The sequence below is a fragment of the Zootoca vivipara genome, chromosome 11, assembly GCF_963506605.1.
Source record: "Zootoca vivipara chromosome 11, rZooViv1.1, whole genome shotgun sequence".
NCBI classification, from domain to species: Eukaryota; Metazoa; Chordata; class Lepidosauria; order Squamata; family Lacertidae; genus Zootoca; species Zootoca vivipara.
Window position 1 is genome coordinate 48138997 of NC_083286.1, and position 72089 is coordinate 48211085.

Sequence of the window (72089 nt, forward strand, 5' to 3'; positions counted from 1 at the left end):
GCTTGACTCCTTGGTCTTTGTTGCAGGTGGCAAATCAGCACTGCCAGCAAAAAGTCAGGATAGTGACACCTCATTGCATGTGAGCAGGCGGAGGAAACCCCATATATCGCAAGACATGATAAATCTACAAAGTGATAGCACGGGGTTATAAATGTTTTAAATACATATTGATCTTTATTTTTGTGTTGCACTGTATATGATTTCATGTACACTTCCCTGAAATCTAATAGGATGAAGGGGCATTTGAACTTCTAATAGGAAGTATAAATATTCTAACGAAATAAAATTAATTATTATCATGTGCGGAAATGTTTCCAAAGCATACCTTACTTACATGTCCATCTCTAAACGGCCTCGGTCCGGTATACCTGAAGGAGCATCTCCACCCCCATCGTTCTGCCCGGACACTGAGGTCCAGCTCCGAGGGCCTTCTGGCGGTTCCCTCATTACGAGAAGCCAAGTTACAGGGAACCAGGCAGAGGGCCTTCTCGGTAGTGGCACCCACCCTGTGGAACGCCCTCCCACCAGAGGTCAAAGAGAACAACAACTACCAGACCTTTAGAAGGCATCTCAAGGCAGCCCTGTTTAGGGAAGCTTTTAATGTCTGATGGATTTCTGTATTTTAGAATTTCTGTTTTTTTGGAAGCCGCCCAGAGTGGCTGGGGGAACCCGGCCAGATGGGCGGGGTATAAATAATAAATTATTATTATTATTATTATCTCACTGAAATGAAGAACATACGAGCCCTGCTGGATCAGGCCGAAGTCCCATGTACTGTAGTCCGGAATCCTCTAGCCACTGGGGTGGGGTGGGGGTGGGAAGTGTAATGCTCCATGCTCCTGGTCAACAAAAGAGGTTTAAAGACTCTCTCAAGGCAATTTTTTTTTAAAAAAAATGTAGCATAAACACCGACAATTGGGAAACACTGGCCTGCAAGTGCTCCAATTTGAGAACAGCCTGTACCAAGTGTCATGGACTTTGAAGATGCTGGAACTCAGGATGAAAGTGAGAAATGTGCTAAGAGGAAGGCACCATTTGGCAAACCCTCACCGTGATCAACTCCTGCCCAGAAACCTATGTCCCCACTGTGGAAGGATGTGTGGATTCAGAATTGGCATCCACGGTCACTTGCCGTTAAAACAGTGTTCATGGAAGGCAATCTTACTCGGCTACGAGTGATCACCAAAGAAAGAAACAGGTGACAAACACAGGACTTCCTTGGATGCAAAGAACAGAAATGTGGAAGTCTTTACATCCAAAAACATTCATGCAAATATTAAAGAAGAGTAAGTTTCTAGTCCTCATGGGGGAGCTGGAGGGTGGCGGGAAGCAGAGACTCTCTTTAAATGTGTACAGCTACAAACTCCTTCCCAGGATGAGATACCGGTACTCTACCTACTCCTTGGGGACACCCTAGCCAGCATTGTGTGCTGGCCATTTGTTCCCCTGAAGACGCACAAGCATCCCCTTGACTGCACGCCTACTGTTTTTGCTCGGCTCGTAAACAAGCTAGCAACCAGTCCCGCTGATCCGCGAAGCAGGCGATAGTTCAAAGTGGGAGGACCGATGAGAGAGAGCGACTGACTTCATTGCAATCCGAACATCTGCATACAATGCAGTGTTTAAGCCCAGGGAAGTCTGTCCCTCTTTGCTGCCCTGCACCTAATTGCATCCATGCCGCTGTGCAAAGCAGCACCCCTTGAAACTTTGCAACGGACCTTTCCGATTTCATGCATTTCAAGTGAAGTCGTACTGAGTTCGGGGCAGCCTCTTGGACTTCCATGCACAGGTTTGCAGCACCCTCGATCTGCGAACCCTCGGGACACGCAGGCATGCAGCATCCCAACCACCCACCCACCCCTGGAAAAAGGAGGTGAAATTGCGGCTCACTTTCCTCGCCGTTTGCCCACTGGGTCGTCCTCGTTTCAGCAGCCCAGAACAAAGTGGCGGAAGCCCGAGAAGGCGTCCGGGGGCGCGCGTTGCGGCCAAGGGGCGGGGCGGTGCAGAGCAGGGGAGGGGCCACCGGCAGGCAAGGGGCGTTAATGGCGCTCTCCTCCCACGCACCCCCCACCTCCAGCTCAAACCCGGCCTCGCCGCGCCATGTGTGTGGCGACCAGGCGCGCGGGCTGCTGCCACCCTATTTAAACAGAGGCTATGAGACCAGGAGGAGCAACGGAGGTCCACCGAGATCACTCAGGAGGCAGAGAGACGGGGGACGGGGGAGGAGGAGGGGGAGGAGGAGGAAGAAGAAAGGGGAGAAGGAGAAGAAGATGCTCTTGGCGCCCCCGCCACCATCGCAGCATCAGGGATAAGTCGCGGGAGAGTTGTAGTTGAGTTGCAAAACATCCCCCCCCCCTTTTTAAAAAAGAAAAAGCAACACATTCCCTACTAGGCATCAAGACGAGAGGGGGAGAGAGAGAGAAAAGACGAGGCGCTCCTTGTTGTTGGATCCATACAAACTTTGCAGGGCTTGCTTGGTTTTTTTTTCCCCTGGCGCGTGCTCTTCTTGCATCTTTGGGTACGTAGTTCCCGTGCAGAAGGCATTCAGGAGTGCTTTCCCACCCCTCTCCGAGTTCTTTTTTTTATTTTGCATCGCAACCATGCCGTCCTTTTTCTTCCTCGGCTGCTTTTCTTGCAGTCTGATGGCTTGGCTGCTCCTCGCCGGCGGCAGCAGCAGCCTCCCTGGCGTGGAGGAGGAGGAGGAGAAAGCGCTGCGGGTGCTGGTGCTTCTCCCCAAGGACAACGCGTACCTGTTTTCTCTGGCGCGGGTCAAACCGGCTGTCGAGTACGCTGTGCGGCGCCTGGAGGCGAACGGGACGCTCCTGCCGGCGGGCTACAAGTTCCGGCTCTTCTACAACGACTCGGATTGCGGCAACGGGGCGTTGTTCAGCCTGGTGGATATGGTCGCCTTGAGCGGCCAGTGGCCGGACCTGCTGCTGGGCCCCGTGTGCGAGTACGCGGCCGCGCCCGTGGCGCGCCTGGCCTCGCACTGGAACCTGCCCATGATCTCGGCCGGCGCCTTGGCCGCGGGCTTCGGCACCAAGACGGGCGAGTACTCGCACCTGACCCGGGTGTCGCCGGGCTACGCCAAGATGGGCGAGATGTTCCTGGCGCTCTTCCGCCACCACAACTGGAACCGGGTGCTGCTGGTCTACCACGAAGACAAGGAGCAGCGCAGCTGCTTCTTCGCCGCCGAGGGCGTCCATGTGGTCTTCCGCGACGCGGGCTTCCACATGGACGACTTCGCCTTCGACGAGAGCGGCAAGTACGCCGAGGACGTGGTGCGCGCCATCCAGGGCGGCGAGAAAGGTGAGGCGGCGCGCGGGCCGAGGCGGGGACCGACCTCCGGGAGAGCTGCCGTTACCCAGAGCCAAACGAGGCTCCTCCGGCTGGGGGTGGGCGAGCGCAACGCCTGGACGAGAGTGCGGAAGGAGCAGCGCGCAACTCCGGAGGGGCGTCCTAGGGCCCTCGGGAAGGATCCTGAGACGCTCCTCTTTCCGCACTGCTTGGTGCAGACACCTAGGGGAAAGCGGAGAATTGGCCCAAGGCAGCCGCTCTTCCGGAGAATCTGCGCCCCGCGATCCGCGCGAGGTTGTTCCCGAATGCGCTAGCATGTTGGGATCCATTAAAATAACGCCTTTGCGTTATTCGGCATCTCTGTCTGGCAGCACCTCTTCACTATTTCCAGCTTAGAGCTATATTCGCTTTTTCAAAAAATGGGGAAGGGGAGCACATCCAGACTATCGCCAGAGTGGGATTCAGTCACAGACACATTCAGGTTGCCCGATTATTGTTGCTTGGGAGGGCTGCGGAACAAACCCACATTTCCCAGAGAGCAGGCTTTTTGCGATATGGAAAGTGAAGGGGGAAGGCACTGGAAACTGGCTAGCGCTTGTTTTGAGACAGTTATCGCACCTCTCTGCAAACAAAATCGGAATGAATGTTCAGTAAAGAGGTTACCATCTTATTGGCAGGGTGCTTTGTCCCAGGTTCAGTTTGACCTATCCTCACAGTGGCCCTCTGATGTAGGCTACTATTATTCCCATTTCACAGAAGGGATAAGAGGCCAAGGGGGAGCAACCTGCCTTAGACCAGGGATGTAACTTGAATTGAGGTCTACCACATCCCAGTCAAATACACCCAGTTCCTGGGAGAATTCAGCTACACTCTTCATTACACTCCCTGCGACAGCTTTATTGTTCCTTTTCCCAGGGTTGCCACCTTTATCAATGGTGAACCTCTCCTTTGCATATATTAAAGTTAACAAGAGCATTCAAATCCATTAAAATGTGTCAATTGACTTGTATGTAGCTTGGGAGCACACAAAAATATACATTTGGGGCCTGTGTGCTCAACAGCTGCAGAACAACATGGAAATTATGGCGGAGGTGATAACTATGCAGTTGTTCACCAGCTTTTTCCATATTGAAGGGCAGCATGATTGCTAGCACAGCATTGGTACACGTGAAAACATAGACAGTATATGTTTCTTCGCCGCCAAAGACCTCTGAAAACATATACAGTATAAAACAACCTCTGAAAACATATACAGTATAAAACAACTAAAGGCTAGTTTTAAATAACCGTTTTAAAAACATACAGTATTCAAAAATGATGAAGACACAAAAAGAATGTATTATCAATGATGCCACAAGCACTATCCAGTAGGTGTTCATAACATTCTGGAAAGCACAGTATCCCTAGCGCCTCTTATTGCAATTAGATGCACTGGGAAAATGGGATTTCCTAAGCAGGCACATTGGCAGATGGTCAATAGGGGATATTGCAGGCTGCTATTGGTGGATCAGGAATGGATAGGAATAAACAATGGACATCAAGGATTTGTTTAAACAAGGCATCTTCTGAATGGCACATAACCCAACTCCTCACTCTTTCCTCCACACAAGTATTCTTAGATCTGGTCTTATTTATGTAATAAATGTATACCCCCTCCTTTCAGGGCAAAAGCCAACAACAACAACAAACCCTTACAACAAGTTACAAACAAAAGGGTTGTACCCAACTAGGTCAGATTAGACCTATTGAAATCAATAGACTAAAATTAGTCTAGTGGACCCACTCTTCAGTTTGCCGTAGTTGGCTAAAACTCATATATTTTGCTGCTTTTTCATATGCTGTTAGGGGATTTGCTACACACTTTCTCTTGTGTCTATACATAATGGAAAGTGGTATGAAATAAGAATGCCTTTCCACCCACTCTGTGAATGATTGAGTCAGATATGAACAGTGGAAATCAAGGGTGCAGCTGGATTGCAGAGTCTGAATGTGCTGCAGACTTTCCTGGATTATTTTGTACAGATATATGCATGCATACTGTACATAGATCTGGTACAGTGCCTTAGCTTTTGAGTTTGAGGTAATGAGGACGTTCAGTTCTCACCTCTGCCCAGTTAATGTAGGTATATAAGGCTCTTGAAAGATTGGGTCTCCTTCAGAGTTTGGTTTTCTACTAGGTCATTTTCTTCTGTCCTGTTTGTAATTGAGCAGGAATTGCTTGGAACGGATTCTTTAGAAAGGATTGCATTTTTGTTGATGTGGAGCACTTCCTATGATCCTAGCACAGAAAGTATGATTGAGTGTGGGCTGTATTCAAACAGAGAGAACAGGAACCCCCTGGATGCAGCATGACCCAATGTTCATTTGACTAGCCTTATTGTCATTTGCATTAGCAAAGCTTATTAAGGCTTTCTAAAACATGTACTGTACGTATGCACGTGTGCTTGTAGCTCCAGCTAATAGCACCTGGACTGTGTGTGACAGGCTAGCATGCATGATGTGATTGCTAAGAATTGTGACCCAAGCAGTTGCTGTGAGATGCACATGACTGTAGGAGCAGCAGATGACCGTAGAAGCAGTCATTGTCTTGGGAATGTAAGATCAGGGGAGAAGGGAAATGAACTTGAGGATATGCTTTTCGGCATGCCTTTTATGAAAAAAATAAAATAGGAAAGCGAATCCTGTCAGAAGAAATGCCCCAGATAATATAGCAAGAATGAGTTAACACCAGAGTTCTGTTTCCTGACTTCCTGTGCAACTTTCTCAAAAGTAATGTTCCTGTCTATGCCAGCCTTTCTCATTTCCATTTTCTGTTTCTTTGTTTAGATTTGCCAGTGAAGGAACTGGGCCAGGATTTCCCCTTGCATTTCCTTCAAAAGCTGACTTATCCAACGTTTCATTACCTGCCTATGTAGAATCTATATGGGCAGGTTATACAATTTTGGAGAATACATTGTCTTAAAGATATAACATTTTCCGTGCTTCTCTGGATTGTTTTTCTGTCAGTTACAAATAGTTCTTGTTTGGAGCTTTCGGGCCAACTACTCTCAATAGCAGCAGAGTCTAATCTTCTGTGGTGTTTCCTGTTTTTATTCAGAGTAGGAAGTTGTTCTCTGGTAGGTCATACCCTGTTGGCTTTTGGACTTCTAGAGTTCAGCAGGGGTAGCAGGAAGCACAGGAGCCAGATTTACAATGAATGGGGATTGAGATATACTCCATTGAAACTTCAGATTGATACCTCTGGGCTGTTCATTGCATTTGCTTGTCACCTGTTACACAAGAGACACCACAAAGCCTGACTTCCGAACTGCCTTGGGATATGTATTTAAAATGCCCTGGCTCATAGTTATTCCTGATCATGTACACATCTCTCTTCTCATTTATATATGTGTGTTTCTTCTGAAGCAACAGTTGAACATTTACATATTGTAACTTTACGCTCTTGTACAGCAGAAAGAAGTCTGCTGCACTGTCACTCTAGAAAAATCCGCTTGCAGGTGCAGGATGCAGATAAACTGAGATAAAACACCCTCTTGTAACATTTGGGGAGTGGAGTAGGCTATGGAATAGAGATGTCACGAGCTGTTGAAATGTTTCTCTGCATCACCAGCACACCTCAAAAAATCCCGAGTGTCTGAATGAAAGCTTTCCACTTGTGCGGATAGACTAAGCAGGAGCTATGTCTGCATTAGAATCTTGTTCAAATGGCTTCTTGATTAATTATAAACCTTGACCCATAATTTAATGTGGCAGACAGACATTTGCATTGAATTATAAAGCTGGTATTGGCTTGCTTCATATGACAGTGACTAGGGTTACTTCTTTCAAAGTCTACTTATATTAGACAAACTGTCTTCTTTCTTTTGGTAGTTTAAAAGTGCACTGTGTACTGTAAGTTGCTAGCTCAAGGTGGAACTAAACATTTGAGAGTAAGCATGGGATTTTCAGCTGTGTGTTTGATGTCCATACATGAGAGAGGGGCATATACAGTAGAGAAGTGGGAGATGTGGAGCAGTGGGGGTGTTTAACTTTTCCCTGCTCCTTCCAGCTTTATTCTTATCATCTCTACGCCAAGCAGGACATCCAAGACATGCTTTCCTAGGAAGTGGGGGAAAGCAGACACAACAAGAAGTTGCAGAGTGAGGTCAGGGCAGGGTTAAGCACCTCTTCCAATTCCCTCTCGTAGCTCCTGCAAATGTCAGCCCACCTCTGCCTTGTATATCAAGAGAAAAAAGGAATTCCTAGCACATTTATAGTTTCACCATCAGACAAGTGCCATGTTTGCACATTGTAGTACAATCCCTGGATCAGACATAACTCTCAGCTAGGGATTATGGTTTGTTTCCTGCATGTGTGAGCAGAGATTAGTCTTAACAGCCCAGAAAGGAATATTTACAGCAAACCATTAACCATAGCTTACCGTTATATTGAAACTGAGCCATCGTATTTTGTGGAAAGTGAATAAATTCAATTTTTTATTCAAGCCAAGGACCCCTCCTGTTTGATTGTTGTTGTTGTTGTTGTTGTACTATATAATAATAGTTCGTTAGCAATCAGCCTCTTTTTCAAGGTCTTTCATTTTAAGAATGCAAAAACCCCATGAGCGTACCCAAAAGGAAATGGATGGACAGCAACAAATCTGATGCTTAACCTTTCATTCTTTTATAGTGACTCTGCCTATGTTAGGAGTGTGGGAGATGTTTTCTTTTGGCCATGCTGAATATAGAGTCTCTTCCCCCTCAACCTTGGAGAGATCCCGTTGAGTATTGCATAAATAACAAAGGCATTTTTTGGAAGGAACCATCAGGGGAGCACATGGATTCCTGACTCTCGCATTTGTTCAGCAATACGCTCATCAATTTAGAAAATCAAGCAACTGGGAGACAAGCAGCTTGGAAAACAGTTTGCTGTTGTGCTTGCTGTTGAAAACTTACAATACAATAAATGGATTTAATAATCATTTCTTAGTGTGATCTTTAGTGATACACATTTTGGGTGGGAAATGGTGGATACAATTAGTTACGAAATCCAGGGCTTGAGCTGTAAGTATTGGGAGATACATTGTGGGTCTTCCCCAGTCTCTTACAAGGACTGAAATGGGGGTTGGTTTTTAGACTGAACAAATGAAGTGAACAAAACCTTCCATGTGACTGCTGCTTACTTCCCCATCCTCCAGGGTGGGGGAACCTTTTTCACCCTGATGGCATTACATGGCCTCTTGGGCAGCCTTCCAGGGGCCATATGTTAATGGTGGGTAAATATGTCTCTTTTCTTAGTACAGTAGGCTGACCTGCACCCCTATCATGGCATCTCCTGGCCCCAAGTGCTCACCCCTCCCTCAGTTGGAGAAAAGCCAGAGAGACCGACTGAAGGAAGATTAACCACATATGGGGAAAATATTAGTGCCCCACCAGGACCACCACCTGCCCCTTTGCTTTAAAAATAGGACCTTTACTCCCACTATGCACTGTATATATGTTTTGGGGCAGACACTGCAGTTTACAGAAATAATCTGCTGTCATGTGCAGACTGAACCTCATTTAACTACACATTAACTATCTCATTTATATGTCAGTAAGAAATAGATAAGCGCTATCTCTTACTATACAACGTTGTCTTGAATATAGGACTAAGTAAGCTTTGCAAGTCATATTTATACATTATTAGCTGTACTTTTATTTTGCCTGTCCAGCTGTTTTCTGCAGACTACTCACAGCATGTTAAAACCAACAAACAACCACAATTAAAACTCTCAACGAGGTGAAGCAGCAGGTAAATCCCATGTTAAGGATCAGCAACTGGCAGATATTGGGCCAGTGCTGCTCCCCGAAAAGGCCCCTAGTTACCAACCCAAAGGCAAAATAGGGGCATGAGTCTGGGCCTGTGACTGTGGTAACAGGACATGCCAGTCACAAGACACTGGAGGATGGTGACTGAGGCCTTGGTCCTCTTTCCTCACTGGGTCTCCTCGTTATAAGTGACCAAAAATACATAGTCCTTTACACTCTCTACCTACAACGTAATGACTTTAATCAGGTGAGAACATGTAATTGCAGTGATGGTGGATAGTTGATATAATTAGCTCTTCTGTGGTTTGTTGCTCATGATTTATCAATACTTGAATTCTTCAGTGCTTTGGGTCAATCTTGCTAATTGATACTTGAGGAATGACTTTGATTCTGCTTACCGGTACTTAATGGCAGATTAAATATATATATATAGGTTAGAACTGAGTGGGTATTTTTGAAGAAAATCCAGCACAACTTGTTTGTAGCTAGAAAGTGATCCATGCATGCGCTGGATTTTGCTTGTAAAAGTTGCATGTGTGCATCTGAAGCTGGCAGTCAGCCCCAAGTGCCATACTCTCTTCACTGCCATGGCAGCTTGTTAGGAGATTAAACTACGGGCCTGCACCAAGCAGGAGATTGGACTAGGTGACCTACAAAGCCATTCTCGAATGCTGTGATCCTATGAGACTGTGCGGCCAATGCATCTTTCCAAGTTGAGATACTGCATCTATCAACTCAGCAGTTATTAGCAAGCACAATGCACCTGTGGGGTTTCACTTTGTCCTGTGAGGCTTCAGACTACCCCTCAATCTGAGCAGTTTGCCTTCTGCACCAGAACCTGTGGTGCTCTAGATGGTGCTGGAATCCAGCTCCCATCAGCCCTATCAAGCATCAAGCCAATGGTCAGATAGGATGGGAGTTGTAGTCCAACATTATCTGGAGTGCCATAGATTCGCTATCATTGCTTACTGCTAGCAGAAGGCCTGTAAATTCCTTCTGGTCCATGAGCATATCACTTGCTTCCTCTTTGCCTCCATGCCTTGTCTTGTCTGCCTCTTTGTTGATGAGCAGCCTTCTGCTTGCCCGACTCAGCTGGGGCCTTTGCTGCAGACCGACTGCTCTGATGAGTGATTCTGTAAATGCAGAGACTCACTTAATCAAAGTATAATTTATGAAGCCAATTTTCATTCATTAATTTGACAGTTCTTTTCCATGTGTAGCTATCTTAGGTTCAGCACAGATAAGATTTCAGTTGTGATCTTTGTTTTAGGTTTAAAGCGTCTGGCTAAAGCAGACAGGTTTTTCTCGCACAATCTAAAATACTTTTCTTACCATGTCACAGGTTTTTTTGAAGATGTTCCAGTTCTCTTGATTTAGATCTGGTGAAGTTTTTAGCAATTTAATTTCTGTAACTCAATCATTCTACAGAATGGCAGGGTTTGTTATCACTGATCTTGGTTATTCAGATTAAAGCAGCCTCCCCCAGCCTGGTGCCTGTCAGACTACAACTGCCATCAGCCCCAGCCAAGTGCTATGTTTTCCAAAACATCTGGAGGGAACCAAGTTGGAAAGTGCTGGATTAAAGGAGAAGGTTGTAGCATTACAATCTAGGAATGCCTAGTTCACAGTGCCCAGGAAAGAGTACACAACTACCTTTAAGTCATTGAAATTATTGAGCACGACTAAGTTATGTCCATTAATTTCAGAGGGTCTACTCTGAGTAAATCATAGTTGACGACCACCCTAAGTCTTAAGAATCACAGCACTCCTCCTTTTCTGCACATTGTTAAACATTATGGGTATGATCCAGCCAAAGCGAAGTGTTTTTTAATGCTTTCCAGGAAATATCCTAACATATACTTACAATGGTATTTTAAAATGCTTAACTTTAATTGGATTGCCCCCTAACTATGTATTGTTAAATGTTCCAACTATGTAAGCATTCCCTCCAACAAATAAAAAATATGCCATGAAATATTTAAAATGTGGATGATGAAATTGATTGTTTAAAAACCCCACAAACATTATGTCAATGAAAAGCCTGACAATAATACGCCATCGCGGGTGGTGTCTTCAAATAAGCCTAGCAGAATTAGGAGCTGGGCTTCTGCAGAGTGGCAGTGAAATTCATCCCATTGGTTGCTATATTTTCCTTTGAAACCCCTAGCCTTGTCACTGGCCGTTATATCCAAGATTTTGAAAAGCAACTGGAGGACATTTTAGGTCCTTATCTCCAGCTGTACATAAATTTGACAATCTGTTTCCAGCAGTTTGAGGAATAGTTTCTTATCTGTGTTTTCCATTTCTTTTCACCAGTTGTGATCATGTGTGCCAGCAGTGACGCAATAAGGAACATCATGTTGGCTGCACACCGGCAAGGAATGACCAATGGAGACTATGCTTTCTTCAGTATTGAACTCTTCAATAGTTCATCATATGGTAATGTGGTTTCTTTCCTCTGGTGGGTTCAAAGCTTTTGTAAACACAGCAACATTTTAAAGATCGCTTTAGCCTTTAAGTTTGTAAAATATGCCACATGGCATTGTCTCTTCTCACGCTTATTAGTATCCACTTGGATTATGAAATTAGAAGGGGGAAAGGGGGTTTTAAAAGTTCGGTGTATAAAGAGAAATTGGTGATGCAAAAAAGAGCTAAGACTGGGAAGAGATATGATAGCCACATTCAAATAACTCAAGGGCGGCCATGTGAAAGAGGGAGCAAGCTAGTTTTCTCCTGCTCCAGAGGTTAGGACTCAAACCAATGAATTCAAGTTCCAAGAATCACTAATCACCAGGAGGAACTTTCTGACAGTTGAACTTTCTGTTCAGCAGTGGAACGGACTCCCTTGAAAGGCAATGGACTCTTTCCTTGGAGGTTTTTAAGCAGAGGTTGGGTGGTCACCAGTCATGGATGCTTTAGTTGAGATTCCCGCATTGCAAGGGTTGGACTAGATGACCTTTGGGTACCTCCCAACTCTACAATTCTATGATTCTATGAAATGTATGAAAAACTGATAGCCTTTATTTATTTTTCAATTTGTTTTTCCCTCTGTCTTGGGAGTTCAGAGCTGGATTTGAGTCCTGTGAGATAGCTTACGTTGAGAGATAGTAACTTGTCTGGCACCACCAGTATGTTTCATATGCCAAGCCAATGTCAATTTGAACGTGCATCCCCATTGGACAACCACGTTATCACATAGGAAGTTTGATCCACACATGTTGGTGCAACTTCTGGATGCTCAGGAAAGATAATGAGCATGGGGTTGATCTATATGACCTCAAAGATTACTTCCCATTCCATGAGTCTGATCTCAAAGGCCTGGCTTGTTCAGAAGCTGATAACAATAGTTTTCCATTTCAAACAATGAAACTCTGGTTAGCGGAATGTGTTCCTGGTTTGTTTGCTGATTCACAGTGAGGGGAGAGTGCGGGGGCCCATTCATTTCTCAATTGATTAATCAAAGGTATACTCATCCAAACATCCTCATAGAATCCCACTAGACTGGAGGTAGAGACATGATGTGGATTATTTGCTCAATTCATCACCGAGCAGCAAAGCCTCAAGGTGGCTTATTATAAGAACAACAAGAAATTTTTTTTTTAAAGACAAAATTCCTAAATATAATCACCACAGTAATCAGACACACTCCCGACCCACCTCACTCCTCTAGCCATCTTTTTCTTTTCTCTCTTCCGCTCTTAAATTCTTTTTGATTTTTCCCCCTTATTCATTAGTGTAAATTTCCAGTTATAAAAACTAGGTTTCCAGGGAGGAGATTATAGCGGTTGTGTTGTGGCACTCTGATGTCTGTATTGTCAGTGCACAATGTTATTGTGCAAAAAAAAGAAATAAAAACAAGCATATCTCTTGGGACCCCCCCAAAAAGGGAAATGTTTCTATGTTTCCTTTCCTTAGGTCCCAAGAGTTATGCTTGTTTTCATTTCATTTTTGTCCTGAACTTCCTGTAAAGAATGTCAGACTTTTGCCACACATCTCACCCTCCAAAACAGCATGCTACCTTTTTTTGTAGTACAGTGTGTAGCCTTTTGTTTTAAAAAACCTGCATTAATGAATCACGCAGGTTACAATCCATCCACATTTAATTTCAGTGCGAGAGATTTGATAATGTGTCTGATGCTCTCATAGGTGATAAGTGTGATTTAAAAGTGTTTAAGTCTGGTGGATTGTGCGTCTTTGTTAGCAGGACAACATCCTTTAAATCTCCGGCTGCCACCAGCAACACATGGGAAATACAGCAGGAGGAAAGGGGGAAAACGAGCTCTTTATGGTAACTGGCTTGGAATTGTAAATATTTTTATTTCTCCCTTAGGTAATGGCTCATGGAAGAGAGGAGACAAATACGACCTTGAAGCAAAGCAAGCGTACTCATCCCTCCAGACAGTCACACTACTGAGGACAGTGAAACCTGAATTTGAGAAGTTTGCCATGGAGGTGAAGAGTTCTGTACAGAAACAAGGAATCCATGATGATGATTACGTAAGTGCCCGATTATGAGGCTAGAGCTTTTGGCATCATAAAAACACCCTCCTAATTAAATCAGAGGTGACAAAGTGGCCTTTTCTGAATTGGACCAAATTGTCAGAGTGTTCAGCTACTTTTTCAGAACACTTTTCCTGGTAGCCTTAAAAAAAGCAACCCCACTTGCAAGAGAAAATTGCTCGTTCTGTTTGTTCACAGTCATCTGGAACAGAGTTCCTTTCATCTTCATCTGTCTTGCTCATCATGAGGCTTTTAAGGGATGATGTGGGGAAGAAACCGATTCTGTAACCCTTACTGTTTTTTCTGCGTCAGGACTTTCTTAGTTTTCCATTTAGCTCCAGGTTTCTCGTGAGTTATCTCAAAAGCCATTCCAACAGAGAACCAAGTTATCCTCTAGCTCCTTGTCCTGTCCTCGCCTTATCAAATAATGTATTGCAGTCAATCAACAAATCGCATTCTTTCCCACTTGTGTTGATGGGTGATACTTGGGAACATAAACCATGCCATGAATCCTGTCCCCCACTTGAGACCTTTTCTCACTCCTTTCTCTATAGTTGTAGCTGGGTTCTATTGCAAAGGACCTGGGTGAACTTTATCTGCTCTCTTCACTTGAACAGGCCAAATTTGAGAAGTCTTGTTTTGCCATTGTAACTTTTTTCTTTTTGGTGGTCTCTGCATCTCTTTCTCTCACTCTTTTTATATTAGTTAAGATGCATTTAAGGTGTATTTATGTCTGCTCATGCAAACGGGAAATGTGGAACCTATCAAAAGTGAAGGGGGAGGAACAAGGTTTCTCAGATGCAGCTTGTGAGATTTGCATTTTGCTTCCTTAATTGTGTTACAGAAACATCTTACGGTTTATGAAAATAACCTGAAAAGAGCTCTTTTGCAGTCCCAACTATTCTGAACCCAGAAATAGGAGTATTGGAGTACAGTGGTACCTCTACTTATGAATAACTCTACTTACGAATGTTTCTACTTACGAATGGAGCTCCGTCTGCCATCTTGGATGTGGTTTAGATAGGATTTTTTCTACTTACGAATTTTTAGATAGGGTTGCTTCGACTTACAATTTTTTTCTCCCAATGCATTCCCATGGGATTCGACTTACAAAATTTTTCGACTTATGAATGTGTGTTCGGAACGCATTAAATTCGTAAGTAGAGGTACCACTGTATCTAATACTGCTGTCGTGGTCTTGGATCCAGAGAGAGAGAGACAGTTAGTGCTGCATCAGAGGAGGACATAACAGAGGAGGTTTATACTGTAAACTGCCCTGTGGCCCTCAGATAAAGGGTGGCATATAAATTTAATTAACTAAATAATAACAACAAATCCGAGGAAGACCCTGTACCTGGAACATTTCAGGAAGCAGCCACTGAGGCAGTTCTTCTGGTGGAGGCTTCCTGAGATGAAGAGAAGGCACAGCTGTCTGTCCCTAATCTCCAGGGACTTTGCTTCTTTTATCCTCTGGCTCCCAATCATGGTTTCTTGCCTGTATCACTTTATACCAAAGACTCCACCCCAGAACTTATCTCAGCTCTGTGCATTCTGCTACACACACACACTCACACACCAGCATGCCAGTCCCTGAGGCAGCAGAAAACACCACTTCAGTCAAAGACAGGTTGCAAAACAAAGCATCCCTTTAATTGAGGACTGATTTCCTTCAGGGAGGTGGGGCCTATAGCACAGACCGCCCTGCCTAGGTATCTTTGCCCTCATGGGAGTTCCAAGTCAGTACTGGGGTAATAATATACTGGGTTGCCTGCTCCCCGTCCTTGGCACTGATCATTTGCCTTCGCTTGGCTCCAGCTCCCACAATCGCTGTCCCAGGTTCTGACACCAAACTGTATGCATCTCTCTTATTATTCATTTATTTTATTCCATTTGTGAGTCATTAATTTTTTTATATAAAAATAAATAAATCTCTAGGCAATTATGCTTGCCTGCTTGGCCCTGTGGCCCATCTGTGGCTATTGCTGTAAGTACATTCCTGGCTATCCTGCCTGCTGCTAGGGTATAGCTCCTCGGCAGCTTCAGTTATGAACAGCACTTGAGCAAAAAATCTTGTTCTCCATCCATGGGTGAGGCCTGTCTTTACAGGAGATGAATAATGATTAGGTTCCTAGAGTGTAAGTAACAGCTGTTTGTAGATGGTGCAATGTGATTAAGAGGAAGATCATTCCAGGTTAAAGTTTCAAAATGGTCAGTCCAAAACAATGGTTAGATGTTAGCAGTAACATCCGTTGTCGCCGTTTTCTGCTTTTAAATTATAACTTTGTTGCAATTTTCCTTAACATTAAAAGTAAAATGAAATGAAATGTATACTGTTTGGGTGGCATCCAGTTGGTGCCCCTTTGCTAACAGAATGCATTAAGAGCAGAAAAAGGAGGGAGGGAATTTTCCGCTTTGCCCCTGCAGTCCCTTAAAATCTGCTCCCTAAGACCCCCAGGGTAGATTATATTGAGGGGGGGAGAGGAAATAGCACAAAATTGCCCCCTCTCTGTCCACTTCCAGATGCCTTCTGTCAGCACAGGGCATCCGTTAGATACCACCCTTTTCTGTAGGGGAGAAATGACTTCCTGGAAACCCCCAAATGTTTTTATCTTGTGAAGATTTTAGGCATGGAACATAACAATGGGGAAACATGTAATGTTCTTTAATAAACCCTTTAAGAAATGCCAAGTTCCTTGATAAATATTCCATTGTATGTCAGTGACTGAAGGGTTCTTAGGTATTCCAAAGACACTTTCGGCAAGTGATTTCAAATATTGTGTGTTAAATCCAGGCAGCTGCCCAGTGGTATGAGTGCAAGATTTTTCCACTACAGCAATTTCCATTCTCTACACTGGCTTTATATTACAGCTGCTGAATGCAGCATTTGACAGGCAGGGTGTCAGAGGATTCTGTTTTGTTTGGTTTTTTTTTAAAAAAAACACCCCACCAGAGTTTCGCCTGTTCAGAGGCACTGAACTGTAATCTCGGCTGTTTCACCTTCTTTTTCCCCATGAGAACACCCTCTATGGAGCTCTGTTAGGAATAAAAGTTCTGTGTCAGATGTGGCACAGCCCTCATTGAAAGTCTACCAACTCCTTGTAGTTGTAGATAGTAGGAGCAATCATTTGGAACTAAAATCCATTTTGTATGCCCCTCCACAAAAGGTTAATGGGACACAGTACATCTAGTAATTTCTAATGCCACCCCCCCCCAAATGCAAATCATTTTTAGTAGCAGACCTTGAATTCTGTTTTATACAGATTTGGGTTTAAAGCCCCACTGTAATTAAACTTCTTAGGACTTGTGAAGGTTTTTCTTTTTTGAACCGGGGTGGGGGGGCTTCTGCCCCGCCCCACCGCCCAGGCCGGAAGCCATACAGAACACGGTCTGTGTGAGAACATGACAGGCCATTCAGGAGAGGTGGATGATGCTATATTTTGCTAAGATGTCTGAAAATGTTGCTTTGAATGGTAGCTGTCCTCCTAGCATTTAATGCCAAACTGCTACAAGTCTTAGCAACGTCAGTACGGTGTCACATTGACACCATACATTTAATGCAAACTTAAAGCACATGGTTTACCCTAAAATAATCCTGCAAACCGTAGTCCCCCAAAACAACAAACCCCAGCACCCTAAACAAACTACAGTTCCCAGGAATATTTGGGGGGAAGTCAATGTGCTTTAAAAATAAGTTGTGAATCAGGTTAGCCATATTGATTTGTATGCTGTTGGTGGATTTTTGTCATTGCCTTGTTGGGCTGTGTATGTGGTAAAGGGGAACCATACCGGGGTGAAGCCGTCTTCTTCTATTTGTCCCCGTGTCAGTTTCAACTTACTGGTTAATTTTTCTAGTAAAGCTGTTTCCCATACTGTTTGGTACAATTGGTCCATGCTTACTCTTGACAGGTCTCTCCAGTGTCTGGTTATGGTGTTTATGGTTGCTGAGAGTAAGTGGGTTATGAGTTCTTTGTGATGCAGGTGGGCATTATTATCCTGGAAGATGTTTAGGAAGGCCAATTCTGGGGTTATTTCTAATGTTTGCTGGGTTATTTTACATATTTCTCTTATGGTTGTTGTCCACAATAGTTGGATTTTGGGGCACTCCCACCACATGTGGAAATATGTGCCTGTTGAGGTGCATCCTCTCCAGCATTCTGGTGAGGTTCCTGGGCATATTAGCGCTAGTTTTCTTGGTGTTAGGTACCACCTGTAGGTGATTTTCAGAGTGAGTTCTTTTCTTTTTGCTGATATGGATTTAAAGGGGTTTTTAGACCACATTTTGGTCCATTTCACTCACCCACCCCACTCACACACAAAACAAAGACCACCACAGCCAATCATAAAGGAACAACCATACCCTAGGCCAACCCTAACATCTCTCACCACCAAAGGAACACAAGCGAACAGCAGAGAACTTACACAAGCGACGCTGACAAAAAAACCCACACATATTAAGCAAAATAGAAACATTGTCATCCGACCCCACCCCCATACACCCTCCCCCCATCTACCTCTCTTCCCCTTCCCAATGTCTCAACAAATGAAACTGATTTGCAAAAATGTTATGAGAGAGATTGCACATATCTTTGTAAACCAAAAAAACCTTTAATAATAATAATAATAATAATAATAATAATAATAATAATAAGTTGTGAACATGACCTCAAAGAGAACTTAGGAGTTCAGTCATAGCATTGAAAAGGGAGAGGAGACAGGGAAGTGGCACTTTGGAGTTCCACAAATAATAAACCTAATTTAAGGCCATCTACACACCTCCCAAGAACTGTACTGGAAATTTATATTCGGATGTTGGCACTGAAATATGAATAACAATAAACCATAGCAGCAGTAGGGTCCCAGGGTAGAGGTGGCTGGATCAGTCTGCTACTTAGTCTGTTTTTGTTGCACATGTGTTGGTTATTGAATCCATCCTGTACTTTACATTGCATTAGTGAATTTTTGAAACTGAAAAACAGATTAAAGTTTGTGTTTAAACACGAACATCTTATTCAACTTACTTGCATATTTGAAAAGTGGTTGAAGAGCTGCCTTTAACATTTTAATCCCTTTTCAAAGAACAGTCAAAGTAACCACTCCAAGCATATCTGCCTCCAGAACTGTATACTGTTGTAGGTAACCATCTCCCCCCCCCCATGATCACAGGGATCTTGTCAGTTCCATTTTGAACACAGTCTTGGAAGCAGAAATGTTTGTTCTGATCCATGAGTTAGTCTGGGAGGAGCACATCAGGCCAATTTGCTTCAACTGTGAAGCAAGCAGATTCCTCAAGTGTCCTTATCCAAGGCCATGGTTTGAAGTCACACAAAGGAGGAAGGGATGGGGGAAGATTTTGCTTCCTCCTTGGTTTATATCCAACAGATGCAGCTGATTTCAATGAAATGTACTTGTTGCAAGTAAGTGTACTTAGGATCTCTGTTAGGTTGAATCTGTCTGGAATATTGTATTCTAAGAAAGTCCAAGGGTGCCTTCCTGAGGAGAGTAGTAGAGCTTTCTAAATAGAAATCAGTCTTCATCGGTTACAGCCAGTTGGCCAATATATTATTATTATTATTAGTCGTCTCTCATCAAACTGGAATTTCCTGTGTGAGCAAATCTGAACACTGAACAGGTAACAATGTTTCTCTCAACTGTACTTCTTTCAGAATTGGAACACTGTGTTGGTGTAAAGCAATTGTAAGGTAGAGTGCATCTGCAAATGTAGTTGATAACCTGTTTCCAGGGTCCTTAATGTGAGCTATACAGATATCCTATTGCATTGGTTTTCTTGTACTGTCCCTGTCCCACTGCTGTCTCGTCAGTCTATTAACAAAGCAGTAAATCAGTATGGAATAATATTAATGTAAACTTGAATTATTTAAACACGTGTTGTAGGATTTTTTTTCCAAGCATAGCTTTTTAAAAAGCAGAATTGAACAGGCCCTGAATTGGTGCCTGATGGGGAAACCCCAAAAATATGAACTCTAGACAGTATTCTCACCCAAAACACTCGGCTTTGTTATGGCCCTTTAATATTAGGTGACCGTGTGATTTCAAGCGCCTCACAATAAATATCAGTAAGCACACTTGTGTTTGATTTCCCATTCTGATAACAGCATAACAGGAAAGATGTTGAGACTAAGCCATTGTCAATGAAAGCTGCTGCATTTGTTCATAACTGTGTGTGTGTGTGTGTGTGTGTGTTATCTCAAGTCCTGCTAACAAAAGCATAAAGAGTTGATTTACTGTTCTTCATTCTGCCTTGGTGCAAAAGAATACAACCTTGGCCTTGAATAGGAACTCTGCTCAGAAGGACGGAGAGTTGTTAACAGTTCTCGAGAGCCATCTGCAGTCTTTTAAGCAACACGGTGAAAATACCAGTATGTTCTCTTAAATCACACAGTAAAATGTAACCTCAAACTACTGCTAATAGCAAAACATGCACTGGGGGGGGGGACAATTCCAATGGTAGTAATCTGCCATCATAAATACACCTTAACTTTGGACTGTATTGGCTCAACAAGCCAAAGTAGGAGGAAAGATGAAAGACAGGCCTCCTGAAACTATACCATAATTCAGTTCTTTTGCTGGCACCTGCCTATTCCCATTTACCTGACAGGTGGTGTGAGGGACAGGGGATATCGCGAAGTCCCTCCCCTCCTGAGTTCAAGCCCGTCCCCGAGCAAAGGGGAAAGCAGGGAGAGTTCCGATTCCAGTGGGGAAGCAGGAAGTCGTGTCCGAGGCTCAGGCAAGGTAGAGGAGCCAGGGTCCCAGGTGGGACAGGAAGGGGCAAGCAAGGGGGGAAGACCCATCCCTCCAACTCCAGAATTACGCAGGAAGAGGAGGGGCAAGAGGATGGGTCTGCCAAAGCTTTTGTGTTGGAGAAAGACGCGCCAAAAGCCATTAGGAGGTTCTGAAACCGACTGACAACATCGCTCCGTGTAAATAGCAATGACTTGAGCACTGTAAATACGCAGCACCAATAAAAGAATAAAATGCAGAGCTGCGTAGCGTAGTTACTCTGAAGTAGTCCACTCCGGCCACTGTGACAGCAACCTCCTAATCATTTTTGGGCTACTTCGGAGTTGCCGGGATGAGCGTGTCCGAGGCGGAGAAGTGGCGGCAGATCGCTGAGCAAGCCCAGCTAGAACTGCAACAGCTGTCGCTGCAGGCGCAGGGAGAATTGAAGGCAGCTAAAGAGGAGACTAAGAAGGTCCAGGACGACCGGCTACAACTTGCGGAACAGGTGAGAGAGCTCCAGGAAAAAGAGCAGCATTTAAGGGCGGTGGCGGTAGACCTCCAAAACAAGCTGGATGCAGAGAAAAACAAGGCGGGAGGGGCTCCCCAAGTCCAAGTGCTGCCAGGAAGGAGAGCAGGGACCCTTGTAAGCAAGTTCAATGGAGACCCGAAGGAGTTTCAGGGCTTTGAGACTGAGATCGTGTATGCTCTTGAGCTGCACCAGAATGAGTTCCCCGATGATGAGCACAGAGTAGCGTTTATTGTGGAACATCTCACCGGAGCAGCCAGGGAGTGGCTAAGACCATTAATCGCAACCAAGAATCCTTGCATGAAAAATGTCCAACAATTTCTAGAAGGTTTGAGGACGATGTATTCGTCCGATAGTCATTTGGACCAGACTAAGGAGGAACTGCATAATTTACGCCAAGGAAATATGACAGTTCGCGCATATTGGGCGAAATTCACCATGCTGGTGCACAGACTGGGGTGGGTTTTGGATTCGCCTCCCATGCAAGCTGCGTTTTACTTGGGTTTGAGCGAGGAGGTGAAGGATGAACTCTCGAGAGGTCCAAAGCCCAGTACTATGGATCAGCTGAGCAAAGCAGCTCTGGCGGTGGGGGTGAGGCAGGAATCCCGGTGGAACGACAAGCAAGCGACGCGCGCAAAGCGGGCTTGGTTCCCACGGTCGCAGGAGAAGCCACTCCCTCAACAACCCTTTCAGGCCACGCCTGGAGCCAGCCAGGACCAGGAGCCCATGCAGATTGATAGCGCGCGCGCGCGGGCTTTTCAAACCCCAGCGGCGCCAAGACGCAAGGAGGGAAGGGGCGGGAATTGCTTTCTCTGCAACTCACCCCAGCATCTCGTCAGAGACTGCCCACATCGCAGGGAGTGGCAAGGAAAGGCGGGAACGGTGGTGCCCTCCCCCACTGACGCAGCACCACAGCAGGGAAACGGGAAAGCCTGGCTGCAGGAGACAAGGGGCAGCAGCCAGGCACAGTCAGCAGACAACAGCCCCAGCCCGCCCACCCGCACAGAGAGGTGCAGAGCCAGCCCACCCCTCCCAGAGCAGGAGTGGTTCTAGAAGTGACGCTAACGCTCCCAAATGGCTATCCCCTGACGGTCCTCGCCTTAATTGACAGTGGGGCGTCCGCCAACTTCTTCTCGAGAAGCTTTGCAGAAGAGCACCAAATCCAGCTTTTGCAGTTGGATTTTCCTCTGCACGTAGCAACCATTGACGGCAGGGAGCTGCTGGGAGGGGCCATCACACATCAAACCCCCCCCATGAGAATGACGGTGGGAAGGCACTCAGAGACACTGGCGTTCAACGTCACCACCATCTCAGACCCCCCCATCGTCTTGGGCATGAGCTGGCTGGCGCGCCACGACCCCTCCATCAGTTGGCACCAGAGGTGCATCACGTTTGGGTCAGACTTTTGTCTGGAACATTGCATGCAGCACCAACCAGGGGAGGGGCCTCCGATAGCCACGGTGGCCACCATGCATATCAAAGGGGGTGAGGCAATACCCAAGCAGTACTGGGACCTGCAGGAGGTCTTCAGCGAAGCGGAGTCCGACCACCTACCCCCGCACAGGCCTTTTGACTGCCAGATCAACCTGGTGCCAGGGGCGACGATACCCCCAGCCAAGCTGTACGCCATGTCAGACCAGGAGCTGGAGGATCTGCGCGCTTTCATCGACAAGAACCTCAAGCGGGGGTTCATAAGGGAAAGCAAGGCAGCAGGGGGCAGCCCGGTCTTCTGGGTGGACAAGAAAGACACGCAACAGCGCCGTCTTGTGGTGGACTTTAGACGGCTGAATTCGGTGACAGAGCCCGTGGCTTTCCCCATGCCCAGAGTGGATGATCTCCTGACAGCGGCACGCAGGGGCAAGATTTTCACCAAGCTGGACCTAAGGGGGGCGTACAACTTGATCAGGATCCGGGAAGGAGATGAATGGAAAACCACGATGTTCACGCCTCTGGGCTCTTTTGAATATCTGGTGATGCCCTTCGGTTTGCAAGGGGGCTCAGCATGCTTCCAGGCCTTCATGCACCACGTCCTGGGGTCCCTCCTCTTCAGGAAATGCTTGGTCTTCCTAGATGACATCCTTATCTACTCGAATGACCCAGTGCAGCATGTGAAAGATGTCAGAGAGGTGTTGCAACGCCTGAAGGAGCACCACCTGTATGTGAAGCTGGAGAAGTGCAAGTTTCACACCAAAGAGGTGGACTTCCTGGGCTACAAGCTGTCAGACAAGGGGCTGGCGATGGACAAGGACAAGGTGCAGGCCATCCTGGACTGGCACAGCCCCAGGACGCGCAAAGATGCCCAACGCCTACTAGGCTTCGCTAACTTCTACAGGAAGTTCATCAAGAACTTCTCTCGCGTTACGGCTCCCATCACGGACTGCCTGAGAGGCAAGCAGAAGTTCAAGTGGACACCAGAGGCGCAAGCAGCGTTCGAAAGCCTCAAGAGAGTGTTCGCCTCAGACCAAAACCTGTTCCATGTGGTGCAGGACGCGCCCCTACGCATTGAGACAGATGCTTCTGAAAAAGCTGTGGGCGCAATTTTGTTGCAACTGGACGCCAACAGGGAGTGGAGACCCTGTGCCTTCTTCTCCAGGAAGCTGACACAGCCTGAACGCAACTACACAGTGTTTGATAGGGAACTTCTTGCGATCTACGCTGCGTTCCAGCACTGGCGACACTTCCTGGTGGGCGCGAAGCACCCCATCCAGGTGTGCACAGACCACAAGAACCTGGAGTTCTGGAGAACTGCCAGGGTGCTCAACCAGCGGCAGATACGGTGGGCAGAGTTCTTCTCGAACTTCAACTTCTCCATCCACTACATCCCGGGGGAGCAGAATGTCAGGGCGGATGCCCTCTCCCGCAAGCCAGAGTACATGGAGGAGGAGGCGCCACCAGCCCCAAGGCACATTTTCCCCCCGTCGGCATGGTCCTGCGGAGCAGCTGTGGTGAGCGAGGCAGAACTCACAGCACTGACGGCAGCGGATGAATTTGCCAACCGCATCTTCAGAGAACTGAGAGGGGGGAGGGAGCAGGCAAAAGACTTTGCAGAACGCAGAGGGCTGCTTTTCTACAAGGGTGCGCTGTACCTACCCACCACCCAGCTTCGACGTACGGTCCTCAAGCAGATGCACGACAACCCTACAGCGGGGCATTTTGGAAGGGACAAAACCGCTCACCTAGTCATGAGACACTTCTGGTGGCCAGGGGTGAGGGAAGATGTTCGAGACTATGTAAGGGGCTGTACCACCTGCCAGCGGGCGAAGGTGGTCAGAGCAGCGCCACCAGGGTTGCTGGAGCCCTTAGCCACACCACACAGGCCGTGGGAAGTGGTGTCCATGGACTTCATCACAGATCTGCCTTCGTCCAGGGGTAAGACTGCAGTGTTGGTGGTGGTGGACCTTATGTCCAAAATGTGTCACTTTATACCGTGTGCCAGGGCAGTCTCGGCAGAAGAGACAGCCAAACTGTTTGTTGATCACATTTTCAGACTGCATGGATTACCTTTAAGGGTTATTTCGGATCGTGGCCGCCAATTTGTTTCCAGGTTCTGGCGGCGGCTCATGAACCTCCTGCAGGTGGAGGTCAGCTTGTCGACGGCTAGACACCCGCAGACCAACGGACAAGCGGAGAGGGTCAACGCCATTCTGCAGCAGTACCTGAGATGCTACGTCAGCCAGCGGCAAACGGACTGGGTGGATCGCTTGCCACTAGCAGAATTTGCCTACAACAATGCAGTGCACGTCTCCACAGGGGTGTCGCCCTTTAAGGCCAATTACGGGCGCGACCTCAGATCTTTCCCAGAGAGGGAGAGGGAGGAGGAGGAGGAGGAGGGCCCACAGGCTGAGGATTGGGCAGAGGAACTGGAGACGGTGCACCAGCAGCTCAGAGAACACTTGGAGAGGGCCAAGGAAGCGTACAAAAAGGGGGCAGATCGCCACAGGCGACAAGGGGAGGTCATCAGGGTGGGGGACAAGGTGTGGTTGTCCTCGGAGGGCCTTCCCACCAGAGGGAGGTGCAAAAAGCTGGCACCCAAAAGGCTGGGCCCCTTCACGGTCACGCAACAGGTAAACCCGGTGGCATACAGGCTGGCACTGCCAGAGGACATGAGGGTGCATCCAGTGTTTCATAGATCGCTGCTGTCGCCGTACAGGGAAAGCAGCAGGCTCCGAGACAGCGAACAAACCCCCGAGGGAGGGGGGGAGAGGGAAGGCAGGGAGCAACTCAATGAGGCCACGGCCATCCTGGATTCAAGGTGGGGGGTGGGGGGACTGGAGTACCTCATGGCATGGGAGGATGCTCCACCGTCCCAGAATGAATGGGTCCCAGCCACTCAGATACAGGAGGAATTCTTGGTGGAAGAATTTCACGCCCTCTTTCCCCACAGACCCAAGCCCTGGCACATGGAAAGGGAGGGGGAGGAGGAGGAGGCACGGGAGAGCAGCTCACCATGGCGCTGGGAAGCGGAGTTTGAGGAACCAGAGGATGAGGTATGGGTGTCACCGAGATCCACCCAGTCAGAGGAAGGAGCAGATTGGCAGAACGTTTTTACCCCCACCAGCTCTGACGCCACGGACTTTTTGGGATTCCCGTCCGCCCAGGCGGAAGGGGGGGGCTCGCAGGACTGGGGGGAGGTATTCACACCAACGGGCTCGGAGAGCACTGAGTTCTTAGGCTTCCAGTCGTCACCGACACATGGGGGGGGCCTGGGGAGGGGTGAAGGAGAGCTTGGGAGGGGGGTGGATGTGAGGGACAGGGGATATCGCGAAGTCCCTCCCCTCCTGAGTTCAAGCCCGTCCCCGAGCAAAGGGGAAAGCAGGGAGAGTTCCGATTCCAGTGGGGAAGCAGGAAGTCGTGTCCGAGGCTCAGGCAAGGTAGAGGAGCCAGGGTCCCAGGTGGGACAGGAAGGGGCAAGCAAGGGGGGAAGACCCATCCCTCCAACTCCAGAATTACGCAGGAAGAGGAGGGGCAAGAGGATGGGTCTGCCAAAGCTTTTGAGAAAGACGCGCCAAAAGCCATTAGGAGGTTCTGAAACCGACTGACAACATCGCTCCGTGTAAATAGCAATGACTTGAGCACTGTAAATACGCAGCACCAATAAAAGAATAAAATGCAGAGCTGCGTAGCGTAGTTACTCTGAAGTAGTCCACTCCGGCCACTGTGACAGGTGGTAATACAGTGGTACCTCGGTTTGCGACCGCAATCCGTTCTGCGGAGGTGGTCGCTCGCCGAAGGCACACTTCTGCACGTGCGTGAAGCGCCAATAGAGCGCTTCTGCGCACATGCGAGCTGAGCAGATCGTGTATGCTCATCTGACGCTACAGAATCCGGATATATACACTTGCGGGTCCGCGACAGGTAGGCTTAAACCGAGGTTTGACTGTATAGCCTTTCTAAAATCCCATAGAGATAGGAAAAAAGGATATCTTCTGATTCTGATGAAAGTTTCTTAATATATTATATGGTTCCATTATTTTCCTCTTGTGATCCTAGAAATTTACATGAAGCTAGAATTCTAAGCATGCCTACTCAGAAGTAAGTCCCACTGAATTCAGTGAAGCTTACTCCCTGGTATGTGAGGTTATGTTTGCAGCCTAATTCGCTAATTCAGAAGCACGATGACTTGGCAGGAGCCAAGTCTAGCCTCACCCACATATTCCTTAGCTGGTGGTAAAATTACAAACTGTCATTTTATGACTCCAGCCTTAAGCCCTGAGATAGCTATTGTTAAAAGTAAACGCCAAAAACTACGCGAATCTATAGCACAAAAGTTTGTTCCCAAGTTGGCATGTCCTGCATACTTAAAGCTTACAGAATCTGGCCCTGGGCATATGAAATTTCTTTTCAATAGTCTATTGTTTTGTAGAGGAAGGTGAACAGTATCTTAAATAACTGCATAAATCTGGTTCCCTCTAGATTACTATTACTGAACTTTACATAACAGGGCACCCATAAGAGATTTTATTCCATGGATTAGATAGGGTGTATGTATAGAAGTTTCAATAATGCCATGCTCTCTTCAGATATATGTACACCACTGTTATGTTTTCTTATCCAAAAGACACTGTACAAGTTTACCAAGGGCAGAAGCTGGTTCTGTTTTTCTTACTTAACAGAAACTACAACCTTTTCAGAATCAAATGACATACATTTGATTTTGATTTTTGTTTCTTTGAGATGCTGTTGTTTCTTATATTTTTATCTATACCTTTTCCCTGAAGAACACAGAATTTAAAACAATGTAAAATACACTTGAAAAGCACTTCAGAGTCAGGGCTTTTGAACCAGACAGCCAGGGAGTATTGTCCAAGAAGCTGAATGGTCCCCAAGCCCACGTGAGCAACAGCTCCTTAAATGACAGGTGGCAACCTGCCCCATAATTCCTGCCATAATTCAGGAAAAGACTCCTTCGGAGGCAAGGTCCTCCCCATGAGGAGACCTCTCTCTGATAACTGGTGGAATTCAGCAGGACCCTGATGTGGTTCCAGCAGCTCCAGTTCAAAAGTACCTGGGTGGGAGAGCTGTTTTTCCATCAGCTACACACCTGGCCTGAACACCTATCTGTGTGTGGCCAGGCTGTGTATTGCCTCTTGCCCTTGGCCTGTGCCCTGGTCTTTACTGCTAGCCGTTTGCCCAGTTCCTGGACTGCTTGTGGGCCTTGTGGACCCTCTTCAGTTGGGAACCTGGCCTGAAACAGGACACACTGGGATATTGATGTATGGTCCATCTGTACTGCCCCAGTCACTATCCTGGCAACCACATTCTGCATCTTCCAGACCATCTTCAAGGGTAGCCCCATGTAGAGTGCATGGAAGTAGTCCAAATGGAAGTGCTGCAGCGAACTAGCCAGCTGTAGTGGAGCATAAAGTATACCTTGCCACAGAAGCCATTTGGGCCTCTAGTGACAGATTGGCTTCAAGGAGACTGTACACCTGCTCCTTCAGATGTGCAACCACCCCCAGAGCAGGCTGCCTACCTAATTCCCTAATATGAGAACCGCCTGCCCACAGCGCCTCCCTCTTAATCAGTTTCAGCCTCGGTTTATTGGCTGCCATCCAGCCCACCACCGGCTCCAGCCCCCACTTGTCTAGTTGCTGGTACAGCCTTTGCTGATTTATATGGCATGGAGAGGTAGAGCTGCATGCCATCAGCATACTGATGATATTGTACTTTTTCCAGTGGTTTCATAACACAAGGGACGGAATAGACCCTTGAGGAACCTTACAGCCTTATAGCCATAATAATAAGTGAATCTACTCTGCCCACATTGTCAACATAGCAATTTGGTCATGGAAACTGAAATTTCAGTGAAATGTCCCTTATGCAATAATAATAATAATAATAATAATAATAATAATAATAATAATAATAATAATAATATATTTATTTATACGCCACCCATCTGGCTGGGTTTCCCCAGCCACTCTGGGCGGCTTCCAGCAGAAAAATGAAATAATCTATTAAACATTAAAAGCCTCCCTAAACAGGGCTTCCTTCAGATGTCTTCTAAAAATCTGGTAGCTGTTTTTCTCTTTGACATCTGATGGGAGGGCGTTCCACAGGGCGGGCGCCACCACCGAGAAGGCCCTCTGCCTGGTTCCCTGCAACTTGGCTTCTCGCAACGAGGGAACCGCCAGAAGGCCCTCGGTACTGGACCTCAATGTCCGGGCAGAACGACGGGGGTGGGGACGCTCCTTCAGGTATACTGGACCGAGGCCATTTAGGGCTTTAAAGGTCAGCATCAACACTTTGAACATCACAGTCAGTTCTGTCAAAAGCCACTTAAAGATAAACGGTCATCAATTGGGGTACTCATCCATGGAACTGGGTCTGAAGCCAGAATGAAATGGGTCCAGATAATCTTCTTCCTCCAGACACACCTGCAGTTGGTTGGGTGTTAGGAAAGGTGCACATATCTATTGCTGGCAAATAGCAATTTGGCTACAAAGGAAGCAGTAGCTGTGGGAAGACGTGTGACCCCCCACCCCAAAACATGCACACAAATTGCCCTTACTGGCTGGAGAACAAGTGTCTTGCAACAAATGAATAGTTTGTCCATTCTTCATGCTATAAATCCACAATTTCAATTTTTAAAAGAACATTTATATAATAATATATGAGTGCTGAAGAGGGGTATGATTTGAATATCCATAAGAAAATGAGTGGTGATCAGGCTTGTAGCCATTATAGTGTTACTATGCCTGTAAAAAGTAAGGACAACCCCAGAGTAAAAATAGATCCTGACATACCTAGTTTACTAAAAATTGTTTTTCAGTTAAAGTTCAGGCACAGTCCATTTTTATTAAATGATTCTGCACTCTTACAGGAAATTGGCTTAGGCTTTGCTTTTCAAAATTATTAATGCTACCTCTGTTACTGGTTTGGGGGTAGAATTTAATAAATGCTGCTTTTATTTCAGATCCAGTATTCTGAGCTGGGATGATTTTATAACCTTGGCTATTTGGCCTTTTGAGGTTAGCAAGGCCACCCATGGCTTGTTTTTTCTTCTCATTTAAAAGCAAGGGGAAAATTAACTAATTTAACAAACATTCCAGCAAGGTTGGTTGGATAGAGCGGGGTTGCATTGTCTGGTGGGATCAGAGTTTTGTCACTCGGTAAGAGGCATTTCCTCAACACTAATGTCAGAGAGAATGAAGAGCAGGCCTTAATTGATTTATAACTTTTCTTGTTGAAAGAATGTGCACCAGTGCATTAAATGAATTATTTTAATCAGATATTCTTTCTCTCTCTCTCTCTCTAATGAGCAGGTCAGTTAGACAACATTTGTCAATGAGAGTTGAAGGCACTGCCAGTCTTCTGAAGCAACAATTTAGCATTGTGTTGATTATCTTTAAAAAGCTACATGGGAGGCAGCAGAAATTGGAATGCTTGTCAGCTGATCCATAATTTCCATGCCAAATACTCCCACTTATCTGTCTTCCAGTTCCCTCAACCCCTCTCTCTCTCTCTCTCTCTCTCTCTCTCTCTCTCTCTCTCTCTCTCTCTCTCACTCACACACACACACACACACACACACACACACACACAGGCATTCTCCCCCCCCCAAAAAAAACACATTATCCATTAATTGGGACTATACAGTTACAGAAAGTGGAGGTTTTGGAAGATTGCTAAGCACTTCCTAAAAATCTCTTGTTTAAAAAAGCAAAAATGTTGCATGTTCAGTGGTGTGTGCACCACTTGTCTTTTCCCAAACCAGCCAAGTAGGATTAATGACAGGCAGGCTTTTGTGTCCTCTTTTAAATGCATCAGGAGAGAAAGGAGAGGAAATAAAGAGGCTGCTGCCAAGGAATAATTTGTACAAATGAATAGAACTATTCAGTATCTGGAGTGCTTTGCTAATTGTCTTTGAAAGAATAAAAGCAAACCACAGATTTGCTTTCAGTGGCAAGAAAAACCGAATTCACATGGCAAGCTTATGTTTTGCTGACGGAATCAATCCACTATCAATTAGTAGTTTGTGGCATGACTGTATAGCCACCAAAGACACAGCAAGAGCTTTCCCACTATCTTTGTTGAAAGGATTAAGCCCAAGATACCTGATGTTTACTGACAATGAATAAGTGTGCATGCACACGAAAGCTCATACCAATGACAAACTTAGTTGGTCTCTAAGGTGCTACTGGAAGGAATTTTATTTTTATTTTTTTGTTATGAATAAAATTACATTCTTATTTTTCCTTATGCCCCGATGCATTTTTGTCCCTTGTTTATGTGGACATTTTGAAACAGACTACATCTACCCAGTCCTGGCCCATTCAATGTTATGTTTAGTAGTTTAGCAACCTAATCCTTAGGTCCATTTATTGGTTTTCAGCATATTATCCCCAGTTGGAATCTCAGAGTGTTAGAACATAGACATATTTTCCTTTGAATGAAATACTTGGGAGACATTTAGAGCAAGTAGGGCAGGAAGAAAACCATCCTTGCTGTAAGGCAGGGGTGGCCAACTCCCAAGAGACTGTGATCTACTCACAGAGTTAAAAACTGGCAGTGATCTACCCCCTTTTTTGGGGTTCAGGTCAAAGTTGTTGAGCTTTTTAGGGAGGAGGAAAGCCACATTTCTGGGGGGTGCAGGGCAAAACTGTTGAGCTTTTTTTAGGGGGGCTAAAGTTGTTGAGCTGCTTTGGGGGAGCCAGTGATCTACCAGTGATCTACTACAGATGTCCAGTGATCTACCGGTAGATCACGATCTACCTGTTGGACGTGCCTGCTGTAAGGTATTGCTGAGGCTTGGAATTAATTTTATGGTAACATACGGCTTGGGTGTAGGTTAAGTTGTAACTGAAGGATTTCTAGTACAGTACATTTTTGCAAAGCAGTTTTGATGGATTCACATTCTGCAGTCCTAATCAACTTCAATCCCAGGGCATTAAAGCTGTGCCAATGCCAGTTTTTTTCTTTCATAAAATATTTCTGCATTGCTAATCAAAGAGAGCCACGGTGGTTTACAAAATCAAAATGAAGCCAACAAAATGAAGCCAACAATAAAATAAGAAAATACAAAATTCATACACCAGCAATGGCAGATTAGTGGCAGGATCAAAAACAACCACAAAGCAATGTAGAGCAAAGACATCGTAAGTCAGCTTTAAATCCTGCCAGAACTGGAAGTTATAGAAGCCACGCACTCATCACCAAAAGCAGCAATTCAATGTGTAGTCTTCCTCGGTTAATGCTTAGTATTAAGTGTAGCAGTACATCATTGTGCTGTGAGTTTCCACACTTGCACTCCACTGCACTGTCTGCCACTTGTGGATATGGGAACAGTAAATAATATCAGGTCATGTATCCTGTAGTACTACCGGTAGATGTTACAGGGGCGGGAGGGGAAAGAGGAGATGCAAGACTGTTGCTTCTGGTAGGAGCCACATAGCTCTTGCTATGCTTACTTTTGGCCTAGGTAAAGGTAAAGGTAAAGGGACCCCTGACCCCTGACTTGCGCGCTCATCTCGCATTATTGGCCGAAGGAGCTGGCGTATAGCTTCCAGGTCATGTGGCCAGCATGACAAAGCTGCTTCTGGCAAACCAGAGCAGCACATGGAAACACTGTTTGCCTTCCCGCTATAGCGGTTCCTATTTATCTACTTGCATTTTGATGTGCTTTCGAACTGCTAGGTTGGCAGGAGCTGGGACCAAGCAACGGGAGCTCACCCCGTCACAGGGATTCGAACTGCCGACCTTCTGATCAGCAAGCCCTAGGCTCAGTGGTTTAGCCCACAGCGCCACCTGGGTCCCTTTTGGCCTAGAGGGGCATTATTAAGTAGCACATCTACATGCCAAAAGAAATGTGTGTATATCAACGCCGGTGAACTTATTGTGGAATCTTCTTAAAGAACTGCAAATGCTATGGCACACAATAGATAAAATTCAGTAGAAGGCAACAAATGGATCCTACCTGAGGCATATTTTTGTGGCGTGGGGTCCAACTCTTATTAAAATCTGTGGCCATTAACTTGAATGAAATGTGGATTGAATCCTAAGCCTGCAGCCCTTCTGTTTAAGATAAGTAAAAAAAAAAAAAGTATGATGTGGAAAAGGCCCGATTTGTTTTGATGGACTCCTGTTATGGACTCATCTATTGTTCATGTTTAAAGTTAAACGTTTGACAAGGGAGGGCATAGGAATGATTATGTACAAGCAATGGAACATGTGAAAGAAAAATATACAAAGTAGAATCGGTTCTCTCATGTGCGGTGTCCTTCAAGTGTAGCCCTCAGTGCTGGACATGTTGTACCCCAAATGAAGGAACCTACATTGATATTTGAGTCCATACTGTGGTTTGGTTCTCTGTAATGAAAAGCTGTGTGTTTTGAGCTTTCTGTTTCCATTAGATGCTAAAAACGTCTGTCCCAATGAGAAATCTCCTGAGGGCAATGAGACCTTCTGAGCACTGTGAACCTTTACAGCTATGACTAAACTTATATATTTAGGAACGTTAAGTTTGGAGGAACATTGTACTGTGTTATATGAATGCCTTCATGCTGCCAGTCCAAATTCTGTACCTACCCCAATACATTAATCTCTGACTGCTACCATTCCTGACACCTGAAATTTAGGGCCAAACTAGATGTTAAATGCATTTAGCATGCAAGTGTTCTAAAATGCAGCTAGTAGAAGCCGGAGGAATTGCTAAACCTTTCCGCCCTTCATGCGGTTGACAATCACTCTTCTGAGGCCAATGTCTGCAATGAGAGAGAATCTCCCATTGACAGACTTTTGTTAGGATCATATTAGGGGGGGGGGGAAGAGTTAAACCCCACCTTTCCACAATACACACTTACACACCACACCAGCAGTTTTGCATTAAAAAGCTTGTGTGTTAAATGCAAAGGTGTACAGTATTCAATATGGCATCTAATTTGTCCCTTAATTCTGCTTCATTCAAATATATAATAACAGTGACTTTCAAAATTCTGGAGTTGTGGTGTGTATTTTTTTTAAGAAGTTGAAATAGTACATAATGAAAAGTTAAGCCTGCACTGTTGTGAGCTCTCTAGCAAACATTGCAGTGGTGTTTCTAGTGTCCAATGGTTGTTGTTGTTGTTGTTGTTGTAGTCGTTTAGTCGTGTCCGACTCTTCGTGACCCCATGAACCATAGCACGCCAGGCACTCCTGTCTTCCACTGCCTCCCGCAGTTTGGTCAAACTCATGTTCGTAGCTTCGAGAACACTGTCCATTCATCTTGTCCTCTGTCGTCCCCTTCTCCTAGTGCCCTCCATCTTTCCCAACATCAAGGTCTTTTCCAAGGATTCATCTCTTCTCATGAGGTGGCCAAAGTATTGGAGCCTCAGCTTCACGATCTGTCCTTCCAGTGAGCACTCAGGGCTGATTTCCTTAAGAATGGGTAGGTTTGATCTTCTTGCAGTCCATGGGACTCTCAACTCCTCCAGCACCATAATTCAAAAGCATCAATTCTTCCAATGGTAGCTGTACATAACAATTTAAGACAAGACAAGGATGGAGAGCCTGTGGATCTCCAGTTGTTGTTGGACTCCAACTCCCATCAGTCCTAGTTAGGATGGCCAATGGAAGTTACAATGCAACAACATCTAGAAGGCCACCCACCCATCCATGATGCAAGAAGTGCCCTGCTGCTTACCAGACCAAAAGCTCATCTAGTCCAGCATACTGTTTTCTATTGTGGCAGGTCAAAATCTGCTAGGGAACACAAAAGTAAGAGGAATGTCTGCTGCTGCTGCTGCTGCTGTTGCCCCTGGCAATTGGTATTCAGAGATACATTTCCTCTGAACACAGAGGTTTCATTTAGCCACCATGACTCATAGCTGTTGATTGAGCTATCCTCCATGACCGTGTCTAATCATTTTTTAAGGCAACATCTTTAAATTGCACACATTTGCAGGGCTAGATCCTACCTTGTTTTTGTGGCTTTGAATGTTGAGGGAGAGAGAAAATGCCCTCACCCTGGGCTCCTAAGAAAATTGAGTTCATTAATTTGGGCAGGGTTATGTAATTAATCTATGTTAACTTGCTGTTCCCAGGATATATTTGCAGTCACACCCAGTCCTCCCCCAAAGTCTTAGTGTTGGTTAAACAAAACTAACAATTAAAAATACACTTTAACAATTTAAAACGGCACTTGTAAAAAAACACCAGAATTCCCCGCCCTGAAACCAGCAATATTAAAACTCCAAGCCTTACATTTAGTCCCCATTTACTGAAAGCTTCTCCAAACTAGGTTGAGTATATGCAGGGCCGGCCCAACGTGCAGGCTGGGTGGCGCAGGGCACCATGGCGCCGGCCCGCCAGGAGGGCGCCGCGAGCTGCGCCCACCCGCTGGCCGACCGGTCCGCCGCGCAGCTGCGCCTGCCCGCCCGCCTGCCATGCAGCAGCACCTGTTGCACCCGTGCGGCGCGCAGCGCCCACCCACCCACCGCGCTGGGAAACGGGGTGGGAGGGCGCCGGAGGGATCCGGCGCACCATGGCACCAGGGGCGCCTAAGACGGCGCTGAGTATATGTGCATTCTATTCTTTCTCCAAGAAGCTCATAAAGAAGCAGTCTCCAGGTTTAAAAAAGGTAAAAGTAGAGGATCCATGGACAGGGGCATAGGAAGGGGGGCGGTAGGGGTGGTCCGCCCTGGGTGTCATCCCTGAGGGGGGTGACAAAAAGGCACACCGCAGGGGCTTGCCCCACTGCCCCCATGTGCGGCGGATCACACTGTCGCCCCTCGCGCCCCCCCTGGGGTGCACAGCATGTGTGCTGCTCCGGGTGCCCATGCAGCTAACTGCACCACTGCCCCTGGACAGTCAAAGTCCAGTCAAAGGCGACTGTGGGGTGCGGCACTCATCTCCGCTTTCAGGCTGAGGGAGCCGACGTTTGTCCACAGACAGCTTTCCGGGTCATGTGGCCAGCTGGGCTAAACCACTTCTGGCACATATCCAGTAATGGAACACCCTGTGCACTTTCAAACCATTATTTTGGTCCCGTGGTACTATAAGACTTTATAGTACTATTTTCTGTGTACCCAAAAACAAAATATAAGTTTTGAGTATCTGAATTCGAAGTTCTTGCAATATATGCATCAAACTGAGAGAATAAAACACAAGAAAGCTATGCCTGTGTGTTTTGAATAGGAATGGACAGGTCTGTCTGATTTGATTTCAGGTCAGTTTCACATGTGTTCATTCATAAGGCAGTTTTGCCTTGATTATACATGAATGTGATTTTTTTAAAATAAAAAAGTATGAAGATACATATTTAAATGCATATGTTATCCCATATGTATCACAAACATAATTACATTTTTATCTTGGTTCATGCATGTCTAAAGTTACTTTAGCCTTAATTACACATTTTTTAATTTTGTTTTGGTATGTTTTTAGAGCTCCATTGCAAAATTCAGGGCATGTTCCAATCTATGTATTAATCTAGGAGGTGTGAATTAGGTCAGTTCACTTAAAAATGCAGGATGAAATTTTCCTCCATCCCTAGTTTTGAGGGACTTGAAACACCTCTGTTGTCAGATCTATTTTAATCAGTGCATATTTTCTGACTTTTGGGATTCTTAGAGCAAGTTTGCAGAGAAGACAGCTCCAGTGTAATAAACATTGGGAGTGTGCCACCACAGGGGCTGAATGGATGAGGCATTTGTATGAACTAGTGACTTCATCTGGGTGTCGTATGTGTGATTTCTGCAACGGCAGTGACTCTTAAAGTGTCCTTGTCCATTGGCCATAGTGGTGTGTTTTGTTTGTTTTTAAATAAAGTTATATAAACTTAGTAATGGTTAAATACAGTTCAAAATGATTTAATTATAATACAGTATAATACAGAAATAAGAACATATATATATATATACTCTTATTTCCATTCAATACAAAAACAGATGAAAAAAGGTAACTACACAAGAATACAAAAAATAAAAACAGAGAAAACAACCTAAAAAACCCCAGTTGTTTCCAATTTTCTAACATTCACAACCGTAGAAATACACACACACACACACACACACACACACACATGGACCTGCTGTGCCAACTTTTAAACATCTTCTGAAAACTTCTCTATTCCACCAGGCCTATGCAGGCAATTAAGAATACATCCTTCCACAGTGTTTAATTGATGTCCGTTTTAATTTTTCTGTGGTTTTTATTGTACAGACTTTCTGCTCATATGAGAGATACCAGTTGCTAAAAGTGCAGTGGCTCTAAGATCTGCCACAGACCCTTGTTGTTGTTTTTGTTGATGTTAAAAAAGAAGTGCAGAGAATCCAAAGTGTGTATCGGTTTCAGGACCATGTAGGTACACATTTAACTTGGGGTGGACATGCCCATTCCATGGCATAAATTCTGTAGCTGCTGTTTTCCAAGCTAGCTGGCATGTGGGTTTATGATAAGTGATGAAATCATGCAGAAAGCTAACTTTGGTGACATAGTAAGGGGTTTTGTAGTCAAAGAGAGGTAGAATTATTATTATATGTTACCACCAGAGACAGAAGCAAGAAAGCTTGTGTTCAAAACCCTGTGGGGCCACAAAGCTCACTGGGTGTCTTCAACCAGAATCCAGAAATAATATTTTAGCCAGGATGCAGAATCTGTGACCTTCTGGGTGGTGCTGGACTACAGCTCAAATTACCACACACACCTCCCCAGCTGAGACCATGCAACCTTTGTATGCATGGCAGTAGCCCAATCAGTGCCAGCCAATGACAGAATGGTGCATACCCAATGAGGAAGCTTTGAGAAGACACAAGCCACGGCGAGTATAGCAAAGTGGCCTATTAGAGAACAGGGGTGCCACATTCCGTTCTGGAGCATTCTGGAACCGTTGGGTCTCTAGAATGTCTCTAGTAGCGGCCTTTTGTGTATGCCTGTGTGTGTGGGTTTTTGGCCCACTCAAAGCACAGCCTTTGATTTAATTTGAATGTTTAGCATTCTATGTTTGCTCACTGGCCATATTTTTTATGTATTATGGTACATAGATAATCTGCCTTTCTCCCAAGGGTCTAAAGGCTGTGTACACTGCACACTGTTTTGAACACATGGGGTATCCAAATGAAAGTGAGCAAGCACACTCAGAACACAATAATCCAGTACAAGTTAAATACAAGCTTCATCTTCACAGGGAGCAATAAACATGTACTAATAATGTTATAAGAAAAAAAAATCTGCTCCTTTCCCCCTTGTGTGGTATCCAAGAGCCCGTATAGAGTCCTTATGTAGGTTCTCTATCAGTAGGAGAAAATAACAGAGGCCAACCAGAGAATATTGAGAAGCAAAGCAGCTAGTAAGCATGATTTATTAAACTGTTGCAACAGGATCCCCCGCTTACTCCATGCGGGGAGGGAGGAGAGGAACCCAGAACATTGGTGTGCAAGCTCTTATATAGACTTTTGAAATTGCCTACCCTGTAGCTCAAGACCACCCCCCAAACATCATAGATACATCACAGAAAGAGGTGGTCCCCAGCCCAATATCTGAGTGTGTTGTTTCTCTCCTGTCTGCCAGGATACCTGATACCTGATTGCCTTTTCTGGGTAGCCTGGCCATTCCTTTGAGATGGTAAATACTTAGTTCCTGAATCTCTTACGCATATTGATAGTGTGCTCAGCTTAACAGATACCCGGTACTTGCCAGACTGTATTTACAGGGAGGTGTAAGCCCCTACAGTCCAAAGACAATTGGAAAGCTTTTCCCATTTCCTTCCTCCTTGCAGAGAAATATTTGAGGTCAATTTGGGAGAGTCAAAATGGCTTCAGGATTGTTCTCCTGTACTATTTAAGACACCTGATTTATATACTTATGTATGTGTTTGCCTTGTACATTTATGAATATATATATATATATATATATATATATATATATATATATATATATCCTTAGAATTCCTATAACAACAATCATAGGAGTCAATGCCTCTTTTGAACACCAGATAACAATGAAAGTTAATTTCAGGTGTGGAGTGGGCGCTCATGTGCTCAGGTTCTGCTTGTGGCATCTAGCTGGCCACTGTGAGAACAGGATGCTGGACTAGATGGGCTATTGGCCTGATCCAGCAGGCTCCTCTTCTGACCCCCAACTCTGTGCTAGCCTAACATAACCACCTTTTCATCATCTATCTGGTTGACAAGTGTTTGGGATTATCAAGAGATAATCCAGGGCCAGTGTGCCCTGCTTGTGAACCTTGCGGGGTATGGCTGGCCACTCAGAGAACAAATAGAGTAAGGATAAATAGAACCAACTTGGCTTTCCTTTGCTCTTTGTAACAAAAAGTGATGTCAGCTTAATTCTGGAAGGAATGGGATGTCTGATGCAGAGCCAAAGGGTCTGTGTCTCCTAGAGCTTGATTCAAAGCCTATTTAAATCCATTTTAAAAAAAACAAAAACCTTGGCTCCTCAATCTAATGAAGTGGCAATTTGTTTTTCAATAGTAGGAAGACAATAAGAGGAACCATTGGTGATGTAGGGGTAATATTTATGGGATTTATTGTAAGTTTACAAGTAAACATTGCCAGGAGCTTACAGCCATTTATTTTCTGGTTAATCACTTCAAAAACAGTGTGGTAATAAAAAAGATACAATTGGGAACCCTAATAAGATCTACTGTTTGCAGAGAAAGGAATTTGCTTCCTTGTTTGTAAGCTATTTGTCACTGTAGTATATATCCCCTTTTGAGATCAGGGGCTCTTGAGATCAGGGGCAGGATAGATTTATACTGCCTCAAAAGGACAGGCTGTGGCTGTTCCAAAATCAGTAAATTTTCAACTTTGAAATGTAAGGGTGGGAAGCAACCAGAAAGGAATCAAAGCAAATTATTTTTCCTCCTAGAGCTAGGAAAACAAGGTGACTATTCAAATGAAGCATAACAACTTAGGGCATGTTTACACTACAAATGAACATTTATTTATTAAAATTATTAAAATTATTTATTTATTAGCCCTCCTTTCTGTGTCAAATAAAATGCCTAAAGTGCCTAAAGTACAGGTACCGTTAGATGAGGCAGCCACCTCAGGCAGTTGGTTTTAGGTGTCACAAAAAGACAGAATCGCTAGTTATTTAGTTCATTTTTGTTGTATTTTAACTCCCATGAAAAAGGCTGGTGTGGGATCTTCAGTCTCAGGTGCCAAAATAACTTGGCCAAGCTTGGGTACTATGGACTTTGACTGAGAGTAAGGGGAGGGCAAGTGCCATTTGCTGTTCTGCCTCAAGGAACAAACTTCCTTTAGCTGTTCCTGTTCCTTTACAGCAGGCACGTCCAACAGGTAGATTGTGATCTACCAGTAGATCGCTGGACGTCTGTGGTAGATCACTGGTAGATCACTGGCTCCCCTCAAAGCAGCTCAACAACTTTAGCTCCCCTTAAAAAAAAGCTCAACATTTTTGCCCTGCATCCCCCCCCAAAATGTGGCTTTCCTCCTCCCTAAAAGAAGCTCAACAACTTTGACCTGAACCCCCCAAAAGGGGGTAGATCACTGCCAGTTTTTAACTCTGTGAGTAGATCACAGTCTCTTGGGAGTTGGTCATGCCTGCTTTACGGAATTGAAGATGCCAAATGCTTAAGGGAATCTCAGCACCTTACGTACCTGGCTGGGGGAACCTGGCCAGAAGGGCGGGGTATAAATAATATATTATTATTATTATTATTATTATTATTACCTGTAATGTATGACAATTCACTAAAAAATGGGTGACAAGTCCTTAATAAGCACTTTCCCAAAGCCTTATGAATATAAGCATTCTAATACAATGCCATTTCTGCACATGCTGTAGAGGGAAGTGAGGGGTAGATGGGGCTGGGAAGTTAGACCATCTAGGAGAAGGAAGACTCTGATCCTAAACCTCCACTGCCTTCCCGGATATCATTGGGAGAAGAAAAGGCTAAGAAGCAAACCTACACAAATCTGAAGTCCCTGAGACGGTTGGATGGCACGTTGCATGCCTTCTTCTGGCATCAGCTCTCCAGGGTCTCAAGCAAAAGACTTTCCCCCGCACCTCTATGTGCAGTGAGCATGTGGGGGGGCTGTAGGTTTGCATGCTTTCTCCTTGCTCCTGTTGCCAGTACTAAGCCCAGTGACCTCATATCACCCTTTGGAAATCTTTAGAATGGACTAAAGGAAATGCCATTGACCTTTGGAAGAGATAAGGTCTCATCAACATGCACAAATATTGCAAAATCATCTTAAGTGTTCACAGTGTGCTTAAGTTGTGAAATTTTGTAATGAACTGCACTCTTTTCGAGGTCTCTGAATACCATTTATTTTATCTGTACTTAACTCTTATGCTGTAAAACAAACGCTAAATAAGTGTTTGTTGCCCAAAATCTAGGCCACTTTTTTTTAAAAAGACATCATAGCACCACCAGCTCCTAGTTTTCACTGAGATGGTAAACCTGTGTCTGGAGTTCTGTTTTATTTCAGATTGCCGGTTGGGGCTCACATGACTGAATGCTTCTCCACGCAATCCCCTCTTCAAGTAGAAAACTAAATACCAGGGAACTAAATTCTGCTTTAGCCTTCTTCCATTCATGCCAATTTTCTTTGTGCAGGCATCTTTTTTCATAATGCATACCAGGAAGGTTAAGCTAGAACACCCCCCCCCCTATTTTTATATTCTTCACTCGCCCCTCATGGAAGAGTAGTCATGAGGTTTTCCACCCTAGTGAGCAGGCGACTGTTTTGCACTTGAAAGCTGCCCACAATGTCTGGAAAGTGAAGTGCTAGAATTCCAGTGATGCAATTGCCAACCTTGTGCCAAAAGATAACACTGTTCCTGCTTGTTAGCTAAGTAAATATCTGAGACCTGGGGAGTGGACAGTTAATATCATAACCCCATCCCCCTCTTAATTCTGCATACCATCTAGTTGCCCAGAAGGAGCTGATGAAATCACCGGGCACTACCAAATCCCGGTAGCTAGCTGGCTCACTTTCAGGGGCTATTTCATCTCCCTCATTTGTAAGTGGCAGCTTGTCTGATTTATTTATTATTTTTACCTTATGGGGTTCTCTGATAAGCAATGGTAGCAATGCCTTCAGGCATCAGAACTACGGTACTCCTACACAGATATCCCTTGTTTAGGAGTAGGCAACCCTGTCTCCCAACTTCTCCCAAAAACTTTTTATGTCCTCTGCCCTCCTGCTTAAGCCCCTTTTGACACTGTCTCTCCTATTAGCCATTTACCTCTGCTGCTACACCTCTTTAGGGTTCCTCCCAAAGCATATACCAGCTTCAGCAGGAGGATTTTTCTCAATATTGCAAGTTAGGTACAAAGTTGCATCTCGTGTCCAGTTTGGCTCTAGGAGTCTCAAGGTTAACTATAATCAGTCTTTACAGTGCGCTTTTGCTTGTTCTTCCCTACAGGGATACACATTCTCCTCCATCTATACACACACAGATCCTCCATCAGTACCAGTTTGTTCAGGCCCTTTTCTGGCTCAGACTGGAATCCAAACCACCAGCTGGGGGAGGGTGGGGTTGGGTTGGGCAGAGGTGTCCCTCTCGCCAGCCTTGCCAGCCGCTGCCTATAAAGTGACATCTGTGTAGCTGTTGGTGCAGAGCTCCCTGTTGTGCCCCAAAATGTGGTTAAACGGGACAGTCTAAGGGAGAGGCTAAGTCACAGGAACTTGCTACCACTTAATGATACTGGCCTGAACCCAGCTTGATAGCTGAGAGCGATAGGCTGGCCCCACGCTTTCTGTCCCAGTCATGATGAGTGATGGGACTGTAGATGTGGGGGGTCGTTCCTGTACTCTGTCACTCTCTGCCACTGAATTGTCCTGCCCCTCCAGCAAACATTACCTGAAATGGAAAGGAGGGGAAACATTCCACATTGCCTCCATCGGCCTTCCATAGAGAAAGGTCTTCACATATGGTTCATATGGAGAATGGAAAGATAATCAGACCATGGGCAAGATGGCGCCTTTCTCCTGCCTCACATGGCTGAGATTGCACATGTCCCCAATTGGTGTGCTACAGTTCTGTCTGTTCCTACTATTTGAATGTCACACCATTGCTACATCAACGAAATGGAATCTTGGATTTTCAACCTGGTGTTATTGGTTGAACATAACTGCTGCCTTAACAGTCTTATAAATCATCTGTTAGATTATTGTATAGGTTTTTTATTCTATTCTACGAAGTATTGCGAGTATATAGCTCCTGAAATTAGCAAATTGCCTTTAAGGTGTTCTCCTGTAAACACTCAGCAAATGTGCAATTCAGCCTTCTTTTGGATTCCTCTCAAAGGGAAGGGGTGTAGCTCAGTGGTAGAACACACACTTAAATGCAGAAAGTATGCAGCTCCAAAACCTTGCATTTCTTATTCTATTTTTAGAATAGAATATTTAAGTATTAATGATAGAATGTGTTAGATTAATTTAAGACATGAGATGAAAACTGCTGAATTGCAATTTTAAAATGGACCCAGTGAGGGGGGAATTGAGGAAGTCAACAAAGTTAAGCAAATAATATAAGATTAGAGATGCTTTTCTATGTTTTATTTTTGTTTTTGCTTTTTTCCTTGTTTGAGTTTTTCCTTTGTTTTTTGTGATTTTGTATTTGGAAAATGAATACAAATTATTGGGGGGGAGGAACAACCTTGCATTTCTGGGTAGGGCTGGGAAAGACCCCTGCCTGAAACCCTGGAGAGTCAGAGCCAGTCAATGTAGACAATATTGAGCTGGATGGATCAATGATATTACTGCGTTTGAAGCAGCTTCATTGCGTTCCTAAAATAGATAGTAAAGATTCTTAAAGTGTCTTTCCACTACTTTTGATTAGTCTTACTTGCTTTTGATCCTGTGCTTCACGCCTGCATTTTCTTACTTCACATTGACTTTTGTTTCAAAGCTATATTGAACTTGAATTTTCAATGTGTACTTCAAACATATTGGAGGAACGAAAGAAAAAAGACAAAAATCAATACACAGTGAAAAGTGATTATCACGAGCTTGCTGTTGGAGACAAATCCTGCCAATTTGAAGGGGCTGCTTACATCTTTTCTGAATCCACAGGAGCTTCCCCCAAAGGCCAAGCATACTAAATGCAACCCTGAGAGAGTACACTCACAGTTGGATTCCTCGTAGGACAATACTGACAGTACTGCTATAAAACACAAACCCATTTATTTGTTTTGGAGATTTGTAGTGGAAAGCGACATTTCATTTAGCTCATGCCATTTACTGAAAGGGCCACAAAAGATGGGGAACTTTTATTTATTGTTTTACCGCTTTAGAAAACATGCTGCTGGTTCGTATTCCAACAGACAAGGAGTCTGTTGAGCAAAGTCCAGAGTTCACAGATGTGTAAGGGAGGTTTTGAGCTGGGGGAGAGCAATCATTAGACAAACAGCACAGTCTGAAAAAACTTCCACAATTACAACGGGGAGACAGTATTTCCATAGCTGATGAAGATGCTTTGTGAAGCAGGCACTGAATCGTTTCTGCTTTCAGGGTTTGAGCAATGACAGATTATTTTACCACTGCCCTAACAAGATAAAGCAGAGTTACAGTGCAATGCATGCCTACTCAGAAGTAGATACGTTCGGTGGGACTTACTTCTAGGTAAAGTTATAGATGATTTAAAGGATTATGTGTATAAACACAAGTAGGGTAATTGTTGTAGACTCAGAGAGTGAGGCCAGTAGAGAGTTTTAAGATCTCAGATTTGTATAAAGCAAGGGTACCCAACATGGACTACAACTTCCATTATCCTTGAATGCTAGTCATGTGTGCTGAGATCAATGGGAGCTGCAATCCAACAACTTTTGGCAGGTACCATGCATAGCTGCCAAGTTATCCCTTTTTTTAAGGGATTTTCCCTTATGCTGAATAGGCTTCCTCGTGAGAAAGGGGAAAACTTGGCAGCTATGACCATGTTGGCTACCCCAGTGCATGTCTACCTAATCTTTGTTGATAACAAATTGCTAGAGGCAGTCTGAAATTCACCCTGCTGCCCCCAGCCAAGTTTTATGCACATAAACACACATACATAGTATCTTTTTAAAAAAAATACACAAAACAAAAACATTGGGGCCGCACAAAAAAACAATTGGGTAACGAAGTTGCCCATGGAGTACAGGCTTGCTACCCTTGGCATATATGACTTAAATACAATAATCTTGAAAAAGTACATAGCCCATTTAAAATTTTCTGAAGAATTACATTCTGTTTGGTTCCACAGTTTGAATGTAGATTTTTCACCAATAAGGAGAAATGCTGGGATATATTTTAACCACTTTCTGAGACATACTAAGTTTACTTGGTTCCCCCCCCCCTATTTAATTGACTGATCTTAATCAGTTTGTACAAATTGTGGGATTTTGCTGAATGTTGGAAACATCCCCTTTGTTATGGCCCAGTATAATAATGAAGCTTTGCTTTGCCCTTAGGTTAACATGTTTGTGGAAGGATTCCATGATGCTATTATCCTCTATGTTCTGGCTTTACGGGAAGTTTTGAAGAATGGCTTCACTAAGAAAGATGGAGAAAAGATTGTCCATCAGACATGGAATAGGACATATGAAGGTAGGAATAATCAAGTGTTTGATGTGATTCTGTTTGTCCAGTCTTGGGGAAATCTGTAACATTTTGGTTGTACCATCTAGCTTCTTAAAATTAAAATCTGCCACCTCCTGCTGATACCACCCCCATCGTTCTGCCCGGACACTGAGGTCCAGCTCCGAGGGCCTTCTGGCGGTTCCCTCATTACGAGAAGCCAAGTTACAGGGAACCAGGCAGAGGGCCTTCTCGGTAGTGGCACCCACCCTGTGGAATGCCCTCCCACTAGAGGTCAAAGAGAACAATTACCAGACCTTTAGAAGGCATCTCAAGGCAGCCCTGTTTAGGGAAGCTTTTAATGTTTGATGGATTTCTGTATTTTAGAATTTCTGTTTTTTGGGAAGCCGCCCAGAGTGGCTGGGGGAACCCGGCCAGATGGGCGGGGTATAAATAATAAATTATTATTATTATTATTAGCATACCATGAAATGAAAAATGAGGGAGCGTCCATTCCCTACTGGTTGTTAAAAAGTCCTTTTCTGAGAGGATGGGAAAGCTTTGACACACACCATGGCTGGGTATGACCCTTGGAGATTTCTTACCTGGCCTCCAGCACCTCTCCTTATGCCTTTTCCATCTCATCCGTGCTAGCATGGGAGGGTGGAGAAGAGCAGCGAATTTCAGGGGCTGAGAGTCTAATCTGGATGACAACTCTGGCATAGCGCTGAAGAAGGGTTATAAACCTCTGCTCCCTGCTGTGGTCCCGATCTGACTTGGGGAGCTCTTGCTTGCAATTTGTTTTCACAAAAAAAGGTTCAGTTGAAGCAAGTTAATGCCAATGTGAGAATGGAGGGTCCTGATCCAGATTAGGTTCAAAGTGCCTCCTATTTGCATGGGTGGGGACTCCTATTGGTGTGAATGAGAGATTTCTCTCCAATGCAAATTACAGTGGTGTGTGGGTGTGCAAGCACACACGCTCACACGTGTGGGGTTACCGTTCCCTTTTTTGCTTTGGCATACCCACTGCTGCAATGTGGGGCTCAGGGTGGAAAAGACCCCCACCCTTGTTGTGTTGTGTTGTAGTGTTTCCAGCAATAAAAAAGAAGAAAGGGGGGTAGAACCATGAATAATGTGGTTCCGTGAAAGGATGAGATATAAATTAAGGATTCCTAGTAGATAATTATTGGTACAAAAAAGAAGTGGCAACTTGTAATAAGGAGGTAAGAAGATAATGGTTTCCATCTAGATGCTCAGTGACAGCTTTTTTATCACTCCTTTACATACCACCTTATGCCTCACATGTTGTATTTGGAAGGATCTCTCTACCTCTAGTTATCTACACATATGTATTAACAGGGACAGCACAGACAAAAATGGAGACTGTGACAATGTGACATGTTTAAACAGGGTGTATAGATAGCATGCCTGCACACTTGATATTAAGAAACTACATTAAATAGCCCCCTGTTGTCTACATTTTTATGGCATCACTGTCAGTAATTTTATATACATAGAAAACCCTGACAATAATAGTTTAGCTGTCATCATTAAGATTCTTGGCTCCTTCCTTGTTTTTGAAGATTGCAGCAATTTGAGTCTTTCATGTGCATATATTAGCATGCTTCCTTACATTGCTTCATCTTTTCCATTTAGCTTTTATAACTGAAAAGCTGGGTTTAATAAGAATGCAAAAATGCCAAGTCCCCCTTCCTTTTCTTTGCTTTTTATTAGATTTTGAGCAGCTTTATGTGTGTGCGTTCAGAAATGTTTCAAGGTCTCCGTTTGCTATTTTAGATTGTGCATGCCAAAGTGGTCAGGGTTTTCAGTGCCAAACCTTTTGGGCCCTTCTGCCCCACCCGCATCCTGCCAGTCTTAGAATCTAGGAATATGTTCAAACTCCAGAACACACACCCGTGCATTAAACTTTGTAAGGTCAGCTGGACCTTACTGGTAAGACCAAGCTGCTCTTGCCAGATACATCTGTCATTTCTTACAGTGTGAGATTACCACAATTTCCAGTGGAAGTACTTAAACTGAAAGGAAATATTTCCTTTAGATAAGAACCCAACAATGAGTTCTGAAATTGGAACAGCTATGAGAAACATAATGGACCACTTTCTTGGCTTCAGCGAGTTTTTCTTTCTCACAGTAATGGAGAGGCATTGGGTTGGAAAGGACAAGAAATTTATCCTGTCCAAGTCTTTATACTGATCCAGGTGGCGGGTGTGGCACTGTGGTCTAAACCACTGAACCTCTTGGGCTTGCTGATCAGAAGGTCGGCCGTTCGAATCCCCGCAACAGGGCGAGCTCCCATTGCTCTGTCCCAGTTCTTGCTAACCTAGCAGTTCAAAAGCACGCCGCTGCAAGTAGATAAATAGGTACTGCTGTGGCAGGAAGGTAAACAGCATTTTCGTGTGCTCTGGTTTCCCTCACGGTGTTCCGTTGCACCAAAAGCGGTTTAGTGGTGCTGGCCACATGACCCGGAAAGCCGTCTGTGGACAAACATCGGTCCCCTCAGCCTGAAAGCCAGATGAGCACCTCAACCCCATAGTCGCCTTTGACTGGACTTAACCGTCCAGGGGTCATTTACCTTTTACCTTACTGAACCAGGAGCTCGACACATTGAGCCCCAACAATATTCCACATAATCCAAACCTCAGTAGATCAAAATACAGTAACAAATAGTGATGGGTTAGCCAACTACCAGCGGGGGAAGGCGTCGTCTTCATAATGGATTAAGAGAGTTCAGCTGCTCTCTTGCATCAATGGGCTCTGCTGTCTCATGCCTTATATACGCAGCCAATCACTGCACTCTGCAGGGGTGGGCCTCATTCAGATGCAATTTCCTCAGGAGGGCCATTCTGCATGATGTTGGAATCAGGCCTTTAGTGCGGTTGCACCTACCCTTCGGATCTCCCTCCCTCTCACCACATAACAGATTGGCAGTATCTATGTTATCATTTTGGTGCCTATTGAAGCCCTTCCCTTATCCAACAAATCTTTGAAGAGGATATTTTTTTAAAAAAAAATCCCAGTCTGTGTCTGTACTGAACTTGAAATTGTTTTTAGTTATCTTTTTATTGTATAGATCACTTTTGGAATGTTTTATGGGAAGTGATTCACAAATGAAATAAATAAGAATGATAGAAAATTATAACAGGCAGAAATTGAAGGGCTGCACCAAAGAAGCCCAAGGATGGTGTTATTTCTGTTCCTGATACTCAACTTGAATGTGATTTTTATTTTAAGAACCAAGTTTTTAGCTTAATTTGAGAGCCTTTCAGGGGCTACAAAGCAGGATACCATTATCCTAAATAAATCAGTAATGTTGATTTTACTTTAAAAAATTAAGGATTATTCTAGTACCATATGCATTTTCCATGCATTATACCAGTGCAGTTAACATGGGACTGTTATGAAGATAGCCAGTGTAGTGCAGTGAGTAGTGCTGGATTTAGACTGAAGAGACCTTAAGCCAGTTTCTGTCTCTCAACCTACTTCACGGAGTCACTATGAGGATAGAAGGGTAGCAGGAAGAACCATGTAACATGCTGTTAAGGATTTCTAGCCTCATAGTTGCCGCTCTTTCTCAAAATATGCTATGCCATCTCAAAGGGGGAATGTATTAGGACTCTCTGCTTGCCGTTTGACTTCAGACGAGTAGATGCATTAAACTATTAGCTTCCAGGGCCTAGACTTTCCCATGTAAAATTATTTTGCCCCTTAATGGCTTTTTAAAAAATCAGCAAAATAGGGGTTCTGAAATACGACTTATGCCCCGCAGGCTGTGTGTGGGGGGGGGGGGGGGAGAGAAATGTTAGGAATTTTAGGAATGCAGCCCCAGAGTTGAAATTACAATTTCTTTTGGAATGCCAAAAGAAGTACTGGAAGACTGATGAGGTTTCCTGCCATATCAGTCTCTAATAATTCTGCCATTTGCTTTTCTTGGAAGCACTATGTGCTGTCAACTCATTAATTTTTATATTTCTCACCTGTCACTCTCTAGGCATTGCAGGGCCAGTATCCATAGATGCCAATGGAGAAAGATACGGAGATTTTTCTGTGATTGCAATGACTGATCCAGAAACTGGAATGCAGCAGGTAAGTGCTGAAATAATGCTAAATGCCAGGCTGGAACAAGGATTCGGTGGCAAAATGTTTATTGACTCTACCGTGGACAAGACATATTATGTCTCTTGCTGTCTCCATTTCTACTAAACCAATTAAGGAAAGAATTTAGACCGATCACTGTTACAAGGCCTTCTTACTAACCCTTCCATAGCTGCCAAGTTATCCCTTTTTTAAGGGAAATTCCCTTATGCTGAATAGGCTTCCTCGCGAGAAAAGGGAAAACTTGGCAGCTATGAACCCTTCAGCAGAACCTCATAAGAAGGCTTGATGTGCAGGGATTGGAACAAACTGCCATTAAAAACACACACACACACACACACACACACACACACACACATTTTCTTACTGGATTATTACTGGATCATCATCAGCCTGAAAAATATGATATGGTATGTGCAACCTAGACTCTTGAAGAGTCTGCACACATTTTCGAAGAAAATGAAAAGTATTCATGACCTTGTTTAGCTAGGCTGGTCATCAAAAGCAGGAGATACAATGAGGCCAAAGGAGAATGTCTTGAGTATTGGTACTGTGAAATTAAACACTGCAATTGCATAATAGCACTACAGGGTCCTTGGTTTACAAATGTCATGGTCTTCATCTGTAGAAATTAAAAACAGCATTCAACCAATAATATTACATGCTAGAGTGAAAATCCAGATATATATATCAGATGTGGATAATTTCCTAGACAGTGGCATTGTTCAGAAGGTTTTAGTTGCAGTGAACAAGAAACTTAATATGAGGCAGCAGAGAGGTGAAATTTTCTGGAAATTTTGAAGCCATAGGAAGTAAATTCCCCAGGGTAAAACAGAAATATATTCCACTCTAAATTTCTTATCAGCACTTAACTTATTCTACTGGTTTAACCTTTAATGATATAACATGGATCACTTATAGCTAGTGAGTGTATAAAATCAAACTATTTGCCTTATACAGAATAACCCCATGCATATTCATGATGGTGGGGCCAATCACAGGGATGAGCCCGGGGAGGGGGAGTCTGAAGGGGGACTTTGAGGGCTCATTTAACAGACTTAAGCCACAACAATGTGTAGCAGGGCCAGCTAGTTGTACACATAAACCTGATAACTGTAAGGACAGTGAATTGGTTTGATCTGGTGTCAACCAGACTGTTTGTACTGCTGTTATGGTGGTTTTGATTGATTTGTGTGTGTAATATTGTGCTGCCTTGGCCATACACAAAGACCTGACTGACTGATAACATGGAAGATGTCAGAAAAGAACCATAAAGATGATTACAGGTCCAGATGTCATCTGAGGAAAGGCTGAAGGACAGAGCCTGTTAACCCAAAACCTTGGAGTAGAGGGGAGGTGCACATGGGAAGGATAATATTGACCCCCGTCTCTACATATATTCATATGCAGCTCTCATCTGTGACAGGAAATCCAGCAATTGCATGCTTAAACTTTTTTGTGTATTTAGTACATCCTTTCTGTTTCCCTTTGGAAGCCTCACTCATGTCACATTCCGGCTTCTTTCCATTTTCTTTTTGTTGACATCATTCATTTTATTTTTTTTAAGACAATTTATTAAATTTTCCAATTAAACACATTTAAACAAAAACAAAACCTACAACCACAAACACAACAACACATAATAAACATAATAAACACAAAAAAATTTCTTCTTAGCATCTTATCAATTTTTACAATTTTCTCTGCTCTGCCGAGCTTTGACTTCCCTCCTTCCCCCCAATCGGTTTTCTTATCCATTCCTATCTCACAGTTCCTTTATTCCTTCTACTTAAAGTCAATTCGTAGGATTTATTTCAATCCTGCAAGTGTCTTTAAACTTCTACAGTTCTTCTCCATATAGTCCACAAATTTGCTCCAATCCTTTTGGAACTTTGACTCTCCCTGGTTTCGGATCCTGCTAGTCAGTCTTACTAATTCCGCATAGTCCATCATTTTCATCTGCCACTCTTCAATCGTCGGTAACTCCTGGGTTTTCCATTTTTGGGCTAACAAAGTCCTAGCCGCAGTTGTCGCATACATAAATAATACTTGATCTCCTTTCACTATCTCCTGTCCTATAAGTCCTAATAAAAAAGCTTCCAGTTTTTTGGGAAAGGTGTATTTAAAAATCTTTTTCAGTTCGTTATATATCATTTCCCAAAATCTTTTGATTTTTCGCATGTCCACCACATATGATACAATTCACCATCCTTCTCTTTACATTTCCAGCATGTTTTGCTACTCATCCTAAACATCTTAGCCAGTTTTACTGGTGTTAAATACCATCTATACATCATCTTCAAAACATTCTCTGTTGACATCATTCATTTTTCTGGGATTGCCTCATCCTAATTTATAATGCTGACCTCTGTTTGATGGTGCTGGTGGTAATATTAGTTTACGTGGAAGGTTCATTCCCACTGGTCATGAAAACCTTAGTTTCTAAGTGGAATGCAGCCCAACCAATTTAGGCTTGACCAGCAAATCCTTATCTGATAATTTGGTGTCTAGAATATGATAAATAAAATGAACCTAAAATGAAGTTAACGTACAGTACCTTTTAAAGAAAATCAGAGTAGTTTGGGACCACAAAAATAGAGGTGTGGTGGTGGAGAATAAGAACCAAGCACATAGCCCAAAGAGCTCTGATAGCCACACACAAATGACAGCAATAATTCACACACCATTCGGTGAAGTAAACAAAAGTTTGTGTGCTGGACATTTGGTCCCTCCAAATTTCAGAATGGGGCAAGGAGGGATTTATGATCCAAAAATGTATGGCTCCAGCAATTATGTCTTTCAATTGATTGATTTTTGGGATGCGATTCTGAAAAGTGTATGTTATATATAACAGAGATTAAGCTAGCTGATATACCCCAGTTTTCTCCCTACTTCCAGAAGCTGGTTGGAAATAGATTGTCATTTTGCTATATATCTTATTTTCTTCATAGGTTATATGGAACTATTATGGAAAGCATGGACGGCTTGAAATGCTTCCAAATGTAAATTACCCCTGGAAACTCAAAGCAAGAACAGATGACAGCCGAGGTTTGGAACACCCAAGCAACACACCCTGCAAATCATGTAAGTTTACTGAGGTTAATTTCTGCTTTCCAAATCTGCAACAGACAGCAGTCCATTTTAAGGAATTGCGCTTGTTCTCAGATACACTTCTGTATCAATATCAATATCAATACTACAAAGAACAACCTGACCAGAGGAAATTTACTGAGGCTCAATTTACGTATAGCTAATGTTCATGGGAAAATCTGAGATAGTTTCATTCAAAATGTGAAGATGGAACACTAGCAGTTCAGTTCAGCTTTTATAGAAAGTTTTTAAAACTCACCTGTTTTCCTTGGCTTTTTAACAAAATGTTTCATTTTAAATGTTGGGATTTCTGTTAGCGTTTATTAGCTGACTGATTTATTGTGATTTGAATGGTATATTTCAACGTTTGTTTTCAATGGAAACTGTATCTTTGTTTTAATGTAAGCCGCCTTATATAGTCTTGAAAGGTGGCTTAGAAATAACTGAAATAAATCAGCAGCTCTTCAGAATGTGACAACAATAAGCTCCAAAGTAAACATAAAGGAAGATCATAAAAGCAGTTGGAACTATAGAAAAGTCTCTTTGGGCACTTTTCAAGATGGATTTTGAATACATTTGTTTATATTACATTGATAATTTATTCAGTCATTCTGTGAGATTGAACATATTTCTTTGTGATTTGCTATTGGTTATTTCTTTTTTTAAAATTTTTCAAGCAGGTGGTCTAGGAGAGTCAGCAGTTACAGGAATTGTTGTGGGTGCCTTGCTAGGAGCAGGATTGCTGATGGCTTTCTACTTTTTCAGGTTGGTTCTGTTTTGGGGGGAAATACTGCTAATATATATATTGAATATATTTGTATACAGTATTCAAGATATAATTTGTATAATTGAAAAGAATGTCCCTTGTTGTTTTGAAGAAAAGGATAGGAAAAGGGTATCAGAAATAAGAATTCATACTTTATTTTCCTGCGTAACAAAACTGTTACTGTAACATACACCAAATAATAACTGCAAAATACAAAATGCAGTTCAGTATTAAGCCAATCAGCATGAGAGAGAAAATGAAGTACCATATCAGCGGTGGGTTGAGACCAGTGGTGGGTTGAGACGGCCCTGTGGCAAGCAGTCTATTCCATTGAACAGCACGAAGCCATATGCTGCAGTCTTGAAGCAGTTCTTTTTAAAAAAAATCAACTACGGTATTTGAGAGAACTAACTACTAAATGGTTTCACTATTTGCAGCCCTAACTTCAAAGCATCTGTTGCACTTTATACTGGCTTCCTGCTCACTTAGTTTCAGATCTGTGGAAGAACATTCAATTTGTCTGAAATACTTGAATATAACTTAACTTTGAGACCAGGCAAAAATGCTTCAAGGCACACCTCTTTAATCTTTTGGCAATGGTGTTCATTCATCTCATTTATCATTAGGAACACATTTGTACTTCACAGACATTCTTTTGTGAAGGGAGTTATATTCCTAATTATCCTAAACTGAATGAGGTTTTCTTACCCTGTGCTATCCATTTCTTTTATGCAGAAAAAAATACAAAATAACTATTGAGAGGCGAAGTCAACTGGAAGAATACAACATCGGCAAGCACTGGCAATTACGAGAGGACTCTATAAGGTCTCACTTTTCTGCTGCATGAAGTAAGGAGAAACAAACTGTTTTGTGTGTGTGGAGGAAATCTGTAGACAAATGGACACTACCAAAGACAGCAACAGAAAAGAAGAAGCTTATTAAGGACTCAGCATTTTAAAAGTAGAGTAACTCTGTCTTAATTTTTTTCAGAAACTCAGGAATGATTTACTAGCCACATTATTCCACGTGGCCTTTTTATCTTGTGGGAAAGAAAGTGACAAAAGAACGAGTGTGTTTTCCCCCACTGCCAAGATGGTTTTGACACTTGGTGTGTATCCAAGACAAGTCGCTCTGGTCAGCCATTTTGTTTCTTGGAAATGCAAAGGTTCATTCAGTGGACCTTCGTTAGCTGTACCTCATACCAGATTATAAAAGGAATGTGGTTTCAGAGACACAGGTGCTGCTTTTTAGTATTGTTCAGCATTGAATAGTGGAGATTAGAATTGAGCAAAGGAAGTGTGAGGTAGTACAAAACAATACAATTTATGGGAAAGGAGCAGAAGCGTCTTTATAGAACAGAAGAAATCCCAAGACAGTGGAAAGATAGTATTTGGTTCTAAGGACCTACTTACACAACAAATTAGTTTGGGATATCATTCCAATAGCATTCCCTGTGAAAGGATTCCTTTTGCAAATATGTTGTATATTGGTCTAAACAGGACAACTGCTTGCCTGTGTTCCTGGGGATGTTTGGGTTTAAGAGAGCTTCCATTTACATGGCATTTTTGTTTCAAGAAAGCTCCCTCCTCTGTATCATTTTCATGACCTGAAATATGGATTCTGCGGTGATCCTGTCATAAAGATCACTGTAGGATTATGCATTCACTGGTTACATGTCTCCTGCTTTTTAATCTGTTGGGTGTTTCTTGTGTAAAGTAAACACGAACTATTTCCAGAAAAGAGGCAGGCCTGATCTGCACATAACCTGGCACCAGGTAAAAGAACCCTGAGGTGGTAGAGTGGTCTTACAACTTCAGAATACAGATGAGTTGAGAGGAGGTGCCATTTCTGAATACTGTACTCCAATTTATTTTTAAAAAGCCACACACAAAGGAAGGAACTGAATGTAGCACTAGGGTGATTGTTCCAAAAGGGCAAGCATTGTGGCTTGCCAGAGGCAACAGTCCCCACTTTCCTCCCCCATGAACTGTTCTAGGGGTTCTTCCACCCCTGTGCGTAGGGCTTCTGTTGATGTGATTCATTCGTTGAATCCTTCCCAATAACTGAGCAAAAGGGGGCAACATGTAAAATGGAGAAAATTCTAGGCTCCCTTTCACACAGCCATGCTAGGTTTCTGCATAAATATTGTTTTTTACACAGGGAAGCATTCAAAAATATAATTTCCCTTACCTGCATTCTGAAGTAGTATAATCCAATCTGTCAGCTCATTCCCATCTCATCCTGATTTATGTGTAGACTAGGCCAATAACAGTAAATGAGATCCTTGCCTCAGACAAAGCACCTTTGGCTGATCTCTTTACGTACATAGAGATATGTACGCACAAAAATACAAAACAGCTAGAAGTTCTGGCTCCTCTGTTTTTCTCTCCACCAGGTTGCCCTTCTGCTTCCTTAGCCTTTTGGTTCCCACTGCTAAAATGGGAAGAGGTGGGCAAGGCAAGAATATTGATTTGTGTAGACGTGTGGGCGTGACAGCTGTGCAGATGAGAGAATCTTAGGAACTGAATAGTACAGCTTTAAAAAATAATCAGGCCATTACTCAGCAGCATGTTCCATTGAAACCTGTGGTACTTACTTCTGAGAGAAATGAGTACAGAGTGAGGATGCGATATATCATTCCTGCCTCAGATTCTTCAGCTGGAAGCAAGCACCCCATGGCCACCTTTGAGACCTGAGTGTAGCCCAAACTATGTAAATATTAAGTATTAGAGTGGTTTTGTACAGTAAAGGCAACTCCAAACTTTTTTGTTGTATAAAAAGTGACATCTGGCTAACATGTTATTTTTTAGGTATTCTTATCATATTTTTCTATTAAGAAAAAAAATGTCTATTTGAGGTTGTTTTGTTTCACCTTGGAAATTCAAAGTGAGAGCACATTTGAAGAGCTATTTTTCTTTTCTTTTTTAAATGTGTGAATAATAACGAGCACAGATCTTATATGTAAATAAAAGTAGTATATTTGACTTTTGCATATTGGGCCAGTCCGCCCCTTCCCCTTCTTTCTTTCCCCAGTCAAGGAATTCTCATGCAGTGGCAAGATTCCTTTGATGATATAGAACAGAGCTGGGGAAGCTGTGATCCTCCAGAAGTTGCTGAACCAAAGCTTCCACCATTCTTGGCCACTCACCTTGTTGGTTAGAACTAATAAGAGTAGGACTCCAATAACATTTGGAAGGCCAGAGATTCCCCATCCCAATATAGGGGTTGAGAGACTTCATGCTAATAATCCCAGGTTTCTCTAAAAGGAATAATATAACCATCTATTTTATTGGAAGGGTACATGAATATGGCAGTTTTAACAACAACAATCCCTCTTACCTATGTTGATTTAAAAATACTATTAGATCAGTTTTTTTCTTTCTAATGTCAGTCTTCAGAGATGTCTCTATATTGACTCATCTGTTGAGGCATCCCCAAACTGTGGCCCTCCAGATGTTTTGGCCTACAACTCCCATGATCCCTAGCTAAGAGGACCAGTGGTCAGGGATGGTGGGAATTGTAGTCAAAAACATCTGGAGTGCCAAAGTTTGGGGATGCCTGTCCTACACGGTTCCCAACAGAACCGGCTAGTGGTTACCAGAGAAGCAGCATGAGTTCTGGGCACTCCTGGCCACCCCCAGCAGCCCCACACTTGTAAGATGCTACTTCCTGCTTCTACCACTGTTTCATGTCGCCTGCTGGCAAGGGTGTCTGTGTGTCCTTGTCTGCCATCCAGCAGAAGTGGCTATTCTTCACTCTTTATGGTGTAACACCTCACTGGCCCCTGAACATTGTAGATGATTCTGGTGCATGTTTTAGGATATGCATTCAGCCTCATGCAGACACTGGTGACTCCTATTCAGTCTCACAGCTACCCTACATAAATAGTGGAGTGTGTAACTTAAGAGCTACAACACATCCAACCTTTTCCTGTGGCTGCACATTGCAGGGGAAGATGGAGGTCTAGCTGTATTTCAGGGAAGCTTGTCAATTTTTGCTTACCTTCTTACTGAGGATGCCCTGATAACTTCCAGGGGACATCCTTGGAGTTCCTTGGAACATAGTTTGAAAACCACTGTCAGTTTTTTTCAGCAATCTTCTGCTCTTTTCCTAAGTCAGTGTGTGCTATTTTATTTTTCAATTCCTTGAGCTTTCCAGCTGGTTCTCCAGTGCTAATACTATTCTTAGGTTTCAGACTTTTCAAGAGAATAATAAAATTAAAACACTACCAAAACATTCTTCACTAAAATGAATCATACACGCATAAAGCATACACAATAAATAGGCCAATAGGTATGCTTAATTTCAATTGCTTGGTCCAGTTTAAAATCAAGCAGCGCATAACTGCAGTGGGTTGTTGCCAAAATCTACAAAGAGTACACAGAAGGATGTGCTGGAATTTAATGTAAAGACTGTACAAGAATCTAAGTACTAACACTGAGCCAACTGAAAAGAAAGACAGTAAAGAAGGCTGGATGCACATTTTATTGAATCAGCAGCTGTTGGTGGGTGTGTCATGTTTTCCAACGCAATGCAGCCCTTTAGGATATTCAAACTTTCATGTTGGCCAACAAGTTGCACCAGTAAAAAAAAAACCACTGGCTTATCAATTTCCTTTTTTCTATTTTTGTGTTAGTGGAAAATTGGCATAAGCATCATCCAAAGAACCACATTATTCCTACATTAGTGAACTGACAGACATATTGTTTCCAAATAGGACTGCTTTGGAATGTTATTGCCTCCAAAGAATAATTTTTGCTAGGCTAGAATGAAGGGGTTAAAGGGAGAACCTCTGAAATTAGCTCTAAAGAACAAGGCTACGGTAATTCTGAAGCAGCTTAGTTTTACACAAAGATTCATTGCATTTGATCTTGAAAACAAAGTCAAAATGAGGTTTTCTGAAATGAACTGTTGTGTAGATACCTTGTGTTCTGGTGCACACAAATATTTATAGCATGTAAAGAATTTTTGAAAGGTGCTCCTTTAAACTTTTACACTGTAAAATTTACAGTAACTACTAATATTCACGTATGTCAAAGGCTAAAATATTCTGGTGACTTTGATACTGTTGAGATTCATATACTAAGCTACAGTGCTTTTATTATGGGGATTTACTGTGCTGTTAATAGAGTAAAAAAACAACAACACTTGCTTAGTGTTTCCAAAGTGTACATCTCCTAAAAGATTATTGAGCAAGCAAAGGAAATGTATCTGGTAGGGAATTTCTAAGGAGAAAATTTAAAAAAAATCTAAACTGGAATACACAAAGACCTAGAATTATTCCAAATCATGGAGAGTTATCATTAACTCATATATTCTTATGTCTTACTACTTCCTTTAGTGAATACGTCATAAAGACAGGAGATTTTAAAAGTTTATTTTATATCATTCAGAATAGGATGCAACTTGTATATGTTAGAATATTAATTATATTTTCTGAATTACTTGTTCTGCTGAACAATGAAGTTCTCAAATTACTTACGGAAACCAATGGAGGGTATTATAGAAGAAGCTATTAGGGGCTACAGTGTGTTATAACATTTCCTTTCCATATCTGTGACAATGTTGTGCCAACAGTTTATAATGGTTTATAATATAGTAAGCATGACCATAATAATTTTACTTTTAATTTTTAGTATTGTACACTGCTTTGTGTGCCATTTTTGGCAGAACTGCAGTTCCTAAATAAATAAGAAAATTAAAAATTTCCTTTGCTATTAAATGCTTAGGGAGATTGATGCTGATAGCTGGAATTAGAATTTTGTTTCTGACTTTAACAGAAGAGTCAGACTAAACATTCCAATTTCAGTGGCATTCCAAGAGCCATGGCTCGCAGTGGTCTCAATTAAGAGAAGCCAAGTTCATAAGCTGACATGATTCACATTTGTACCTCTGGACTCTCTGCTTTGATTTCCATGGATCAAACCACTTGTCTACTTCTCCAAATATGAAAAGAGATTTGGAAAGCCAAACAGCAGCTACTGCCACCAAAGAAAACAAAGAAGAAAATCCAAGTGCATAATCTGATGTTTACACACACTATTTTCTCTCAAAGGTGTGTCACCAAAGTGTGCAAAAGGTGTATGATCGAAGTCAGATGGGGATTTGGAGTAATTATGTTAGCAGAGTTCTCATGAGCAACACGCAGAATCAAACTCTGGGGACCAAGAAAATTCACCACAAAAGGAGAAGGGTGTTTTTTACATGGTCAAACTTCCTCTCCTGCCCAGAGCAAAATCCAAGAGCAAATAGACTTCCAAGCTCCCACTGCCCATATCTATTGCAACCCCTGCACATCCTCCAAAGTTTTCTCCATCCCCAAAATGCAGTACCCCCTTTCACTTTAATCTTCAGAAATTGCATGGCCCCTTCAAAGAACAACACTTTCCATAGTCCATCACATGCTATACCATCAACCTTTTTACCTCTCTTGCTTGTTGCTGCTGCTATTCCTTCTCTGCCAGAAACAATGAGGGATGCAAGGAATGTGTTTGAGGAATTGGGGTGACATTTTTCTGATCTCTTGGTTTGATTCAGGAAATTGTTATCGGGGTTTCGCTTTTCTTTCCAGGAAACCTTGGAAAATTCCAGAGCTAAACAGAGATAGTCTCAGAGAGCTTGTCAGTCTCTAATTGGGAGCAGCTTGACATAATGTGCCTTCCTCGTAAGTTGACAGGCGCACAAATCCTTGCCATGTTTCAGTCTGTGTTTTTGTGAATGAGAATTGCAGCCCTCAGAATGTATTTTAAAAGCCACTGAAACTGCATTTGTTCATCATACCACCTTAAATGCAAGACCTAACGAAACACAAAAGAAAATACTAGCCATATGGTCTTATATGGCTAGTATTCACACTATGTATATAGGAAGGCCAACATGGACCGTACTGAACAACTGCTCTTGCAATAGATCTCTGCTTGGATTTTAGAATCTCTTTCAAAACAGCTGCTCAGAGGTTAAGTTTGAAGCATACCTACTTTTTTCCGAATAACAATACTGGCTTAAAAATTTTGTTTTGTAAAATCATTTATGAGACATTAATACACCTTACTGTCCATTTGAACAGCTAAATTTTTGTCATAGGATAGATTTGGTTTCCTTCTGCAAAGTATGTGCAAAACTAAAAAGACTCAGGATAGAGATTGTGGAGGTTTAACTTTGTCTCTGCCTCCCCTTTTATTGTGAGCAATGTTATGATTGTAGAAAAATAAACTGGATAATCTAGAAGTGTAATATTGGTTTGGGTAAAAATGAATGGAAAGCTGCACAGTATATTGTACTGATGTAAGTAGAACTATTTGCATATGATGTGATTTTATTTATTGCATTTCTGTAGAGACAGAATTCATGACTGTGGATATACGTAACCTCTGTATGATGTATTTTTATTTCTTTTACAAGTTTCTCATTCAAAATATTGGTGTCTATTGACTATTAAGTGTGTACATTTTCTTGTAAACGTTTCAAGTAGTACAGATTGTCATATTCCCACATTATAACAAAAGGCTTCCATTAAAGAGATGAACCTATACATTCACCTAACAGCATGTTCTCGTGATATGTTAAGATAATACCGGTAGTTGCTATACAATATGCAATTGGTACAATAGGAAAACTTATTTTAAATGGCTGGGGGAGATCTTTCAGACAGCCACTTTTCTACCACCACCCAAGAAATCCACACACATTCAAATAGGCTGACTTTTATACAATGGTTGGATAACTTGCCCCCCAGATATTGCTGGAATCCAAGTCAGGAGGAAGGGTCACATTGGTTATCCCTGTTTTATACTACACTGGTTAGTATTAGTGGAATGGACTATTCATAAATTATAAACATTTTATAACAAGAAAAATGGGGTTTAAATGGGTAGATAAATCTTGAGTGTCCAGAGCACTGTCTAGTCATGTTGTGTTGGAGGAGTTTCAGTTAGTCAGGTTCAAATATGTGCTTGGATCAATCAAGGTGACCACTTGTGCTCTTGACATTTGCTGCTCTTTGCTGATAAAAACCAGTAGGGAAGGGACAGCTAGCTGAGCCAGGGAGGTGGTTAATGCCTCTTTATGAGAGGAGATGGTCCCTGCCTGCCTGAAGGAGGCAGTGGTAAAACCACTCCTCAAGAAACCCTGGATTTGGAAAATCTAACTAGCTACCATTCATTTGCTCACCTCCCTTTCCTGGGAAAGGTTCTAGAGCAGGTGGTCATCAATCAGTTCCAGGCACCCTTGGAGGAAACAGATTTTCTAGATCCCTTTCAATCGGGGTTTAGGCCCAGTTTTGGCACAGAAACTTATTGGGTTGCCCTGTATGATGAGAGAGAGATGGGGAAAAGGACTGTGGAAGGACGTGTGGATCCAGAATTGGCCTCCATAGTCACTTATGGGCACACCATTAAGACCATGTTAATAGAAGACAATTTTACTTGGCCATGAGTGATCGCCGAAGGAAGCACCATTGAATTCAATAGGGCTTACCCCTGAGTAGACATGGTTATAATTAAGAGACACTATAATCAAACCTTAAATGTATGCAAAATGAGCAAAGTGAACTCTTGAGGATTTTCTTATAGAAAAAAAAAGTTGCTGTATTTTTTGTTATTTCATGCTGCTAGTTAGTGTTAATAATTAAAAGCATACTTTACAATCTAATTTATGGTTTTATTTTTGTTAGTTGCTTTGAGCTCTCTGGAGTAAACATGGGATATAAATGGGATCAACAGCTATCAGCCTCTGTGCAGTCAAAGATGGGGCAAGGCAAAGGCAGAGAAGAAGAAAGACAAATGCAAGCTTGCAAGAGGAAATCGCTTTGTTGTATAGACTGCTGGACAACCATGATATAGAACTTCTGTGTCAGTGAATATTACTTGCCTAATCTAGCCTGTCAACTCAAGGAGGATGGCTAGGGGAGATTGTATCCACACTAATCTTAATTTAACTGGAGCCTTGTGTTGTAATGGCCACTGTTACACGGATTTATGGTAGTTAAGAGGTCCATCAATGCCTAATATGAAGCAATATGTTTCTGAAAATTAGTCAATGGGATGGGGGTGGGGGGAGCAACACGAAGCAACAAGAAGCATGGGCTACTGCTCTGCTTGCAGATTTCTCAAAAGCATCTGGCTGGTCTGTTATTTATTCTGAAGATTGATATTCTGCATTCCAGTCAAACGATTCTGAAGGTGGCTTGGAATAATACAAAAGAGCCCACACTCACTGATGCACACATACAACCTAGGAGTCTTTTGGCTGAGGGATGGGAGCAGGGCATACTTCCCTTAAGGGGCATGTGTCCAAATTTTGACAAATCTGTGCCCTTTTGGGGTGGTGGCGATGCATTTTCCCCTTTTCAAGCAAAGAGCCATCCTTGGCGCAACCTTCCAGTGGCTCTTGCTCTCCTCTCTGATGGAAGACACCAGAGTATGCTTCCCTTCTAGCTGAACCTTTACTCTGATCTGACAGGAAGGATGCTTTGTACATTCCTTTAACCTGAGCTTGGGGATGCTGAAGATATTAACTCCCTGTCTGATATCTCTCAGGTAGGCACTTCAGGAAACCAGTGCAAACCTGAATCCCAACACTGGCAGTCAGCCTCTCAGCTGCTTCTGTTTGCCTCCAGCAGCTCAACTGCTTCCTTAGAACTTGTGCAGGAATTTATTTATACTGTATACTACCTTTCTATGGCAAAGATGAGAACAAATTCCTAGCTTTCAGGGTCATGCAGAAAACCTTAAAACTAAGTCTTCTGAATGATATACCTGTTGTATGGAAGTTAACAATAAAAATTGATTCTGCGTACTCTAATGGTAGCCAAAAGACTGATATTGATAAACTGGAAGAATAAAGATAGAACCCCCTTTAATAAATGGATCGCCAATATGATAACACTCACAACTTATGAACGAACTGCTTACAGACATAGACTTTGATTGGATAAATGTGACAATATTTGGAATGAGTTTATACAAAAGGTAGTAGGCTATTAATATTTACACATGTATTAGGATAATAATATCATATATGGGTTAGAATGTATGGGTTAGGATATTTTTTGTATATATTCATATATATTTTTCTACACATTTTTGTGCCTTTTGGTTTTTCTTCTCTTCTTCTCTTTTTCTCACTTTATTTATTTACAGTTGAAATCTTTTCAATAAAATATTATTACCAAAAAAACTAAGATTGCAAAAATTTAGTAAATTAATTGATTATATTGAAACATTTACAAATGCTTGATTAGTTAATCTCTTCATTCCTGCAGAGTGCAGACAGAAAGAAACCTCTTCCAGAAAACAGGGCAGCAAGCCAAATATAAATCAAACTGATGATCCTTAGGCAGAGGTGGATTCTTTCAACAGTCAGTAAATAGCCCACTGTGTTAAAAATGCCAATTCACTTTGGAAACGTATTTGAGATTCAAGCTATGGTACAGCTACTCAGAAATTTCTTCCCAGAAAGCCTGCCATTCCTTAAATGTTTATAGGTAGGTAGGTATGTCACCACGCAAGAATAAATATCTTAAAGGCTTCATTAATAATCCTTTCTGCAGTCAGAGACTGAGAACTGAAAGACATTTAGAAGCAGGGGCACCTCCAGGGCAGGGCTGAGACAGATAGAAACACTGAAATACTTTGCCCCTATCAGAGAATTGCTTTTTTTTAAAAGTAAAGAAAGAAATCCTCATTATCGTGCCCTGGTGCTGTCAAGAAAGCAAAATGTTAACAACAAACAAAAACAGCAAAATGTGTGTGTGTGTGCTGCTTGTGTTCAGTATGCAAAAAACACCATTAGAATATTCACCATTTGAGCCTCTAGGTTTACCTTCAATAGCTAGAGCTAGAGCTCTGAGAAGAATCTGTTGGGATTTTCCATTTCACCTTTAGTTGCAGACATGGGATTCTTGTGTGTCACATGTCTGTTTACATTCCAGCCCTGTTTGCTGGAACAAGCGGAACTTCCGTTGTGTTGTTGTTGCTTTTGCTTTTCTCTCTCTCTCGGAAGAGACAGCAAGGAGAGAGATGGCATGTTTCTTTGTTTCTGATTTATGATAATAAACAGGGCCGGCTCTAGGGGTAGGCTGGGTGGTGCGGTGGCACCAGGGTGCCAGACCGGCAGGGGGGCACCGCGCAGCGCCCGCCCAAAAGGGCGGGGGCGCCAGAGCGATCTCCGCACCACAGCGCCAGGGCGCCCGACATGCTGGAGACGGCCCTGATAATAGATCCGTAGTTTGCTAGTATGTCTTCACAAGCCTCAAGCCTCTTTTGGTTGTGCACATTGCTCTACTAAGCAAAGTGTGCCCATGTCAGCAGACTTGGTCACTGTTTTATGTCACTAGGGTTGCCAGACTCAATGGAGGACAGGACTTCTGTGCCTTTAATTGCCCTGCTCTCTTTTGAGTCTGGAAACCTTAAAGAGAAACCAGCAGACCCTTTGCTTGGAAATTAAACAAAGGGTCTGCTGGTTTCTCTTTAAGGTTTCCAGACTCAAAAGAGAGCAGGGCAATTAAAGGCACAGAAGTCCTGTCCTCTATTGAGTCTGGCAACCCTATATGTCGCACCAGAGGTCGAGGGATAGCTGGAAGGATACAATCCAGCTGGGGGCTAGCCAGCTGGTCATTCAACCCCCAGATGCCGACAGAATCTGGCTAGAAATATGGCTAGAAAAAATATATGGCTAGAAAAATAATAATAGGGAGTCTAGACTATGTCCATCTTAGAACATGCTCTAGCAGAATTGGCATCAACAATAGAATCCTATGATCCCAGAGGGAAGAAGACAGCTGTATACATACAAACACTCACATTGTTGTCAGTTTTTGCTTTTATTATTCAATGAATTGTAATTCCTACACTAGTTTTAAAAACAAACTGCAAGCTGTGTTGCTAAAAGAAGGTGTTTCAGAATGACAATAGTGTTGTGTATTCCCCACGTCACAACAAATAGCACTTACTCATTTACTGTACAATCACCTCTAGTTGGCTCCTGTACAGGGTAGCCCAAACATTTGGTTGCATCACACATATGGGGAAGAGTTATTTATGCAGGGATTTATTATTCTGATTATCTTCACCAATGGTCCAGGCTGCATTTCTGCAGCCCCATCCATCAGCACATTGCTCCTAAAGACATACAGAGAAAAGGTGGAAGGAGAAGTGCTTCTTACTGAATACCTTTCGTCACAGAAGCAAGGTTTATAGCCCTGCATCACTCACTATGGAAAAGAAAGAAATTAACTAACAGTAAAGTGCTAATTAAAGTCCACAGGCTGGCTAACTACACCATTCTGCTCACAGAGCAATCAGAAAATGATGGGGTGGGGGGTAATACCTCATTTAAAATTCCTCCGAAAATCCACAAGTAAGAAAAAGAAATAAAACCTTTGGTCAAACACAACAATACACAGCCCAACCAATCCCTATGATGAAAAACTCTATCCTTATCATCATCATCATCATCACTTTTAATTTGTATACCGCCTTTCTATCATACAATACTCAAAGCGGTTTACAAGCTGAAGAAACAGAATCTAACGAAATACAAAACAACCTTATAACAATCTAATGCAATACAAAAATATGATAATCAACCATAGCTTTAAAATAAGCAAACAAATAATGTAACGTTCAACAATCATTACAATAGTATAGAATAATATCAGCATATGAAAATTAAACAGAAACCCACTCTTAACATTTACAATAAATGATTTCAAAACAATAATCAATAAAACAACAGCAAGCCCCAGTGCATAAAACAATACAATACAAATCGAAAAATAGAGACTGGAGGGTGAGGCAAGGCAGGTGGAAAGAGGCCTATTATTTGATAGATGTTAGTGATAATATTGCTTAATGAATTACTGGAAGGTGGTAGAGTAAAAATAGCAACCGTAGACTCAGATCTCAAATCTGAATGGAAATGATGAATAACAAACAGAGGAAAGAAGAAAAATACCTTTGGGGTTTCTTCTATTTAGTTAAAGGAGAGAAAGGATTTAAGCTGTTGAAGGGAGAGGAGTTGAAACAGGGAGATTTCATTCTTCAGGAGGTTTAATTAATTTTCAGTTAGTTACCTCCTGCTCGCAGCATTGTGAAGACAGCAAGTACGACCCATTGAACTACACCTCAACTGTTCAGCTGCCTTCTCTGCCACTACTTCCTGCTTCCCCGAACCACCCAAAGCCCCCAAGCTTAACTGGAGTGAGAAGCCAAAGTAGCAGTGGCAGGTGATTCAGCTCCACTACAGTGACCACTTCGAGCCTCAGAAGGCCTTCTCCTCTGCAGAAAATGATGCAAACCATGTTCCTACACCAGGAGTGCTGGATGGAAGCTGTGCCCCCAGCCTGTTTCTTGGTGGAAATGGGTAATCTGCCAAAGAATTGGAACACTCACCACTACCTTTGCTGCTGTCCCCTCTCCCCTTCTCCTGGTAAGTTTGGTGGGTCCTGGGGTGCAAGGGAAATTGAAGGCAGCTGCGGGCACTTGAAGCACACAGAAAACATCTATATATAGGCATGTTTGTGCCTCCCTGATCTACAGACGCCTACCCATCAAGTCCCTCCCTAAACAGCTCAATAATGGCAGCCCATATACAGACACTCAACGTGTCCCTATTTTCCAAGGACAGTCCCAGATTTACAGAAGCCATCCTTTTCCTTAGGCTTTTCCTTAGGATGTCCCTATTTTCAATGGAGAAACATTGAAGGGTATGGAGTTATGCAACCCCTGAGTCAAGGAGATAAGAAGATAAGAGATAAGATAAGAAGATAAGAAGATAAGAGATAAGAAGGCAGCCCTGTATAGGGAAGTTTTTTTAATGTTTAATATTTTATTATGCTTTTATATATGTTGGAAGCTGCTCAGAGTGACCTGGGCAACCCAGTTAGATTTTGGGGGTATAAATAATAAAATCATCATCATGGAATAGGACACCCCTATTTTCATCGGAAAAATGTTGGGGGGGGGTATGCATATGTACAGTATATAAATCCCCTCCAAATCGAAGCCTACCTGGTGTTGTTTTTTCAACACACAAGTGAATACTTGTTTACTTTCCAGCTTTTTACGGTTCTTTAGTTTTTAATATTGTAGACAACTCTAGATGTATGGCATGTTTTGGTTCTTCAGCTGTTGCTATTCTTGTACATATTGTAATATCTCTGTGTTTTATGAGTTATGACTGCTGTCCTGAGATGTTTGGTGTTTTTTAAAAAAAACACCTAAAGGGCTGCTTGTAAATATTTTAAATAAATTAATTAATAAAACATTTGGACATGTACAAAAATGCTGCTAACACTTAAGTTTAAAAACCAGATACATGGGGGAAGGGTTGATATCAGAGGCTTCCTTGTTGCGGAAAGATGTCAGTTCAACTGCTCTTTACACTGTGCAGATCTGTGTATCCAAGGCAGGTTTATAGTGAAAAATCCATCCCTCTGGGGACTTAGAGCAACTTGTAAATCTATGCAAAAAAAATTCAGTAAGGCGCCATGTCCTTCATTTACTTTCTTCTTTCATTTGTAGGATTCTGTCTAATACAGTCTAGAAATGACTTTTTGCTAAATAGAAACATCAGTTTTCATACTTGGCGTCATTATGATCTCAAAGTTTTCATACCCAAGGATTTCAGCTTAACTCCCTTGTTAGATTAGAAAAGGTCTCTAGGCATCTGTGTGAAATTTCATGAATTCATGAAAATTGCACCAAAAGAAAACGGCACACATTTCTTCAGGCTATTCCAACCTTCCCCTTCTGTTTTGATTTAGACATCAATATTCATTTGGGGTGAGGGGTGGGGAATAGATTTATAGCCCAATAGGATGGCCATATAGAATTTGCAGTTGATTTGTGGCGCTGTGGTTAAACCACTGGGCCTAGGGCTTGCTGATCAGAAGGTCGGCGGTTCGAATCCCTGTGACGGGGTGAGCTCCCGTTGCTTGGTCCCAGCTCCTGCCAACCTAGCAGTTCAAAAGCACGTCAAAATGCAAGTAGATAAATAGGAACCGCTACAGCGGGAAGGTAAATGGCGTTTCCATGTGCTGCTCTGGTTTGCCAGAAGCGGCTTTGTCATGCTGGCCACATGACCTGGAAGCTATACGCCGGCTCCCTCGGCCAATAATGCGAGATGAGCGCGCAACCCCAGAGTCGGTCACGACTGGACCTAATGGTCAGGGGTCCCTTTACCTTTACCCTTTACCTTGTTTCTAATGACAGCATTTGGAACCTAATCTATCCTGATAATATTTTCATATAAGGAGATGAAATAAAAATAGTGTGCTGCATAAGCCCCCAATACCACAAACCTCTATGTGGCAAGGCTACATTATAAATATGTGACTCTTCTAAAAAGTCCTTTCACATAAATGATGTGTGCAAAAGTGTAGTGAACCTTCTGTTTATATTATTCTAACTGCAATAATGTGCTTCACCTAGTTCTTTATTTCTTTATTGCTTGCCTTGTTTGTATGCTGTTTTTTGAAAGGAATAGAGGTGAGTAACAAAAGCTGTATTAAAAAATTGAAACAAGGTGTCTGCTCAATTGCTATTGGCAGAGCATTCCACAATACTGGGCTGATGATATGAAAGGCTTTGTTTCTTGTCGTTATCAGCTTGTCAGCATGGGGAACAACCAACAGCACAATATTATTGTGTATAATGGAAAGCAAGATCACAGCTTTATTTGTATCTGTATCTTGAATTTCATTCGAACTGAACTTTCTAACACATGAGTTCATCTGGCATCAGGGGTAGGGAAAGTGGGTATGGTTTGGCTAAAAACAACTTAAGGCCTCCAGATTGCAAGTTCTCCATTACTACAGCAAACAGTAGATTGCTTTAATCATAAATATACATGCAAAAGGTCAAGCTGGAAACTTTTCCTCACCATTGATGGAGCTTCGCCCATTTAATTTCTGCATATCAAGCTGCTGTTAAAAGATAAGTAGGCAAAAATGGGAGGTGAGAGATGGCTACACCTACCACGGCTCCATCAGCTGATCCCCAACTCTCTTCCTCAAAAAGCCCAACAGGCTCCAGCTACCACTCAGCAAATTTTACCTTACGAATGGAAATGGTACACATTGCAAAATACAATGCTGAGCAACTTTTATGCCACACAGAAGGCAAAGGATATTCAGGCCAAAGCCTTGCAAGCGACATGTTCCAATTCAAACAAAATGTTTCAAGCACACACAAGTCTCATGTAAGCTAAAAAAGAAAAGAAAAAAAGACTTTAGGAATGTTTTTAAAGCATGCAGCTAAACCAATCACAGAGGCTTAAACCTTAGACCCATATAATTCTATTGCAGTAAAAAATGACTCGATTCCAAGTAAACATGTAAAGGAATGTTGAACGGCATGAAGGCTAGGAGAGATATGAACTCTCTAAAAATCAAACCACAAAGACCAAACAAGCAAAGCAGTGATGTAGTGCTACTGCTGAGAACTCAGTCTGTTTTCCTATTTAGGTTTTCTGCAGCTGTCCTGGATACAGATTTCTTTTGTTGCCAGTGGGAATTTCTTGTTGAACAATACGTTTTGACAAGCAGTGTTTAGGGACTCTGCTTTGGTTAATTTGTCTGCCCCCTCAAAAAAACACAGCAGCTTCATTTTACCAACCAACTAATCAATGTGATGAGAACCTGAACTATTTTAAAATGAGCCTACCACTAACTATATATTCACTGATATTTTCTGTTGCAAAAAAGGAGACATGGATATATTCCTATTCATTGCACATCGTTAAAATTGGGGGGGGGGTGTTGTTGTTCCTTAAGGTGTTACAGAAGAGATATGGTTCAGATTCCCATTATCATCTTTTCAGAGATATGGTTCAGATTCCCATTATCATCAGGTAATACCAAAAATAATGTGACTGACGAAGAAATAACAGCCAATAACTACAAGCCAATATAATCTATTCTACAGTGCACTCCTATATGTATATTCAGAAGTAATCCACCTGGAATTCAATAAGATTATTCCAAACGTGCACAGGATTGCATCCCAAACCATTGTAACATAATTAGCTGCAATTCAATTCTAGCTGCATTGTTATGCCTAACTAGTAATTCTGGATGTGGACACTTTATTATATTGTGAAATGCATCCATTAAGTTCATTGGTAAATAAATTAGCATTGCCATGCATATCCACATCAGCTGCACAAGGTTCTTCTCATTGGATTGGGATGATATACTAAAATGCAGTAACTGCTGACATTATGTTGAAAATTCACTCACAGACCACAACTTTAAAAAAATTGTACAAGTGTAATATAAATATAGGGACCCAGGTGGCACTGTGGGTTAAACCACAGAGTCTAGGGCTTGCTGATCAGAAGGTTGGCTGTTCGAATCCCTGCAACGGGGTGAACTCCTGTTGCTCGGTCCCAACTCCTGCCTACCTAGCAGTTCGAAAGCACATCAAAGTGCAAGTAGATAAATAGGGACCGCTCCGGTGGGAAGGTAAACGGCGTTTCTGTGCGCTGCTCTGGTTCGCCAGAAGCAGCTTTGTCATGCTGGCCACATGACCTGGAAGCTGTCTGCGGACAAACGCCGGCTCCCTCGGCCAGTAAAGCGAGATGAGCGCTGCAACCCCAGAGTCGGACACGACTGGACCTGATGGTCAGGGGCCCCTTTACCTTTACCTTTAATATAAATATAGGGTAAATTGTACAAAATGGCCTAAATTGAGCAATGTAATAGCCCAGGCCACAACTGGGTTAAGTTGAATGTTTGGAATTTAAACCAATCCAATGGACTTTCCCTACTGCGCTGGGACAGCTGAAATGAGGTTCTTCTTCACTCTCATTAAGTTCAATGGAAGATACAGCTGAGTAGGAAATCAGCAGAAATTCAAGTAACTGATTTGTATGAGCTATTTATTTGGCTGAGCAGCTTTTATGTAATAATTTGTCGGGTTTTAAGTTATATATTACAGGGCTTAAGCAGATTTGCCAGTATGTTGCAGCGCTGTCATAAATCAGTGCAAGAGCTGGTGTAGGACAAATTTGCATGGTGTACAGATTCTGTCACCTCGGACAAATAGTGAATTACTGGGCAGCATCCAGACAGTGTCTTGCTCTACAAATAAGCCCCTCCACCTCCGAGAGTTTGGCAACCAAGACCATTTGTATTTCATGCGAGTGTCAGATGTTATTTGAATCAAAATATTTTAAATAGACTTATGTCCATGCAGCTGTCCACAACACCGCTACACACTCCAGTGCTTTAGAATGGATAGTCGCAGGTGTGACTTCTGGTGTCAAGGGCTGGAAAACTGGTGTCAGTGAGTACATATACATATTACACCCCCTACATTAATCCAGCTACCATTAGAAAAGAGTTCACCTGAGGTGCACAAAATACATCAACACAGGCCAAAGTTAAAGGTGGATTATCTCATAGCTTTATGGCTTGTAGCAAGAATAAATGCACTGGTGGGAGAAATAACGGACTGCCGGCAGTTTAAAAGGAATGAAATGAACCATGAAAAAAATGTACACAAAATGCTGCATTGCTAATTTGAGCGTGAAATTGCCATGATTGGCTTCTCAAATTAGAGCTGCCAGTGTAAGACCTTCAGAGGATCTGATTGCCAAATACTTTGTAATTTGCAATTTTCAGCAGGCTTAAAGGAGATTTGAATATCAAGCATGAATATGTTTTTATGAAAGAGCTGGGAGAGATTTAAAAAAAAATAAAAGCCAAATACGCACTCACAGTTTTATCCATGTTCAGTTTATTTATTATACCTTTGTTGAAGCAGCTGCACTGGCTGCCTCTGTGCTACCAGACCAGGTTCAACGTGGTGTTTTCTTTATACAGTACTGCTTTGATATTTTATACTGTGAGCTATTTATAAATCCCTTTAATAAAAATAAAAATACATTATATTGAGATGTTTGTATAGGTGATTAATAAATTAATAGCAATGCTAACTATATTCAGTGCTAATAATATTCTCCCAAAGCTTTCCTTTCCTTTCCTTCTCTTCTCCAGTCTTGCTAATGCTGCAATAGGAAGACTACTCAAGGAAAGCAGACAAATGTTTGGGATAAGGAAGGAAGGAAGCAGGGATGATGTCAGTGAAGTTAGATAGGGAGGGAAGGCTAAAGCAGAAGGGAGTGCAGAGATTTCTGAGTAAAAATTAACTCTGATGCTTTGGTAACCTCTAGGCTAATGTAACCTTTAATGTTAGATTACTGCAACAGAGGGCTGTCTCTGAAGATAATAGTTTCCAAGCTTGCTTTCACCTATAATGCCTAAAAGGCTCAGGACTGCAATACCTCAAGCACTGCCT

At 43.0% G+C, this 72089-nt stretch overlaps 1 protein-coding gene across 2 annotated transcripts; it reads left to right on the plus strand.

The window, feature by feature from the left end:
- The first annotated feature begins 2107 nt into the window (after positions 1 to 2107).
- Positions 2108 to 57443, plus strand: NPR3 (natriuretic peptide receptor 3). Of its 2 annotated transcripts, none has more exons than XM_035100533.2 (8): positions 2108 to 3309; positions 11403 to 11525; positions 13417 to 13583; positions 44714 to 44849; positions 48829 to 48923; positions 51884 to 52016; positions 52700 to 52787; positions 53524 to 57443. In XM_035100533.2, exons 1-8 carry the CDS (start codon positions 2601 to 2603, stop codon positions 53633 to 53635), a joined length of 1563 nt encoding a protein of 520 aa, XP_034956424.1. In that variant the 5' UTR covers positions 2108 to 2600; the 3' UTR covers positions 53636 to 57443. The 2 variants fall into 2 exon arrangements, with proteins under 2 accessions (XP_034956424.1, XP_034956425.1); XM_035100534.2 differs by having other exon boundaries at positions 52703 to 52787.
- The last annotated feature ends 14646 nt before the right edge of the window (positions 57444 to 72089 follow it).

What these genes read in the sequence shown, in the direction of transcription:
- NPR3 (XM_035100533.2), top strand. Translation starts at nt 2,601, where the DNA reads ATGCCGTCCTTTTTCTTCCTCGGCTGCTTTTCTTGCAGTCTGATGGCT. An exon ending in CTTCAATAGTTCATCATATG is followed by an intron (nt 11,526 to 13,416) that starts GTAATGTGGTTT and finishes TTTCTCCCTTAG; the next exon opens with GTAATGGCTCATGGAAGAGA. An exon ending in CAGAAACTGGAATGCAGCAG is followed by an intron (nt 48,924 to 51,883) that starts GTAAGTGCTGAA and finishes TTTTCTTCATAG; the next exon opens with GTTATATGGAACTATTATGG.